This window comes from Megalopta genalis, chromosome 10 (assembly GCF_051020955.1).
Source record: "Megalopta genalis isolate 19385.01 chromosome 10, iyMegGena1_principal, whole genome shotgun sequence".
NCBI classification, from domain to species: domain Eukaryota; kingdom Metazoa; phylum Arthropoda; class Insecta; order Hymenoptera; family Halictidae; genus Megalopta; species Megalopta genalis.
In genome coordinates this window covers 3916037-3986988 of record NC_135022.1, presented here as the reverse complement: position 1 = coordinate 3986988, position 70952 = coordinate 3916037, and positions in this window count along the sequence as shown.

Below are 70952 nucleotides of genomic sequence, written 5' to 3'. Positions count from 1 at the left end.
GCCCGGCTGCCGAGGCGGTGACCAGACGGCTTGCCCGCGCCCGCACAAAGCGGACAATTGGGCGTGGCCGTACAGGCTGCCACCTTATGGTCCCGACTGCCGCATCTATAGCAGCAGTCGGACCTATCCTCGGCAGAAGTGCACCGCTGACTGGTGTGGCCAACACCAAGGCAACGGTAACACTGCAGAGGCCGGGCACTCAGGGCCTCCACGGCTGCCTGGGTCCAGCCGACGGTTATCCGGCCCGCGACAGCAACCTTGCGAGCGGCCGCGGCAGGACATCGGACCCAGAGGGTGCCCAATCCCGAGGGGGAAGACCGGATTTCGCCGGTATTGATGTCCCCCTCGCTGCACCCGCCCACGCGGGCAACAGCCGCAGCGACCTCCGCCGGCGTGGTCGAATCGACAAGGCCGCGCACCCTAAGGTCAGCTTTTTTGACCGGACGCGCGACCTTTACGCCGGTGCCTGCCAGCGCTTCCGCCACTTTTGTGGCGAGGACGGTTGCCTTGGCGGCCCCATCGGTGCCAGGGACCTCCAAAATTAACCCCCCAGTCACCGCCCTTCGCGGCCGCAGCGAGGCGATGCCAATTTCTGCCAGGTCTACCTTGGACCTGGCAGTGGCCATCGCCTGCGCGTAAGTAATGTCCACGCCAGACGGAACCGTTATGGTAACCGCTGCTGTGCGTGGCGGTCGAGGAGGCAGGGGTGTCTTCCTGGGGGCCGCCGGGACCACCCGTCCTTTTTTATTCGCGGCCGCAGTGGCCTTGGCAGCCGCCTTTTTGGCCTTCCGGCCAACCACCTGGGACCACGCCTCCTGGGGTGGCGGCGCGGCGGAGGGTGGGGTCAATTCTGCTCGCGGTCGAGCGGGCTCCGTCTGGGCCGCTTTAGCCGCCCCAGCTTTCCCACCTTTCTTCTTCTTCTTCGCCCTCCGCCCCACACTGTCCGAAGAATGTGAGGGGACGGACGGCCCAGGGGCCACCGATCGCAGGGCCGAGTCCGTTCGCGGCGCGAGCTCCTTCCTGAATGACGCCAATTTGGCGTCTATCAGGGCGCCTATTTGCGCCAGAAAATCTGCGGGCGCAGCCGCAGGCGGTGGCGAGGACTTTTCTTGCCAGGAGCGATGGCAATCCCGGGTGCCGACGATCGGCGGCGATACTGAGCCCTCTCCCGGGCGCGGCGGCGGAGGCATTGCGGCAGCAGCCGTTCTCGCCTCCACCACCTGCCGGAGCCGAGCCACCTCCGCCCGCAGCTCCGTCATTTGCCCCCTGAGGACGGCATTCTCTGCCTCCAGGGCACGCGTGGCGTCGGTAGCTGACCTAACCGCAAGCTCGGACACCCCCACCCTGCCGTTTAAGGCGGCCACCCTTAGGGCGCGGGCCAAATTGCCCTTCAGCCCCTTTGACACGCCGGAGATCCTGGCCACTTCATCCAGGCTCTCCAATATAGCGGCCGCGACATCCCGCGTTGGACGGTTGCGGAAATTTTCCGCTATATCCGTCTCGTCCGGGAGCGGGACGCTCGACCGCGATGGTCTCGGCACGGGGGCTCCCGGGTCGAATATCGCCGCCACCTCCCTTGCCTCGGCCTCCAGCTGCGAAGCCTCGGCCAGCCTAAGTTTGGCCTCTGCGAGGCCAACATATTCGCCGGTCGTCGGCGGCCGTCCTCTTTTCCTCGCTGACGACGAGCCCGGGACACTCTGCGATGAGTGGTGGGAGGAGACAGAGAAATCTGACTCCTCCCCCTCATCGCACTCACCAAGGCCCGCTGCGGTCCTCTTTTTGCCGCGTGTCGCCGAATGCCTCCGCGACACCGGCTCTGTGCATCTTTTGATAGGCCCGCGCACCTCCACCTCACGCTCGTTTCCCCCCTCCCCGGTTGTTTGTGAAAAAGTAGACTCCATACTTAATCCCACGAGTGTGGTCGGAAAGGAGGTCACCCCGGGTAGAGCCGCCATACCCGGGGAAGGCTAATACGCCCGGGGGGTCGCCAGGTACCCCGGGGTTGACCGCTAACGATTGGTGCACCCACCAACCATAGCTGGCGCTTACTCCAGCTACGCCCTCTTCACCGCGCAACACTGCTTGGGGCTAGGGATTTTTTAGAGAGGTTGTCATCCTCGCGGCCCGGCCGGTTAAGGCAAGACCCCCGTTCCTGTAAAACATGACCACAGGTTTACGGTATGTGTCCGACTTTAGTTGGCCCCTCACCTCAAGCCACTCCGGCATGGTAGAACCTGCCAGGGAATAAATTCCCCGCCGGCACAGCCTTGAGGATCATTAGGGCACGAAGCCCCCCCACCACGACAAGGTAGCGGACACGGGGGGGAGGTAGCGGACACGGGGGGGGCACGGGAGGGAACCTTTTTTTTTTTTTTTATTTTACGTGGAGGAAATCTGCTCGCCAGACACCCCCGCCCCGCCCGGGGGAGCGGGACGAGAGTAGTGTGGGGATCGACCCACTAAAACCTCCACGGCGACCTGAGGACGCAGGACCGATCGCTGGCGATTTAACGGGGGAGCCACGGGAACTCTTGAAGAACACTACCGCGGCTCCCCCTCGCCTGGCCGGCCATCAGGATGGTAACGATGGCGGGCAGCGTCCCGGGGGGAAATAAAATAAATCCTCCCCCCTAAAATCCATTTAAATTCGGCGGCGCGAGGGGTCGCACCCCGCACCGCCCCGACACGGCGACCGCGCGATAGGTGACCAGGGCCCCCGCCATGATCACAGCGGCCGCCGGGGGGACGACGAGTATATTGGAGGAGGATCACAGTTAACCCTCCCCTCCATCAGGCGACTCGTCATCCCCCACTCCCAACAGTGGAGGTCCTCCTCTGTTGGCGGGCGGCGGGCAATGAAACCAGCATGTTCTGGTACACCCGCCGCCCGCCTACTCTCAGCTGCCCGGGGTTTCTCGGCGTGGGCGCGCACGCCGTCCCCGGGCACGTCGGGCGGGATCTGTAAGCTCCCGATCCCGCTCGGCAGCCTCCTTCCGCGACATAACATCCTCGCAGAAAGAGATTGCTGCCGCCCACTTCCCCGGGCTCTCCAGCATGGCCCCAACTAGGCTGGAGAGTGCGAGGTCGTGACCGACTTCCCGTTTTAGGACTCGGCGCAGCGCTGAAAAGGCGGGACATTCCTCCAGCGTGTGCTGCGCCGAGTCTTCCTCCGCGCCACAATGGTGGCACACCGTCGTCGCTTCCCGCCCGATGCGACACAGGTAGACACCGAAGCAGCCATGCCCGGTGAACACCTGCGTCGCTCGGTAGGAGAGCCTGCCATGCCGTCTCTCCCGCCACGAGGTGAAGTGCGGCAGGAGAGCCCCGGGGACGCGCTCGCCGGCGTGGGAGCAAAGCTCGGCACGCCATCTGGCGAGCGCTAGTCTCCGGGCCTGGAGCTCGAAGCCCTCGACCGTCTCTCGCTCCGGCGGGGCCCCTCGAGCACGGCTGGCGATGCTTGTGCGCCCATAAACATAGGCGCGCACCGCCGCCTGAAGCTCGAAGGGAAGTTCTCCCGCCAGAGCAAGCGCCGCCACGGTAGACGTGGTGCGGTAACCTCTTATGAGGCGGATGGCCATCCGCCTCTGCAGCCGGCGCAACAATAGCGTGTTGCGCCGGCTGGTCATCACGTACGGCGCCCATATTGGGGCACCGTATAAGGCCATAGACCGCACCACGCCCAGGTATAGGCGGCGCACCAAATCTCCCGGTCCCCCGAGGTTGGGCAGCAGGCGGCCCAAAGAGGCCGCCGCCTTTTCGACTCGGGGGACGAGACGGTCGAGATGCGCATCGAAGCACCAGTGGCTGTCGAGGATCAGTCCGAGATATTTCAACTCGGACTTCACCTCGACGCAGGCTTCTCCAACCCGGATCCACGATCTGGCCGGTGGCCGAGACCGAGGCCGTCCGTGAAACCAGACAGCCTCGGCCTTCTCCGGGGCTATTTTCAGCCCCAGATCGCGGATCCTCGCGACGACGGCTGCCACCGCAACCTCTGCTCGACGGATGGTCCTCTCGAAGGTACTCCCGACGGCGACCACCAACGTGTCGTCCGCGTAGCAGACGAGGGTGGCACCGTCGGGCAGGGAGGCCTTTTCCAGGACCGCGTTGTAACCTAGGTCCCACAGGAGCGGTCCTAAAACGGACCCCTGCGGGACCCCGCGGTCCACTTCCCTCCGTATCATCCCGCACCGGCCCGGGTATTCAACCCACCTGTCCCGCAGGTAGGCCCCGATCACCCGCCTCAGATAGCGAGGCACCTGGTGATCGACGAGGGCCTCCCTAATGGCGGACCAGGGCAGGGTGTTGAACGCATTGACGATGTCAATGGACACCGCCAAGCACACCCCGCCCCTTGCCACGGCATTGTCCGAGAGGGACTTGAGACGGTCGATTGCGTCGACCGTCGATCGCCCCTCCCGGAAGCCAAACTGGCAGTCCGCCAGATCTGGGCCGTCGCGGGACAGGTGTCTGGAGAGGCGGGCAACAATGATCTTCTCGAAGATCTTGCCCGCCTCATCCAGGAGACAAATGGGCCGGTACGCGGAGGGAGAATCCCCCGGCCTCCCATCCTTCCTCAAGAGGACCATCCGACTTTCTCTCCATAGGTCGGGGAACGTCCCCGACCTCAGGAGCCCAGAGACGGGGGGGAACCTTTTTTTTTTTTTTTTTTTTATTTTACGTGGAGGAAATCTGCTCGCCAGACACCCCCGCCCCGCCCGGGGGAGCGGGACGAGGGTAGTGTGGGGTTTGACCCACTAAAACCTCCACGGCGACCTGAGGACGCAGGACCGATCGCTGGCGATTCAGCGGGGGAGCCACGGGAACTCTTGAAGAACACTACCGCGGCTCCCCCTCGCCTGGCCGGCCATCAAGATGGTAACGATGGCCGGTCGCGTCACGGGGGGAGATAAATCCTCCCCCCTAAAATCCATTTAAATTCGGCGGCGCGAGGGGTCGCACCCCGCACCGCCCCGACTCGGCGACCGCGCGACAGGTGACCAGGGCCCCCGCCCTGATCACAGCGGCCGCCGGGGGGACGACGAGTATATTGGAGGAGGATCACAGTTAACCCACGCCTCCTCAGGCGACTCGTCATCCCCCATTCCCAACAGTGGACGTCCTCCTCTGTTGGCGGGCGGCGGGCAATGAAACCAGCATATTCTGGTACACACGCTGCCCGCCTACTCTCAGCTGCCCGGGGTTTCTCGGCGTGGGCGCGCACGCCGTCCCCGGGCACGTCGGGCGGGATCTGTAAGCTCCCGATCCCGCTCGGCAGCCTCCTTCCGCGACATAACCTCCTCGCAGAAAGAGATTGCTGCCGCCCACTTCCCCGGGCTCTCCAGCATGGCCCCAACTAGGCTGGAGAGTGCGAGGTCGTGACCGACTTCCCGTTTTAGGACTCGGCGCAGCGCTGAAAAGGCGGGACATTCCTCCAGCGTGTGCTGCGCCGAGTCTTCCTCCGCGCCACAATGGTGGCACACCGTCGTCGCTTCCCGCCCGATGCGACACAGGTAGACACCGAAGCAGCCATGCCCGGTGAACACCTGCGTCGCTCGGTAGGAGAGCCTGCCATGCCGTCTCTCCCGCCACGAGGTGAAGTGCGGCAGGAGAGCCCCGGGGACGCGCTCGCCGGCGTGGGAGCAAAGCTCGGAACGCCATCTGGCGAGCGCTAGTCGCCGGGCCTGGAGCCCGAAGCCCTCGACCGTCTCTCGCTCCGGCGGGGCCCCTCGAGCACGGCTGGCGATGCTAGTGCGCCTATAAACATAGGCGCGCACCGCCGCCTGAAGCTCGAAGGGAAGTTCTCCCGCCAGAGCAAGCGCCGCCACGGTAGACGTGGTGCGGTAACCTCTTATGAGGCGGATAGCCATCCGCCTCTGCAGCCGGCGCAACAACAGCGTGTTGCGCCGGCTGGTCATCACGTACGGCGCCCATATTGGGGCACCGCATAAGGCCATAGACCGCACCACGCCCAGGTATAGGCGGCGCACCAAATCTCCCGGTCCCCCGAGGTTGGGCAGCAGGCGGCCCAAAGAGGCCGCCGCCTTTTCGACTCGGGGGACGAGACGGTCGAGATGCGCATCGAAGCACCAGTGGCTGTCGAGGATCAGTCCGAGATATTTCAACTCGGACTTCACCTCGACGCAGGCTTCTCCAACCCGGATCCACGATCTGGCCGGTGGCCGAGACCGAGGCCGTCCGTGAAACCAGACAGCCTCGGCCTTCTCCGGGGCTATTTTCAGCCCCAGATCGCGGATCCTCGCGACGACGGCTGCCACCGCAACCTCTGCTCGTCGGATGGTCCTCTCGAAGGTACTCCCGACGGCGACCACCAACGTGTCGTCCGCGTAGCAGACGAGGGTGGCACCGTCGGGCAGGGAGGCCTTCTCCAGGACCGCGTTGTAACCCAGGTCCCACAGGAGCGGTCCTAAAACGGACCCCTGCGGGACCCCGCGGTCCACTTCCCTCCGTATCATCCCGCACCGGCCCGGGTATTCAACCCACCTGTCCCGCAGGTAGGCCCCGATCACCCGCCTCAGATAGGGAGGCACCTGGTGATCGACGAGGGCCTCCCTAATGGCGGACCAGGGCAGGGTGTTGAACGCATTGACGATGTCAATGGACACCGCCAAGCACACCCCGCCCCTTGCCACGGCATTGTCCGAGAGGGACTTGAGGCGGTCGATTGCGTCGACCGTCGATCGCCCCTCCCGGAAGCCAAACTGGCAGTCCGCCAGATCTGGGCCGTCGCGGGACAGGTGTCTGGAGAGGCGGGCAACAATGATCTTCTCGAAGATCTTGCCCGCCTCATCCAGGAGACAAATGGGCCGGTACGCGGAGGGAGAATCCCCCGACCTCCCATCCTTCCTCAAGAGGACCATCCGACTTTCTCTCCATAGGTCGGGGAACGTCCCCGACCTTAGGAGCCCAGAGTAGAGGCTCCTCAGCCTCTCCCCCAGGACGCTCGCGGCGAGCAACCAGGCCCGGCCGGGGATACCGTCCGGCCCCGGGGCGGTATTCTTGCCCCGGAGCCATTTGACGACCGCGGCCATCTCCGCCGGCGCGACCTCAAGATCCGGGGACCACTCATGTTCCTCTGGCTCAGGGACGGGCCGGGACGCCTCCCCGCTAACGGGGAATAAAGCGCCCACGACCCGCCCGAGCAGCCCCGGATCCAGGCTCTCCGTCACGGGGGGCGCCCAGGGACGCAATCGTCCCAAAGCCATCTTGTATGGGCGCCCCCACGGATCTCGGTTCAGAGAGCCGAGGAGATCGCGCCAGGCCTGGTCCTTCGCTCGCCTGATGGCCAGCTGCAGGGCGACCACCTTCTCCCGATATCGCCCGTACAGCTGGGCAGCCATCACGTCGTCCGTACGTCGTCGTCGACGGGCGCGAGCGCACTGGCGTCGCGCGCGGACGCACGCGGTGCGTAATTCCGCTATTTCGCGCGACCACCAGTACACCGCCTTCCTCGGGAAGACCCTGGCCCGGGGCATGGCGACGTCGCAAACCGACGTCATTGCGCCCCGGAACCAACGGGCCTCCCCATTCCCGTCGACTTGCCCGGCCGGTGTTGCTGGCCAGGCCACGACGTGGGCTGCCGCCATCAGAGCGTCCTGGTCGAGGCGCTTCAGCGCCCACCGCGGCTGAGGCGAACCGTCATCGGCGGGGCGACGACGGGGTGTCGATGGTGGGGCGGAGGAGAGGTCGAGAACTATGTATCTATGGTCAGACAACGTCTCGACCCCTTCCGCCACCCTCCACCCCGTAATACGGCGCGCAGCCGGGGGTGTTGCCCACGAAAGGTCAACGATGGACCCCCCGTTATGCCGCACGCACGTATGGACCGAGCCCGTGTTCAGGAGACGGAGCTCCAGTCCCGCCGCCCAATCGAGCACCTCCCGGCCCCTCGAGTCAGTCCCGGGAGAACCCCAAGCCGCGGCCTTGGCATTGAAGTCCCCCAGGACCAGCACCGGACGGGGATGGCAGCGGGAGACGCATCTCCCTACCCCGTCCAGATACTGCTCAAACTCTTCGAGGGACCAACTTGGAGGTGCGTATATCGCCACAACCGCGGTGCCGCCCCAATCAACGGCCACGTATCCCAGGCCGCGCTCGATAAGCGAGCACGGCGGGGACCCCGACATCCCAGCCCAAATAATCGCGGCGGAGCCAATCGAGTCCCCCATCCAGTGTGGATGTTTGGGGACCCTGTGCGGCTCCGCCACGACTGCCAACCCGGCACCCCGCTCGGCCAGGCATTGAAACAGGAGATCCTGCGCTCTGGCCGAGCAGTTGAGGTTAACTTGTATTATCGGGCCCGGGGGCCCCATTACACAGCCGTGTCCATCGCCGTCACGGCCGCGGGTGCGGTGGCGTCTGAGACTTTAGTGGCCCCATCCGCCCCCGCGGGCGCGGCGGTAGCATCAGGCGGTGCCGCCTTTTCGTTGCTGGCCACGGTGGTCGCTGCCTTGGCCATTGTGGTTTCCTTCCTGTTTTTAAGAAATCTAGCAGATGGCCTTTGGCCGCCTCCCTTGCCTCGCCCCGAACTGGCAGGACATGCACGGCTGCAGAGGCGGTGACCAGACGGCTTGCCCGCGCCCTCACAAAGCGGACAATTGGGCGTGGCCGTACAGGCTGCCACCTTATGGTCCCTACTGCCGCATCTATAGCAGCAGTCGGACCTATCCTCGGCAGAAGTGCACCGCTGACTGGTGTGGCCAACACCAAGGCAACGGTAGCACTGCAGAGGCCGGGCACTCAGGGCCTCCACGGCTGCCTGGGTCCAGCCGACAGTTATCCGGCCCGCGACAGCAACCTTGCGAGCGGCCGCGGCAGGACATCGGAGCCAGAGGGTGCCCAATCCCGAGGGGGAAGACCGAATTTCGCCGGTATTGATGTCCCCCTCGCTGCAACCGCCCACGCGGGCAACAGCCGCAGCGACCTCCGCCGGCGTGGTCGAATCGACCAGGCCGCGCACCCTAAGGTCTGCTTTTTTGACCGGACGCGCGACCTTTACGCCGGTGCCTGCCAGCGCTTCCGCCACTTTTGTGGCGAGGACGGTGGCCTTGGCGGCCCCGTCGGTGCCAGGGACCTCCAAAATTAACCCCCCAGTCACCGCCCTTCGCGGCCTCAGCGAGGCGATGCCAATTTCTGCCAGGTCCACCTTGGACCTGGCAGTGGCCATCGCCTGCGCGTAAGTAATGTCCACGCCAGACGGAACCGTTATGGTAACCGCTGCTGTGCGTGGCGGTCGTGGAGGCAGGGGTGTCTTCCTGGGGGCCGCCGGGACCACCCGTCCTTTTCTATTCGCGGCCGCAGTGGCCTTGGCAGCCGCCTTTTTGGCCTTCCGTCCAACCACCTGGGACCACGCCTCCTGGGATGGAGGCGCGGCGGATGGTAGGGCCAATTCTGCTTGCGGTCGAGCGGGCTCCGTCTGGGCCGCTATAGCCGCCCCAGCTTTCCCAACTTTCTTCTTCTGCTTCGTCTTCCGCCGCACCCTGTCCGAAGACTGTGAGGGGACGGACGGCCCAGGGGCCACCGATCGCAGGGCCGAGTCCGTTCGCGGCGCGAGCTCCCTCCTGAATGACGCCAATTTGGCGTCTATCAGGGCGCTTATCTGCACCAGAAAATCTGCGGGCGGAGCCGCAGGTGGGGGCGAGGACTTTTCTTGCCCGGAGCGTTGGCAGTCCCGGGCGGCGACGATCGGCGGCGATACTGAGCCCTCTCCCGGGCGCGGCGGCGGAGGCATTGCGGCAGCAGCCGTACTCGCCTCCACCACCTGCCGGAGCCGAGTCACCTCCGCCCGCAGCTCCGTCATTTGCCCCCTGAGGACGGCATTCTCTGCCTCCAGGGCACGCGTGGCGTCGGTAGCTGACCTAACCGCAAGCTCGGACACCCCCACCCTGCCGTTTAAGGCGGCCACCCTTAGGGCGCGGGCCAAATTGCCCTTCAGCCCCTTTGACACGCCGGAGATCCTGGCCACTTCATCCAGGCTCTCCAATATAGCGGCCGCGACATCCCGCGTTGGACGGTTGCGGAAATTTTCCGCTATATCCGTCTCGTCCGGGAGCGGGACGCTCGACCGCGATGGTCTCGGCACGGGGGCTCCCGGGTCGAATATCGCCGCCACCTCCCTTGCCTCGGCCTCCAGCTGCGAAGCCTCGGCCAGCCTAAGTTTGGCCTCTGCGAGGCCAACATATTCGCCGGTCGTCGGCGGCCGTCCTCTTTTCCTCGCTGACGACGAGCCCGGGACACTCTGCGATGAGTGGTGGGAGGAGACAGAGAAGTCTGACTCCTCCCCCTCATCGCACTCACCAAGGCCCGCTGCGGTCCTCTTTTTGCCGCGTGTTGCAGAATGCCTCCGCGACACCGGCTCTGTACATCTTTTGAGGCGCACGATAGGACCGCGCACCTCCACCTCACGCTCGTTTCCCCCCTCCCTGGTTATTTGTTTAAAAGAATCCATAATTGGTCCCACGAGTGTGGTCGGAAAGGAGGTCACCCCGGGTAGAGCCGCCATACCCGGGGAAGGCTAATACGCCCGGGGGGTCGCCAGGTACCCCGGGGTTGTCCGCTAACGATTGGTGCACCCACCAACCATAGCTGGCGCTTACTCCAGCTACGCCCTCTTCACCGCGCAACACTGCTTGGGGCTAGGGATTTTTTAGAGAGGTTGTCATCCTCGCGGCCCGGCCGGTTAAGGCAAGACCCCCGTTCCTGTAAAACATGACCACAGGTTTACGGTATGTGTCCGACTTTAGTTGGCCCCTCACCTCAAGCCACTCCGGCATGGTAGAACCTGCCAGGGAATAAATTCCCCGCCGGCACAGCCTTGAGGATCATTAGGGCACGAAGCCCCCCCACCACGACAAGGTAGCGAACACGGGGGGGACCTTGACATAACCTTTTTTTTTTTTTTTTTTTATTTTTACGTGGAGGAAATCTGCTCGCCAGACACCCCCGCCCCGCCCGGGGTAGCGGGACGAGAGTAGTGTGGGGATCGACCCACTAAAACCTCCACGGCGACCTGAGGACGCAGGACCGATCGCTGGCGATTTAACGGGGGAGCCACGGGAACTCTTGAGGAACACTACCGCGGCTCCCCCTCGCCTGGCCGGCCATCAGGATGGTAACGATGGCGGGCCGCGTCCCGGGGGGAAATAAAATAAATCCTCCCCCCAAAAATCCATTTAAATTCGGCGGCGCGAGGGGTCGCACCCCGCACCGCCCCGACACGGCGACCGCGCGATAGGTGACCAGGGCCCCCGCCATGATCACAGCGGCCGCCGGGGGGACGACGAGTATATTGGAGGAGGATCACAGTTAACCCTCCCCTCCATCAGGCGACTCGTCATTCCCCACTCCCAACAGTGGAGGTCCTCTGTTGGCGGGCGGCGGGCAATGAAACCAGCATGTTCTGGTACACCCGCCGCCCGCCTACTCTCAGCTGCCCGGGGTTTCTCGGCGTGGGCGCGCACGCCGTCCCCGGGCACGTCGGGCGGGATCTGTAAGCTCCCGATCCCGCTCGGCAGCCTCCTTCCGCGACATAACCTCCTCGCAGAAAGAGATTGCTGCCGCCCACTTCCCCGGGCTCTCCAGCATGGCCCCAACTAGGCTGGAGAGTGCGAGGTCGTGACCAACTTCCCGTTTTAGGACTCGGCGCAGCGCTGAAAAGGCGGGACATTCCTCCAGCGTGTGCTGCGCCGAGTCTTCCTCCGCGCCACAATGGTGGCACACCGTCGTCGCTTCCCGCCCGATGCGACACAGGTAGACACCGAAGCAGCCATGCCCGGTGAACACCTGCGTCGCTCGGTAGGAGAGCCTGCCATGCCGTCTCTCCCGCCACGAGGTGAAGTGCGGCAGGAGAGCCCCGGGGACGCGCTCGCCGGCGTGGGAGCAAAGCTCGGCACGCCATCTGGCGAGCGCTAGTCTCCGGGCCTGGAGCTCGAAGCCCTCGACCGTCTCTCGCTCCGGCGGGGCCCCTCGAGCACGGCTGGCGATGCTTGTGCGCCCATAAACATAGGCGCGCACCGCCGCCTGAAGCTCGAAGGGAAGTTCTCCCGCCAGAGCAAGCGCCGCCACGGTAGACGTGGTGCGGTAACCTCTTATGAGGCGGATGGCCATCCGCCTCTGCAGCCGGCGCAACAATAGCGTGTTGCGCCGGCTGGTCATCACGTACGGCGCCCATATTGGGGCACCGTATAAGGCCATAGACCGCACCACGCCCAGGTATAGGCGGCGCACCAAATCTCCCGGTCCCCCGAGGTTGGGCAGCAGGCGGCCCAAAGAGGCCGCCGCCTTTTCGACTCGGGGGACGAGACGGTCGAGATGCGCATCGAAGCACCAGTGGCTGTCGAGGATCAGTCCGAGATATTTCAACTCGGACTTCACCTCGACGCAGGCTTCTCCAACCCGGATCCACGATCTGGCCGGTGGCCGAGACCGAGGCCGTCCGTGAAACCAGACAGCCTCGGCCTTCTCCGGGGCTATTTTCAGCCCCAGATCGCGGATCCTCGCGACGACGGCTGCCACCGCAACCTCTGCTCGTCGGACGGTCCTCTCGAAGGTACTTCCGACGGCGACCACCAACGTGTCGTCCGCGTAGCAGACGAGGGTGGCACCGTCGGGCAGGGAGGCCTTCTCCAGGACCGCGTTGTAACCAAGGTCCCACAGGAGCGGTCCTAAAACGGACCCCTGCGGGACCCCGCGGTCCACTTCCCTCCGTATCATCCCGCACCGGCCCGGGTATTCAACCCACCTGTCCCGCAGGTAGGCCCCGATCACCCGCCTCAGATAGGGAGGCACCTGGTGATCGACGAGGGCCTCCCTAATGGCGGACCAGGGCAGGGTGTTGAACGCATTGACGATGTCAATGGACACCGCCAAGCACACCCCGCCCCTTGCCACGGCATTGTCCGAGAGGGACTTGAGGCGGTCGATTGCGTCGACCGTCGATCGCCCCTCCCGGAAGCCAAACTGGCAGTCCGCCAGATCTGGGCCGTCGCGGGACAGGTGTCTGGAGAGGCGGGCAACAATGATCTTCTCGAAGATCTTGCCCGCCTCATCCAGGAGACAAATGGGCCGGTACGCGGAGGGAGAATCCCCCGGCCTCCCATACTTCCTCAAGAGGACCATCCGACTTTCCCTCCATAGGTCGGGGAACGTCCCCGAGACCTTGACATAACCTTTTTTTTTTTTTTTTTTTATTTTACGTGGAGGAAATCTGCTTGCCAGACACCCCCGCCCCGCCCGGGGGAGCGGGACGAGGGTAGTGTGGGGTTTGACCCACTAAAACCTCCACGGCGACCTGAGGACGCAGAACCGATCGCTGGCGATTCAACGGGGGAGCCACGGGAACTCTTGAAGAACACTACCGCGGCTCCCCCTCGCCTGGCCGGCCATCAGGATGGTAACGATGGCCGGCCGCGTCCCGGGGGGAAATAAAATAAATCCTCCCCCCTAAAATCCAATTAAATTCGGCGGCGCGAGGGGTCGCACCCCGAACCGCCCCGACACGGCGACCGCGCGATAGGTGACCAGGGCCCCCGCCCTGATCACAGCGGCCGCCGGGGGGACGACGAGTATATCGGAGGAGGATCACAGTTAACACTCGCCTCCCTCAGACGACTCGTCATCCCCCACTCCCAACAGTGGAGGTCCTCCTCTGTTGGCGGGCGGCCGGCAATGAAACCAGCATGTTCTGGTACACCCGCCGCCCGCCTACTCTCAGCTGCCCGGGGTTTCTCGGCGCGGGCGCGCACGCCGTCCCCGGGCACGTCGGGCGGGATCTGTAAGCTCCCGATCTCGCTCGGCAGCCTCCTTCCGCGACATAACCTCCTCGCAGAAAGAGATTGCTGCCGCCCACTTCCCCGGGCCCTCCAGCATGGCCCCAACTAGGCTGGAGAGTGCGAGGTCGTGGCCGACTTCCCGTTTTAGGACTCGGCGCAGCGCTGAAAAGGCGGGACATTCCTCCAGCGTGTGCTGCGCCGAGTCTTCCTCCGCGCCACAGTGGTGGCACACCGTCGTCGCTTCCCGCCCGATGCGACACAGGTAGACACCGAAGCAGCCATGCCCGGTGAACACCTGCGTCGCTCGGTAGGAGAGCCTGCCATGCCGTCTCTCCCGCCACGAGGTGAAGTGCGGCAGGAGAGCCCCGGGGACGCGCTCGCCGGCGTGGGAGCAAAGCTCGGCACGCCATCTGGCGAGCGCTAGTCGCCGGGCCTGGAGCTCGAAGCCCTCGACCGTCTCTCGCTCCGGCAGGGCCCCTCGAGCACGGCTGGCGATGCTTGTGCGCCCATAAACATAGGCGCGCACCGCCGCCTGAAGCTCGAAGGGAAGTTCTCCCGCCAGAGCAAGCGCCGCCACGGTAGACGTGGTGCGGTAACCTCTTATGAGGCGGATGGCCATCCGCCTCTGCAGCCGGCGCAACAACAGCGTGTTGCGCCGGCTGGTCATCACGTACGGCGCCCAGATTGGGGCACCGTATAAGGCCATAGACCGCACCACGCCCAGGTATAGGCGGCGCACCAAATCTCCCGGTCCCCCGAGGTTGGGCAGCAGGCGGCCCAAAGAGGCCGCCGCCTTTTCGACTCGGGGGACGAGACGGTCGAGATGCGCATCGAAGCTCCAGCGGCTGTCGAGGATCAGTCCGAGATATTTCAACTGGGACTTCACCTCGACGCAGGCTTCTCCAACCCGGATCCACGATCTGGCCGGTGGCCGAGACCGAGGCTGTCCGTGGAACCAGACAGCCTCGGCCTTCTCCGGGGCTATTTTCAGCCCCAGATCGCGGATCCTCGCGACGACGGCTGCCACCGCAACCTCTGCTCGTCGGATGGTCCTCTCGAAGGTACTTCCGACGGCGACCACCAACGTGTCGTCCGCGTAGCAGACGAGGGTGGCACCGTCGGGCAGGGAGGCCTTTTCCAGGACCGCGTTGTAACCCAGGTCCCACAGGAGCGGTCCTAAAACAGACCCCTGCGGGACCCCGCGGTCCACTTCCCTCCGTATCATCCCGTACCGGCCCGGGTATTCGACCCACCTGTCCCGCAGGTAGGCCCCGATCACCCGCCTCAGATAGGGAGGCACCTGGTGATCGACGAGGGCCCCCCTAATGGCGGACCAGGGCAGGGTGTTGAACGCATTGACGATGTCAATGGACACCGCCAAGCACACCCCGCCCCTTGCCACGGCATTGTCCGAGAGGGACTTGAGACGGACGATAGCGTCGACCGTCGATCACCCCTCCTGGAAGCCAAACTGGCAGTCCGCCAGATCTGGGCCGTCGCGGGACAGGTGCCTGGAGAGGCGGGCAACAATGATCTTCTCGAAGATCTTGCCCGCCTCATCCAGGAGACAAATGGGCCGGTACGCGGAGGGAGAATCCCCCGGCCTCCCTTCCTTCCTCAAGAGGACCATCCGACTTTCTCTCCATAGGTCGGGGAACGTCCCCGACCTCAGGAGCCCAGAGTAGAGGCTCCTCAGCCTCTCCCCCAGGACGCTCGTGGCGAGCAACCAGACCCGGCCGGGGATACCGTCCGGCCCCGGGGCGGTATTCTTGCCCCGGAGCCATTTGACGACCCCGGCCATCTCCTCCGGCGCGACCTCAAGATCCGGGGACCACTCATGTTCCTCTGGCTCAGGGACGGGCCGGGACGGCCCCTCGCTAACGGGGAATAAAGCGTCCACGACCCGCCCGAGCAGCCCCGGATCCAGGCTCTCCGTCACGGGGGGCGCCCAGGGACGCAATCGTCCCAATGCCATCTTGTATGGGCGCCCCCACGGATCTCGGTTTAGAGAGCCGAGGAGATCGCGCCAGGCCTGGTCCTTCGCTCGCCTGATGGCCAGCTGCAGGGCGACCACCTTCTCCCGATATCGCCCGTACAGCTGGGCAGCCAGCACGTCGTCCGTACGTCGTCGTCGACGGGCGCGAGCGTACTGGCGTCGCGCGCGGACGCACTCGGTGCGTAATTCAGCTATCGCACGCGACCACCAGTACACAGCCTTCCTCGGGAAGACCCTGGCCCGGGGCATGGCGACGTCGCAAACCGACGTCATTGCGCCCCGGAACCAACGGGCCTCCCCATTCCCGTCGACTGGCCCGGCCGGTGTTGCTGGCCAGGCCACGACGTGGGCTGCCGCCATCAGAGCGTCCTGGTCGAGGCGCTTCAGCGCCCACCGCGGTTGAGGCGATCCTTCATCAGCGGGGCGACGACGGGGTGTCGATGGTGGGGCGGCGGAGAGGTCGAGAATTATGTATCTGTGGTCAGACAACGTCTCGACCCCTTCCGCCACCCTCCACCCCGTAATACGGCGCGCGGCCGGGGGCGTTGCCCACGAAAGGTCAACGATGGACCCCCCGTTATGCCGCACGCACGTATGGACCGAGCCCGTGTTCAGGAGACGGAGCTCCAGTCCCGCCGCCCAATCCAGCACCTCCCGGCCCCTCGAGTCAGTCCCGGGGGAACCCCAAGCCGTGGCCTTGGCATTGAAGTCCCCCAGGACCAGCACCGGACGGGGATGGCAGCGGGAGACGCATCTCCCTACCCCGTCCAGATACTGCTCAAACTCTTCGAGGGACCACCTTGGAGGTGCGTATATCGCCACAACCGCGGTTCCGCCCCAATCAACGGCCACGTATCCCAGGCCGCGCTCGATAACCGAGCACGGCGGGGACCCCGGCCTCCCAGCCCAAATAATCGCGGCGGAGCCAATCGAGTCCCCCATCCAGTGTGGATGTTTGGGGACCCTGTGCGGCTCCGCCACGACTGCCAACCCGGCACCCCGCTCGGCCAGGCATTGAAACAGGAGATCCTGCGCTCTGGCCGAGCAGTTGAGGTTCACTTGTATTATCGGGCCCGGGGGCCCCATTACACAGCCGTGTCCATCGCCGTCACGGCCGCGGATGCGGTGGCGTCAGGGACTTTAGTGGCCCCATTCGCCCCCGCGGGTGCGGCGGTAGCATCAGGCGGTGCCGCCTTTTCGTTGCTGGCCACGGTGGTCGCTGCCTTGGCCATCGTGGTTTCCTTCCCTTTTTTATTGAATCTGGCAGACGACCTTTGGCCGCCTACCTTGCCTCGCCTCGCACTGACAGGACACGCCCGGCCGCCGAGGCGGTGACCAGAAGGCCTGCCCGCGCCCGCACAAAGCGGACAATTGGGCGTGGCCGTACAGGCTGCCACCTTATGGTCCCGACTGCCGCATCTATAGCAGCAGTCGGACCTATCCTCGGCAGAAGTGCACCGCTGACTGGTGTGGCCAACATCAAGGCAACGGTAACACTGCAGAGGCCGGGCACTCAGGGCCTCCACGACTGCATGGGTCCAGCCGACGGTTATCCGGCCCGCGACAGCAACCTTGCGAGCGGCCGCGGCAGGACATCGGACCCAGAGGGTGCCCAATCCCGAGGGGGAAGACCGGATTTCGCCGGTATTGATGTCCCCCTCGCTGCACCCGCCCACGCGGGCAACAGCCGCAGCGACCTCCGCCGGCGTGGTCGAATCGACCAGGCCGCGCACCCTAAGGTCAGCTTTTTTGACCGGACGCGCGACCTTTACGCCGGTGCCTGCCAGCGCTTCCGCCACTTTTGTGGCGAGGACGGTGGCCTTGGCGGCCCCATCGGTGCCAGGGACTTCCAAAATTAACCCCCCAGTCACCGCCCTTCGCGGCCTCAGCGAGGCGATGCCAATTTCTGCCAGGTCCACCTTGGACCTGGCAGTGGCCATCGCCTGCGCGTAAGTAATGTCCACGCCAGACGGAACCGTTATGGTAACCGCTGCTGTGCGTGGCGGTCGAGGAGGCAGGGGTGTCTTCCTGGGCGCCGCCGGGACCACCCGTCCTTTTTTATTCGCGGCCGCAGTGGCCTTGGCAGCCGCCTTTTTAGCCTTGCGGCCAACCACCTGGGACCACGCCTCCTGGGGCGGAGGCGCGGCAGATGGTAGCGCCGATTCTGCTCGCGGTCGAGCGGGCTCCGTCTGGGCCGCTATAGCCGCCCCAGCTTTCCCACCTTTCTTCTTCTTCTTCGACTTCCGCCCCACCCTGTCCGAAGACTGTGAGGGGACGGACGGCCCAGGTGCCACCGATCGCAGGGCCGAGTCCGTTCGCGGCGCGAGCTCCCTCCTGAATGACGCCAATTTGGCGTCTATCAGGGCGCTTATCTGCGCCAGAAAATCTGCGGGCGCAGTCGCATGTGGGGGCGAGGACTTTTCTTGCCCGGAGCGTTGGCAGTCCCGGGCGGCGACGATCGGCGGCGATACTGAGCCCCCTCCCGGGCGCGGCGGCGGAGGCATTGCGGCAGCAGCCGTACTCGCCTCCACCACCTGCCGGAGCCGAGCCACCTCCGCCCGCAGCTCCGTCATTTGCCCCCTGAGGACGGCATTCTCTGCCTCCAGGGCACGCGTGGCGTCGGTAGCCGACCTAACCGCAAGCTCGGACACCCCCACCCTGCCGTTTAAGGCGGCCACCCTTAGGGCGCGGGCCAAATTGCCCTTCAGCCCCTTTGACACGCCGGAGATCCTGGCCACTTCATCCAGGCTCTCCAATATAGCGGCCGCGACATCCCGCGTTGGACGGTTGCGGAAATTTTCCGCTATATCCGTCTCGTCCGGGAGCGGGACGCTCGACCGCGATGGTCTCGGCACGGGGGCTCCCGGGTCGAATATCGCCGCCACCTCCCTTGCCTCGGCCTCCAGCTGCGAAGCCTCGGCCAGCCTAAGTTTGGCCTCTGCGAGGCCAACATATTCGCCGGTCGTCGGCGGCCGTCCTCTTTTCCTCGCTGACGACGAGCCCGGGACACTCTGCGATGAGTGGTGGGAGGAGACAGAGAAATCTGACTCCTCCCCCTCATCGCACTCACCAAGGCCCGCTGCGGTCCTCTTTTTGCCGCGTGTCGCCGAATGCCTCCGCGACACCGGCTCTGTGCATCTTTTGAGGCGCACGATAGGCCCGCGCACCTCCACCTCACGCTCGTTTCCCCCCTCCCCGGTTGTTTGTGAAAAAGTAGACTCCATACTTAATCCCACGAGTGTGGTCGGAAAGGAGGTCACCCCGGGTAGAGCCGCCATACCCGGGGAAGGCTAATACGCCCGGGGGGTCGCCAGGTACCCCGGGGTTGTCCGCTAACGATTGGTGCACCCACCAACCATAGCTGGCGCTTACTCCAGCTACGCCCTCTTCACCGCGCAACACTGCTTGGGGCTAGGGATTTTTTAGAGAGGTTGTCATCCTCGCGGCCCGGCCGGTTAAGGCAAGACCCCCGTTCCTGTAAAACATGACCACAGGTTTACGGTATGTGTCCGACTTTAGTTGGCCCCTCACCTCAAGCCACTCCGGCATGGTAGAACCTGCCAGGGAATAAATTCCCCGCCGGCACAGCCTTGAGGATCATTAGGGCACGAAGCCCCCCCACCACGACAAGGTAGCGGACACGGGGGGGACCTTGACATAACCTTTTTTTTTTTTTTTTTTTTTATTTTACGTGGAGGAAATCTGCTCGCCAGACACCCCCGCCCCGCCCGGGGGAGCGGGACGAGGGTAGTGTGGGGATCGACCCACTAAAACCTCCACGGCGACCTGAGGACGCAGGACCGATCGCTGGCGATTCAACGGGGGAGCCACGGGAACTCTTGAAGAACACTACCGCGGCTCCCCCTCGCCTGGCCGGCCATCAAGATGGTAACGATGCCCGGCCGCGTCCCGGGGGGAAATAAAATAAATCCTCCCCCCTAAAATCCATTTAAATTCGGCGGCGCGAGGGGTCGCACCCCGCACCGCCACGACACGGTGACCGCGCGATAGGTGACCAGGGCCCCCGCCCTGATCACAGCGGCCGCCGGGGGGACGACGAGTATGCTGGAGGAGGATCACAATTAGCCCTCGCCTCCTTCAGGCGACTCGCCATCCCCCACTCACAACAGGGGAAGTCCTCCTCTGTTGGCGGGCGGCGGGCAATGAAACCAGCATGTACTGGTACACCCGCCGCCCGCCTACTCTCAGCTGCCCGGGGTTTCTCGGCGTGGGCGCGCACGCCGTCCCCGGGCACGTCGGGCGGGATCTGTAAGCTCCCGATCCCGCTCGGCAGCCTCCTTCCGCGACATAACCTCCTCGCAGAAAGAGATTGCTGCCGCCCACTTCCCCGGGCCCTCCAGCATGGCCCCAACTAGGCTGGAGAGTGCGAGGTCGTGGCCGACTTCTCGTTTTAGGACTCGGCGCAGCGCTGAAAAGGCGGGACATTCCTCCAGCGTGTGCTGCGCCGAGTCTTCCTCCGCGCCACAGTGGTGGCACACCGTCGTCGCTTCCCGCCCGATGCGACACAGGTAGACACCGAAGCAGCCATGCCCGGTGAACACCTGCGTCGCTCGGTAGGAGAGCCTGCCATGCCGTCTCTCCCGCCACGAGGTGAAGTGTGGCAGGAGAGCCCCGGGAACGCGCTCGCCGGCGTGGGAGCAAAGCTCGGCACGCCATCTGGCGAGCGCTAGTCTCCGGGCCTGGAGCTCGAAGCCCTCGACCGTCTCTCGCTCCGGCGGGGCCCCCCGAGCACGGCTGGCGATGCTCGTGCGCCCATAAACATAGGCGCGCACCGCCGCCTGAAGCTCGAAGGGAAGCTCTCCCGCCAGAGCAAGCGCCGCCACGGTAGACGTGGTGCGGTAACCTCTTATGAGGCGGATGGCCATCCGCCTCTGCAGCCGGCGCAACAACAGCGTGTTGCGCCGGCTGGTCATCACGTACGGCGCCCATATTGGGGCACCGTATAAGGCCATAGACCGCACCACGCCCAGGTATAGGCGGCGCACCAAATCTCCCGGTCCCCCGAGGTTGGGCAGCAGGCGGCCCAAAGAGGCCGCCGCCTTTTCGACTCGGGGGACGAGACGGTCGAGATGCGCATCGAAGCTCCAGCGGCTGTCGAGGATCAGTCCGAGATATTTCAACTCGGACTTCACCTCTACGCAGGCTTCTCCAACCCGGATCCACGATCTGGCCGGTGGCCGAGACCGAGGCCGTCCGTGGAACCAGACAGCCTCGGCCTTCTCCGGGGCTATTTTCAGCCCCAGATCGCGGATCCTCGCGACGACGGCTGCCACCGCAACCTCTGCTCGTCGGATGGTCCTCTCGAAGGTACTCCCGACGGCGACCACCAACGTGTCGTCCGCGTAGCAGACGAGGGTGGCACCGTCGGGCAGGGAGGCCTTCTCCAGGACCGCGTTGTAACCCAGGTCCCACAGGAGCGGTCCTAAAACGGACCCCTGCGGGACCCCGCGGTCCACTTCCCTCCGTATCATCCCGTACCGGCCCGGGTATTCGACCCACCTATCCCGCAGGTAGGCCCCGATCACCCGCCTCAGATAGGGAGGCACCTGGTGATCGACGAGTGCCTCCCTAATGGCGGACCAGGGCAGGGTGTTGAACGCATTGACGATGTCAATGGACACCGCCAAGCACACCCCGCCCCTTGCCACGGCATTGTCCGAGAGGGACTTGAGACGGTCGATAGCGTCGACCGTCGATCGCCCCTCCCGGAAGCCAAACTGGCAGTCCGCTAGATCGGGGCCGTCGCGGGACAGGTGTCTGGAGAGGCGGGCAACAATGATCTTCTCGAAGATCTTGCCCGCCTCATCCAGGAGACAAATGGGCCGGTACGCGGAGGGAGAATCCCCCGGCCTCCCATCCTTCCTCAAGAGGACCATCCGACTTTCTCTCCATAGGTCGGGGAACGTCCCCGACCTCAGGAGCCCAGAGTAGAGGCTCCTCAGCCTCTCCCCCAGGACGCTCGCGGCGAGCAACCACACCCGACCGGGGATACCGTCCGGCCCCGGGGCGGTATTCTTGCCCCGGAGCCATTTGACGACCCCGGCCATCTCCTCCGGCGCGACCTCAAGATCCGGGGACCACTCATGTTCCTCTGGCTCAGGGACGGGCCGGGACGCCTCCCCGCTAACGGGGAATAAAGCGTCCACGACCCGCCCGAGCAGCCCCGGATCCAGGCTCTCCGTCACGGGGGGCGCCCAGGGACGCAATCGTCCCAATGCCATCTTGTATGGGCGCCCCCACGGATCTCGGTTTAGAGAGCCGAGGAGATCGCGCCAGGCCTGGTCCTTCGCTCGCCTGATGGCCAGCTGCAGGGCGACCACCTTCTCCCGATATCGCCCGTACAGCTGAGCAGCCAGAACGTCGTCCGTACGTCGTCGTCGACGGGCGCGAGCGTACTGGCGTCGCGCGCGGACGCACTCGGTGCGTAACTCCGCTATCGCGCGCGACCACCAGTACACCGCCTTCCTCGGGAAGACCCTGGCCCGGGGCATGGCTACGTCGCAAATGGACGTCATTGCGCCACGGAACCAATGGGCCTCCCCATTCCCGTCGTCTGGCCCGGCCGGTGTTGCTGGCCAGGCCATGACGTGGGCCGCCGCCATCAGAGCGTCCTGGTCGAGGCGCTTCAGCGCCCACCGCGGTCGAGGCGAACCTTCATCGGCGGGGCGACGACGGAGTGTCGATGGTGGGGCGGCGGAGAGGTCGAGAACTATGTATCTGTGGTCAGACAACGTCTCGACCCCTTCCGCCACCCTCCACCCCGTAATACGACGCGCGGCCTGGGGCGTTGCCCACGAAAGGTCAACGATGGACCCCCCGTTATGCCGCACGCACGTATGGACCGAGCCCGTGTTCAGGAGACGGAGCTCCAGTCCCGCCGCCCAATCCAGCACCTCCCGGCCCCTCGAGTCAGTCCCGGGGGAACCCCAAGCCGTGACCTTGGCATTGAAGTCCCCCAGGACCAGCACAGGACGGGGATGGCAGCGGGAGACGCATCTCCCTACCCCGTCCAGATACTGCTCAAACTCTTCGAGGGACCACCTTGGAGGTGCGTATATCGCCACAACCGCGGTGCCGCCCCAATCAACGGCCACGTATCCCAGGCCGCGCTCGATAAGCGAGCACGGCGGGGACCCCGGCCTCCCAGCCCAAATAATCGCGGCGGAGCCAATCGAGTCCCCCATCCAGTGTGGATGTTTGGGGACCCTGTGCGGCTCCGCCACGACTGCCAACCCGGCACCCCGCTCGGCCATGCATTGAAACAGGAGATCCTGCGCTCTGGCCGAGCAGTTGAGGTTAACTTGTATTATCGGGCCCGGGGGCCCCATAACACAGCCGTGTCCATCGCCGTCACGGCCGCGGATGCGGTGGCGTCTGGGACTTTAATGGCCCCATCCGCCCCAGCGGGCGCGGCGGTAGCATCAGGCCATGCTGCCTTTCCGTTGCTGGCCACGGTGGTCGCTGCCTTGGCCATCGTGGTTTCCCTCCTTTTTTTATTCAATCTGGCAGACGGCCTTTGGCCGCCTCCCTTGCCTCGCCCCGCACTGGCAGGACATGCCCGGCTGCCGAGGCGTTGACCAGACGGCTTGCCCGCTCCCGCACAAAGCCGACAATTGGGCGTGCCCGTACAGGCTGCCACCTTATGGTCCCGACTGCCGCATCTATAGCAGCAGTCGGACCTATCCTCGGCAGAAGTGCACCGCTGACTGGTGTGGCCAACACCAAGGCAACGGTAACACTGCAGAGGCCGGGCACTCAGGGCCTCCACGGCTGCCTGGGTCCAGCCGACAGTTATCCGGCCCGCGACAGCAACCTTGCGGGCGGCCGCGGCAGGACATCGGACCCAGAGGGTGCCCAATCCCGAGGGGGAAGACCGGATTTCGCCGGTATTGATGTCCCCCTCGCTGCACCCTCCCACGCGGGCAACAGCCGCAGCGACCTCCGCCGGCGTAGTCGAATCGACCAGGCCGCGCACCCTAAGGTCAGCTTTTTTGACCGGACGCGCGACCTTTACGCCGGTGCCTGCCAGCGCTTCCGCCACTTTTGTGGCGAGGACGGTGGCCTTGGCGGCACCGTCGGTGCCAGGGACCTCCAAAATTAACCCCCCAGTCACCGCCCTTCGCGGCCTCAGCGAGGCGATGCCAATTTCTGCCAGGTCCACCTTGGACCTGGCAGTGGCCATCGCCTGCGCGTAAGTAATGTCCACGCCAGACGGAACCGTTATGGTAACCGCTGCTGTGCGTGGCGGTCGAGGAGGCAGGGGTGTCTTCCTGGGGGCCGCCGGGACCACCCGTCCTTTTTTATTATTCGACGCCGCAGTGGCCTTGGCAGCCGCCTTTTTAGCCTTCCGGCCAACCACCTGGGACCACGCCTCCTGGGGCGGAGGCGCGGCAGAGGGTAGCGCCGATTCTGCTCGCGGTCGAGCGGGCTCCGTCTGGGCCGCTATAGCCGCCCCAGCTTTCCCACCCTTCTTCTTCTTCTTCGTCTTCTGCCGCACCCTGTCCGAAGACTGTGAGGGGACGGACGGCCCAGGGGCCACCGATCGCAGGGCCGAGTCCGCTCGCGGCGCGAGCTCCCTCCTGAATGACGCCAATTTGGCGTCTATCAGGGCGCCTATTTGCGCCAGAAAATCTGCAGGCGCTGCCGCAGGTGGTGGCGAGGACTTTTCTTGCCCGGAGAGATGGCAATCCCGGGCGCCGACGATCGGCGGCGATACTGATCCCTCTCCCGGGCGCGGCGGCGGAGGCATTGCGGCAGCAGCCGTTCTCGCCTCCACCACCTGCCGGAGCCGGGCCACCTCCGCCTGCAGCTCCATCATTTGCCCCCTGAGGACGGCATTTTCGGCCTCCAGGACACGCGTGGCGTCGGTAGCTGACCTCACTGCCAGCTCGGACACCCCCACCCTGCCGTTTAAGGCGGCCACCCTCAGGGCGCGGGCCAAGTTGCCCTTCAGCCCCTTTGACACGCCGGAGATCCTGGCCACCTCATCCAGGCTCTCCACCTTGACATAACCTTTTTTTTTTTTTTTTTTTATTTTACGTGGAGGAAATCTGCTCGCCAGACACCCCCGCCCCGCCCGGGGGAGCGGGACGAGGATAGTGTGGGGTTTGACCCACTAAAACCTCCACGGCGACCTGAGGACGCAGGACCGATCGCTGGCGATTCAACGGGGGAGCCACGGGAACTCTTGAAGAACACTACCGCGGCTCCCCCTCGCCTGGCCGGCCATCAAGGTGGTAACGATGGCCGGCCGCGTCCCGGGGGGAGATAAATCCTCCCCCCTAAAATCCATTTAAATTCGGCGGCGCGAGGGGTCGCAACCCGCACCGCCCCGACACGGCGACCGCGCGATAGGTGACCAGGGCCCCCGCCCTGATCACAGCGGCCGCCGGGGGGACGACGAGTATATTGGAGGAGGATCACAGTTAACACTCGCCTCCCTCAGACGACTCGTCATCCCCCACTCCCAACAGTGGAGGTCCTCCTCTGTTGGCGGGCGGCGGGCAATGAAACCAGCGTATTCTGGTACACCCGCCGCCCGCCTACTCTCAGCTGCCCGGGGTTTCTCGGCGTGGGCGCGCACGCCGTCCCCGGGCACGTCGGGCGGGATCTGTAAGCTCCCGATCCCGCTCGGCAGCCTCCTTCCGCGACATAACCTCCTCGCAGAAAGAGATTGCTGCCGCCCACTTCCCCGGGCCCTCCAGCATGGCCCCAACTAGGCTGGAGAGTGCGAGGTCGTGGCCGACTTCTCGTTTTAGGACTCGGCGCAGCGCTGAAAAGGCGGGACATTCCTCCAGCGTGTGCTGCGCCGAGTCTTCCTCCGCGCCACAATGGTGGCACACCGTCGTCGCTTCCCGCCCGATGCGACACAGGTAGACACCGAAGCAGCCATGCCCGGTGAACACCTGCGTCGCTCGGTAGGAGAGCCTGCCATGCCGTCTCTCCCGCCACGAGGTGAAGTGCGGCAGGAGAGCCCCGGGGACACGCTCGCCGGCGTGGGAGCAAAGCTCGGCACGCCATCTGGCGAGCGCTAGTCGCCGGGCCTGGAGCTCGAAGCCCTCGACCGTCTCTCGCTCCGGCGGGGCCCCTCGAGCACGGCTGGCGATGCTTGTGCGCCCATAAACATAGGCGCGCACCGCTGCCTGAAGCTCGAAGGGAAGTTCTCCCGCCAGAGCAAGCGCCGCCACGGTAGACGTGGTGCGGTAACCTCTTATGAGGCGGATGGCCATCCGCCTCTGCAGCCGGCGCAACAACAGCGTGTTGCGCCGGCTGGTCATCACGTACGGCGCCCATATTGGGGCACCGTATAAGGCCATAGACCGCACCACGCCCAGGTATAGGCGGCGCACCAAATATCCCGGTCCCCCGAGGTTGGGCAGCAGGCGGCCCAAAGAGGCCGCCGCCTTTTCGACTCGGGGGACGAGACGGTCGAGATGCGCATCGAAGCTCCAGCGGCTGTCGAGGATCAGTCCGAGATATTTCAACTCGGACTTCACCTCTACGCAGGCTTCTCCAACCCGGATCCACGATCTGGCCGGTGGCCGAGACCGAGGCCGTCCGTGAAACCAGACAGCCTCGGCCTTCTCCGGGGCTATTTTCAGCCCCAGATCGCGGATCCTCGCGACGACGGCTGCCACCGCAACCTCTGCTCGTCGGATGGCCCTCTCGAAGGTACTCCCGACGGCGACCACCAACGTGTCGTCCGCGTAGCAGACGAGGGTGGCACCGTCGGGCAGGGAGGCCTTCTCCAGGACCGCGTTGTAACCCAGGTCCCACAGGAGCGGTCCTAAAACGGACCCCTGCGGGACCCCGCGGTCCACTTCCCTCCGTATCATCCCGCACCGGCCCGGGTATTCAACCCACCTGTCCCGCAGGTAGGCCCCGATCACCCGCCTCAGATAGGGAGGCACCTGGTGATCGACGAGGGCCTCCCTAATGGCGGACCAGGGCAGGGTGTTGAACGCATTGACGATGTCAATGGACACCGCCAAGCACACCCCGCCCCTTGCCACGGCATTGTCCGAGAGGGACTTGAGGCGGTCGATTGCGTCGACCGTCGAACCTTGACATAACCTTGACATAACCTTTTTTTTTTTTTTTATTTTACGTGGAGGAAATCTGCTTGCCAGACACCCCCGCCCCGCCCGGGGGAGCGGGACGAGGGTAGTGTGGGGTTTGACCCACTAAAACCTCCACGGCGACCTGAGGACGCAGAACCGATCGCTGGCGATTCAACGGGGGAGCCACGGGAACTCTTGAAGAACACTACCGCGGCTCCCCCTCGCCTGGCCGGCCATCAGGATGGTAACGATGGCCGGCCGCGTCCCGGGGGGAAATAAAATAAATCCTCCCCCCTAAAATCCAATTAAATTCGGCGGCGCGAGGGGTCGCACCCCGAACCGCCCCGACACGGCGACCGCGCGATAGGTGACCAGGGCCCCCGCCCTGATCACAGCGGCCGCCGGGGGGACGACGAGTATATCGGAGGAGGATCACAGTTAACACTCGCCTCCCTCAGACGACTCGTCATCCCCCACTCCCAACAGTGGAGGTCCTCCTCTGTTGGCGGGCGGCGGGCAATGAAACCAGCATGTACTGGTACACCCGCCGCCCGCCTACTGTCAGCTGCCCGGGGTTTCTCGGCGTGGGCGCGCACGCCGTCCCCGGGCACGTCGGGCGGGATCTGTAAGCTCCCGATCCCGCTCGGCAGCCTCCTTCCGCGACATAACCTCCTCGCAGAAAGAGATTGCTGCCGCCCACTTCCCCGGGCCCTCCAGCATGGCCCCAACTAGGCTGGAGAGTGCGAGGTCGTGGCCGACTTCTCGTTTTAGGACTCGGCGCAGCGCTGAAAAGGCGGGACATTCCTCCAGCGTGTGCTGCGCCGAGTCTTCCTCTGCGCCACAGTGGTGGCACACCGTCGTCGCTTCCCGCCCGATGCGACACAGGTAGACACCGAAGCAGCCATGCCCGGTGAACACCTGCGTCGCTCGGTAGGAGAGCCTGCCATGCCGTCTCTCCCGCCACGAGGTGAAGTGTGGCAGGAGAGCCCCGGGAACGCGCTCGCCGGCGTGGGAGCAAAGCTCGGCACGCCATCTGGCGAGCGCTAGTCTCCGGGCCTGGAGCTCGAAGCCCTCGACCGTCTCTCGCTCCGGCGGGGCCCCCCGAGCACGGCTGGCGATGCTCGTGCGCCCATAAACATAGGCGCGCACCGCCGCCTGAAGCTCGAAGGGAAGCTCTCCCGCCAGAGCAAGCGCCGCCACGGTAGACGTGGTGCGGTAACCTCTTATGAGGCGGATGGCCATCCGCCCCTGCAGCCGGCGCAACAACAGCGTGTTGCGCCGGCTGGTCATCACGTACGGCGCCCATATTGGGGCACCGTATAAGGCCATAGACCGCACCACGCCCAGGTATAGGCGGCGCACCAAATCTCCCGGTCCCCCGAGGTTGGGCAGCAGGCGGCCCAAAGAGGCAGCCGCCTTTTCGACTCGGGGGACGAGACGGTCGAGATGCGCATCGAAGCTCCAGCGGCTGTCGAGGATCAGTCCGAGATATTTCAACTCGGACTTCACCTCGACGCAGGCTTCTCCAACCCGGATCCACGATCTGGCCGGTGGCCGAGACCGAGGCCGTCCGTGAAACCAGACAGCCTCGGCCTTCTCCGGGGCTATTTTCAGCCCCAGATCGCGGATCCTCGCGACGACGGCTGCCACCGCAACCTCTGCTCGTCGGATGGTCCTCTCGAAGGTACTCCCGACGGCGACCACCAACGTGTCGTCCGCGTAGCAGACGAGGGTGGCACCGTCGGGCAGGGAGGCCTTTTCCAGGACCGCGCTGTAACCCAGGTCCCACAGGAGCGGTCCTAGCACGGACCCCTGCGGGACCCCGCAGTCCACCTCCCTCCGAATCATCCCGTACCGGCCGGGGTATTCTACCCACCTATCCCGCAGGTAGGCCCCGATCACCCGCCTCAGATAGGGAGGCACCTGGTGATCAACGAGGGCCCCCCTAATGGCGGACCAGGGCAGGGTGTTGAACGCATTGACGATGTCAATGGACACCGCCAAGCACACCCCGCCCCTTGCCACGGCATTGTCCGAGAGGGACTTGAGACGGTCAATAGCGTCTACCGTCGATCGCCCCTCCCGGAAGCCAAACTGGCAGTCCGCGAGATCGGGGCCGTCGCGGGACAGGTGTCTGGAGAGGCGGGCAACAATGATCTTCTCGAAGATCTTGCCCGCCTCATCCAGGAGACAAATGGGCCGGTACGCGGAGGGAGAATCCCCCGGCCTCCCATCCTTCCTCAAGAGGACCATCCGACTTTCTCTCCATAGGTCGGGGAACGTCCCCGACCTCAGGAGCCCAGAGTAGAGGCTCCTCAGCCTCTCCCCCAGGACGCTCGCGGCGAGCAACCAGACCCGGCCGGGGATACCGTCCGGCCCCGGGGCGGTATTCTTGCCCCGGAGCCATTTGACGACCCCGGCCATCTCCTCCGGCGCGACCTCAAGATCCGGGGACCACTCATGTTCCTCTGGCTCAGGGACAGGCCGGGACGCCTCCCCGCTAACGGGGAATAAAGCGTCCACGACCCGCCCGAGCAGCCCCGGATCCAGGCTCTCCGTCACGGGGGGCGCCCAGGGACGCAATCGTCCCAATGCCATATTGTATGGGCGCCCCCACGGATCTCGGTTCAGAGAGCCGAGGAGATCGCGCCAGGCCTGGTCCCTCGCTCGCCTGATGGCCAGCTGCAGGGCGACCACCTTCTCCCGATATAGCCCGTACAGCTGGGCAGCCAGCACGTCGTCCGTTCGTCGTCGTCGACGGGCGCGAGCGTACTGGCGTCGCGCGCGAACGCACTCGGTGCGTAATTCCGCTATCTCGCGCGACCACCAGTACACCGCCTTCCTCGGGAAGACCCTGGCCCGTGGCATGGCGACGTCGCAAACCGACGTCATTGCGCCCCGGAACCAATGGGCCTCCCCATTCCCGTCGACTGGCCCGGTCGGTGTTGCCGGCCAGGCCACGACGTGGGCCGCCGCCATCAGAGCGTCCTGGTCGAGGCGCTTCAGCGCCCACCGCGGTCGAGGCGATCCTTCATCGGCGGGGCGACGACGGAGTGTCGACGGTGGGGCGGCGGAGAGGTCGAGAACTATGTATCTGTGGTCAGACAACGTCTCGACCCCTTCCGCCACCCTCCACCCCGTAATACGGCGCGCGGCCGGGGTCGTTGCCCACGAAAGGTCAACGATGGACCCCCCGTTATGCCGCACGCACGTATGGACCGAGCCCGTGTTCAGGAGACGGAGCTCCAGTCCCGCCGCCCAATCAAGCACCTCCTGGCCCCTCGAGTCAGTCCCGGGGGAACCCCAAGCCGTGGCCTTGGCATTGAAGTCCCCCAGGACCAGCACCGGACGGGGATGGCAGCGGGAGACGCATCTCCCTACCCCGTCCAGATACTGCTCAAACTCTTCGAGGGACCACCTTGGAGGTGCGTATACCGCCACAACCGCGGTGCCGCCCCAATCAACGGCCACGTATCCCAGGCCGCGCTCGATAAGCGGGCACGGCGGGGACCCCGACCTCCCAGCCCAAATAATCGCGGCAGAGCCAATCGAGTCCCCCATCCAGTGTGGATGTTTGGGGACCCTGTGCGGCTCCGCCACGACTGCCAACCCGGCACCCCGCTCGGCCAGGCATTGAAACAGGAGATCCTGCGCTCTGGCCGAGCAGTTGAGGTTAACTTGTATTATCGGGCCCGGGGGCCCCATTACACAGCCGTGTCCATCGCCGTCACGGCCGCGGATGCGGTGGCGTCTGGGACTTTAGTGGCCCCATCCGCCCACGCGGGCGCGGCGGTAGCATCAGGCGGTGCCGCCTTTTCGTTGCTGGCCACGGTGGTCGCTGCCTTGGCCATCGTGGTTTCCTTCCCTTTTTTATTGAATCTGGCAGACGACCTTTGGCCGCCTACCTTGCCTCGCCTCGCACTGACAGGACACGCCCGGCCGCCGAGGCGGTGACCAGAAGGCCTGCCCGCGCCCGCACAAAGCGGACAATTGGGCGTGGCCGTACAGGCTGCCACCTTATGGTCCCGACTGCCGCATCTATAGCAGCAGTCGGACCTATCCTCGGCAGAAGTGCACCGCTGACTGGTGTGGCCAACATCAAGGCAACGGTAACACTGCAGAGGCCGGGCACTCAGGGCCTCCACGACTGCATGGGTCCAGCCGACGGTTATCCGGCCCGCGACAGCAACCTTGCGAGCGGCCGCGGCAGGACATCGGACCCAGAGGGTGCCCAATCCCGAGGGGGAAGACCGGATTTCGCCGGTATTGATGTCCCCCTCGCTGCACCCGCCCACGCGGGCAACAGCCGCAGCGACCTCCGCCGGCGTGGTCGAATCGACCAGGCCGCGCACCCTAAGGTCAGCTTTTTTGACCGGACGCGCGACCTTTACGCCGGTGCCTGCCAGCGCTTCCGCCACTTTTGTGGCGAGGACGGTGGCCTTGGCGGCCCCATCGGTGCCAGGGACTTCCAAAATTAACCCCCCAGTCACCGCCCTTCGCGGCCTCAGCGAGGCGATGCCAATTTCTGCCAGGTCCACCTTGGACCTGGCAGTGGCCATCGCCTGCGCGTAAGTAATGTCCACGCCAGACGGAACCGTTATGGTAACCGCTGCTGTGCGTGGCGGTCGCGGAGGCAGGGGTGTCTTCCTGGGGGCCGCCGGGACCACCCGTCCTTTTTTGTTATTCGCCGCCGCAGTGGCCTTGGCAGCCGCCTTTTTAGCCTTGCGGCCAACCACCTGGGACCACGCCTCCTGGGGCGGAGGCGCGGCAGAGGGTAGCGCCGATTCTGCTCGCGGTCGAGCGGGCTCCGTCTGGGCCGCTATAGCCGCCCCAGCTTTCCCACCTTTCTTCTTCTTCTTCGTCTTCCGCCCCACCCTGTCCGAAGACTGTGAGGGGACGGACGGCCCAGGTGCCACCGATCGCAGGGCCGAGTCCGTTCGCGGCGCGAGCTCCCTCCTGAATGACGCCAATCTGGCGTCTATCAGGGCGCTTATCTGCGCCAGAAAATCTGCGGGCGCAGTCGCATGTGGGGGCGAGGACTTTTCTTGCCCGGAGCGTTGGCAGTCCCGGGCGGCGACGATCGGCGGCGATACTGAGCCCCCTCCTGGGCGCGGCGGCGGAGGCATTGCGGCAGCAGCCGTACTCGCCTCCACCACCTGCCGGAGCCGAGCCACCTCCGCCCGCAGCTCCGTCATTTGCCCCCTGAGGACGGCATTCTCTGCCTCCAGGGCACGCGTGGCGTCGGTAGCTGACCTAACCGCAAGCTCGGACACCCCCACCCTGCCGTTTAAGGCGGCCACCCTTAGGGCGCGGGCCAAATTGCCCTTCAGCCCCTTTGACACGCCGGAGATCCTGGCCACTTCATCCAGGCTCTCCAATATAGCGGCCGCGACATCCCGCGTTGGACGGTTGCGGAAATTTTCCGCTATATCCGTCTCGTCCGGGAGCGGGACGCTCGACCGCGATGGTCTCGGCACGGGGGCTCCCGGGTCGAATATCGCCGCCACCTCCCTTGCCTCGGCCTCCAGCTGCGAAGCCTCGGCCAGCCTAAGTTTGGCCTCTGCGAGGCCAACATATTCGCCGGTCGTCGGCGGCCGTCCTCTTTTCCTCGCTGACGACGAGCCCGGGACACTCTGCGATGAGTGGTGGGAGGAGACAGAGAAATCTGACTCCTCCCCCTCATCGCACTCACCAAGGCCCGCTGCGGTCCTCTTTTTGCCGCGTGTCGCCGAATGCCTCCGCGACACCGGCTCTGTGCATCTTTTGAGGCGCACGATAGGCCCGCGCACCTCCACCTCACGCTCGTTTCCCCCCTCCCCGGTTGTTTGTGAAAAAGTAGACTCCATACTTAATCCCACGAGTGTGGTCGGAAAGGAGGTCACCCCGGGTAGAGCCGCCATACCCGGGGAAGGCTAATACGCCCGGGGGGTCGCCAGGTACCCCGGGGTTGTCCGCTAACGATTGGTGCACCCACCAACCATAGCTGGCGCTTACTCCAGCTACGCCCTCTTCACCGCGCAACACTGCTTGGGGCTAGGGATTTTTTAGAGAGGTTGTCATCCTCGCGGCCCGGCCGGTTAAGGCAAGACCCCCGTTCCTGTAAAACATGACCACAGGTTTACGGTATGTGTCCGACTTTAGTTGGCCCCTCACCTCAAGCCACTCCGGCATGGTAGAACCTGCCAGGGAATAAATTCCCCGCCGGCACAGCCTTGAGGATCATTAGGGCACGAAGCCCCCCCACCACGACAAGGTAGCGGACTCGGGGGGGAACCTTGACATAACCTTTTTTTTTTTTTTTTTTTTTATTTTACGTGGAGGAAATCTGCTCGCCAGACACCCCCGCCCCGCCCGGGGGAGCGAGACGAGGGTAGTGTGGGGTTTGACCCACTAAAACCTCCACGGCGACCTGAGGACGCAGGACCGATCGCTGGCGATTCAACGGGGGAGCCACGGGAACTCTTGAAGAACACTACCGCGGCTCCCCCTCGCCTGGCCGGCCATCAAGATGGTAACGATGGCCGGCCGCGTCCCGGGGGGGAAATAAATCCTCCCCCCTAAAATCCATTTAATTTCGGCGGCGCGAGGGGTCGCACCCCGCACCGCCCCGACACGGCGACCGCGCGATAGGTGACCAGGGCCCCCGCCCTGATCACAGCGGCCGCCGGGGGGACGACGAGTATATTGGAGGAGGATTACAGTTAAACCTCGCCTCCTTCAGGCGACTCGTCGTCCCCCACTCCCAACAGTGGACGTCCTCCTCTGTTGGCGGGCGCCGGGCAATGAAACCAGCATGTTCTGGTACACCCGCCGCCCGCCTACTCTCAGCTGCCCGGGGTTTCTCGGCGTGGGCGCGCACGCCGTCCCCGGGCACGTCGGGCGGGATCTGTAAGCTCCCGATCCCGCTCGGCAGCCTCCTTCCGCGACATAACCTCCTCGCAGAAAGAGATTGCTGCCGCCCACTTCCCCGGGCCCTCCAGCATCGCCCCAACTAGGCTGGAGAGTGCGAGGTCGTGGCCGACTTCTCGTTTTAGGACTCGGCGCAGCGCTGAAAAGGCGGGACATTCCTCCAGCGTGTGCTGCGCCGAGTCTTCCTCCGCGCCACAATGGTGGCACACCGTCGTCGCTTCCCGCCCGATGCGACACAGGTAGACACCAAAGCAGCCATGTCCGGTGAACACCTGCGTCGCTCGGTAGGAGAGCCTGCCATGCCGTCTCTCCCGCCACGAGGTGAAGTGCGGCAGGAGAGCCCCGGGGACGCGCTCGCCGGCGTGGGAGCAAAGCTCGGCACGCCATCTGGCGAGCGCTAGTCGCCGGGCCTGGAGCTCGAAGCCCTCGACCGTCTCTCGCTCCGGCGGGGCCCCTCGAGCACGGCTGGCGATGCAAGTGCGCCTATAAACATAGGCGCGCACCGCCGCTTGAAGCTCGAAGGGAAGTTCTCCCGCCAGAGCAAGCGCCGCCACGGTAGACGTGGTGCGGTAACCTCTTATGAGGCGGATGGACATCCGCCTCTGCAGCCGGCGCAACAACAGCGTGTTGCGCCGGCTGGTCATCACGTACGGCGCCCAGATTGGGGCACCGTATAAGGCCATAGACCGCACCACGCCCAGGTATAGGCGGCGCACCAAATCTCCCGGTCCCCCGAGGTTGGGCAGCAGGCGGCCCAAAGAGGCCGCCGCCTTTTCGACTCGGGGGACGAGACGGTCGAGATGCGCATCGAAGCTCCAGCGGCTGTCGAGTATCAGTCCGAGATATTTCAACTCGGACTTCACCTCGACGCAGGCTTCTCCAACCCGGATCCACGATCTGGCCGGTGGCCGAGACCGAGGCCGTCCGTGGAACCAGACAGCCTCGGCCTTCTCCGGGGCTATTTTCAGCCCCAGATCGCGGATCCTCGCGACGACGGCTGCCACCGCAACCTCTGCTCGTCGGATGGTCCTCTCGAAGGTACTCCCGACGGCGACCACCAACGTGTCGTCCGCGTAGCAGACGAGGGTGGCACCGTCGGGCAGGGTGGCCTTCTCCAGGACCGCGTTGTAACCCAGGTCCCACAGGAGCGGTCCTAAAACGGACCCCTGCGGGACCCCGCGGTCCACTTCCCTCCGTATCATCCCGTACCGGCCCGGGTATTCGACCCACCTATCCCGCAGGTAGGCCCCGATCACCCGCCTCAGATAGGGAGGCACCTGGTGATCGACGAGGGCCTCCCTAATGGCGGACCAGGGCAGGGTGTTGAACGCATTGACGATGTCAATGGACACCCCCAAGCACACCCCGCCCCTTGCCACGGCATTGTCCGAGAGGGACTTGAGACGGTCGATAGCGTCGACCGTCGATCGCCCCTCCCGGAAGCCAAACTGGCAGTCCGCTAGATCGGGGCCGTCGCGGGACAGGTGTCTGGAGAGGCGGGCAACAATGATCTTCTCGAAGATCTTGCCCGCCTCATCCAGGAGACAAATGGGCCGGTACGCGGAGGGAGAATCCCCCGGCCTCCCATCCTTCCTCAAGAGGACCATCCGACTTTCTCTCCATAGGTCGGGGAACGTCCCCGACCTCAGGAGCCCAGAGTAGAGGCTCCTCAGCCTCTCCCCCAGGACGCTCGCGGCGAGAAACCAGACCCGGCCGGGGATACCGTCCGGCCCCGGAGCGGTATTCTTGCCCCGGAGCCATTTGACGACCCCGGCCATCTCCTCCGGCGCGACCTCAAGATCCGGGGACCACTCATGTTCCTCTGGCTCAGGGACGGGCCGGAACGCCTCCCCGCTAACGGGGAATAAAGCGTCCACGACCCGCCCGAGCAGTCCCGGATCCAGGCTCTCCGTCACGGGGGGCGCCCAGGGACGTAATCGTCCCAATGCCATCTTGTATGGGCGCCCCCACGGATCTCGGTTCAGAGAGCCGAGGAGATCGCGCCAGGCCTGGTCCTTCGCTCGCCTGATGGCCAGCTGCAGGGCGACCACCTTCTCCCGATATCGCCCGTACAGCTGGGCAGCCAGCACGTCGTCCGTACGTCGTCGTCGACGGGCGCGAGCGTACTGGCGTCGCGCGCGGACGCACTCGGTGCGTAATTCCGCTATTTCGCGCGACCACCAGTACACCGCCTTCCTCCGGAAGACCCTGGCCCGTGGCATGGCGACGTCGCAAACCGACGTCATTGCGCCCCGGAACCAATGGGCCTCCCCATTCCCGTCGACTGGCCCGGTCGGTGTTGCTGGCCAGGCCACGACGTGGGCTGCCGCCATCAGAGCGTCCTGGTCGAGGCGCTTCAGCGCCCACCGCGGTTGAGGCGAACCTTCATCGGCGGGGCGACGACGGAGTGTCGACGGTGGGGCGGCGGAGAGGCCGAGAACTATGTATCTGTGGTCAGACAACGTCTCGACCCCTTCCGCCACCCTCCACCCCGTAATACGGCGCGCGGCCGGGGGCGTTGCCCACGAAAGGTCAACGATGGACCCCCCGTTATGCCGCACGCACGTATGGACCGAGCCCGTGTTCAGGAGACGGAGCTCCAGTCCCGCCGCCCAATCAAGCACCTCCTGGCCCCTCGAGTCAGTCCCGGGGGAACCCCAAGCCGTGGCCTTGGCATTGAAGTCCCCCAGGACCAGCACCGGACGGGGATGGCAGCGGGAGACGCATCTCCCTACCCCGCCCAGATACTGCTCAAACTCTTCGAGGGACCACCTTGGAGGTGCGTATATCGCCACAACCGCGGTGCCGCCCCAATCAACGGCCACGTATCCCAGGCCACGCTCGATAAGCGAGCACGGCGAGGACCCCGGCCTCCCAGCCCAAATAATCGCGGCGGAGCCAATCGAGTCCCCCATCCAGTGTGGATGTTTGGGGACCCTGTGCGGCTCCGCCACGACTGCCAACCCGGCACCCCGCTCGGCCAGGCATTGAAACAGGAGATCCTGCGCTCTGGCCGAGCAGTTGAGGTTAACTTGTATTATCGGGCCCGGGGGCCCCATTACATAGCCGTGTCCATCGCCGTCACGGCCGCGAATGCGGTGGCGTCTGGGACTTTAATGGCCCCATCCGCCCCCGCGGGCGCGGCGGTAGCATCAGGCGATGCTGCCTTTTCGTTGCTGGCCACGGTGGTCGCTGCCTTGGCCATCGTGGTTACCTTCCCTCTTTTATTAAGCCTGGCAGACGGCCTTTGGCCGCCTACCTTGCCTCGCCTCACACTGGCAGGACATGCCCGGCTGCCGAGGCGGTGACCAGACGGCTTGCCCGCGCCCGCACAAAGCGGACAATTGGGCGTGGCCGTACAGGCTGCCACCTTATGGTCCCGACTGCCGCATCTATAGCAGCAGTCGGACCTATCCTCGGCAGAAGTGCACCGCTGACTGGTGTGGCCAACACCAAGGCAACGGTAACACTGCAGAGGCCGGGCACTCAGGGCCTCCACGGCTGCCTGGGTCCAGCCGACAGTTATCCGGCCCGCGACAGCAACCTTGCGAGCGGCCGCGGCAGGACATCGGACCCAGAGGGTGCCCAATCCCGAGGGGGAAGCCCGGATTTCGCCGGTATTGATGTCCCCCTCGCTGCACCCGCCCACGCGGGCAACAGCCGCAGCGACCTCCGCCGGCGTGGTCGAATCGACCAGGCCGCGCACCCTGAGGTCAGCTTTTTTGACCGGACGCGCGACCTTTACGCCGGTGCCTGCCAGCGCTTCCGCCACTTTTGTGGCGAGGACGGTGGCCTTGGCGGCCCCATCGGTGCCAGGGACCTCCAATATTAAACCCCCAGTCACCGCCCTTCGCGGCCTCAGCGAGGCGATGCCAATTTCTGCCAGGTCCACCTTGGACCTGGCAGTGGCCATCGCCTGCGCGTAAGTAATGTCCACGCCAGACGGAACCGTTATGGTAACCGCTGCTGTGCGTGGCGGACGTGGAGGCAGGGGTGTCTTCCTGGGGGTCACCGGGACCACCCGTCCTCTTTTATTCGCGGCCGCAGTGGCCTTGGCAGCCGCCTTTTTGGCCTTCCGGCCAACCACCTGAGACCACGCCTCCTGGGGTGGAGGCGCGGCGGAGGGTGGGGCCAATTCTGCTCGAGGTCGAGCGGTCTCCGTCTGGACCGCTTTAGCCGCCCCAGATTTCCCACCTTTCTTTTTCTTCTTCGCCCTCCGCCCCACCCTGTCCGAAGACTGTGAGGGGACGGACGGCCCAGGGGCCACCGATCGTAGGGCCGAGTCCGTTCGCGGCGCGTTCTCCTTCCTGAATGACGCCAATTTGGCGTCTATCAGGGCGCCTATTTGCGCCAGAAAATCTGCGGGCGCAGCCACAGGTGGTGGCGAGGACTTTTCTTGCCCGGAGCGATGGCAATCCCGGGCGCCGACGATCGGCGGCGATACTGAGCCCTCTCCCGGGCGCCGTGGCGGAGGCATTGCGGCAGCAGCCGTTCTCGCCTCCACCACCTGCCGGAGCCGGGCCACCTCCGCCTGCAGCTCCGTCATTTGCCCCCTGAGGACGGCATTTTCGGCCTCCAGGACACGCGTGGCGTCGGTAGCTGACCTCACTGCCAGCTCCGACACCCCTACCCTGCCGTTTAAGGCAGCCACTCTCAGGGCGCGGGCCAGATTGCCCTTCAGCCCCTTTGACACGCCGGAGATCCTGGCCACCTCATCCAGGCTCTCCAATATAGCGGCCGCGACATCCCGCGTCGGACGGTTGCGGAAATTTTCCGCGATATCCGTCTCGTCCGGGAGCGGGACGCTCGACCGCGATGGTCTCGGCACGGGGGCACCCGGGTCGAATATCGCCGCCACCTCCCTTGCCTCGGCCTCCAGCTGCGAAGCCTCGGCCAGTCTAAGTTTGGCCTCTGCGAGGCCAACATATTCGCCGGTCGTCGGCGGCCGTCCTCTCTTCCTCGCTGACGACGAGCCCGGGACACTCTGCGATGAGTGGTTTGAGGAGACAGAGAAATCTGACTCCTCCCCCTCATCGCACTCACCAAGGCCCGCTGCGGTCCTCTTTCTGCCGCGTGTTGCCGAATGCCTCCGCGACACCGGCACAGTACATCTTTTGAGGCGCACGATAGGCCCGCGCACCTCCCCCTCACGCTCGTTTCCCCCCTCCCCGGTTGTTTGTGAAAAAGAATCCATAATTGGTCCCACGAGTGTGGTCGGAAAGAAGGTCACCCCGGGCAGAGCCGCCATACCCGGGGAAGGCTAATACACCCGGGGGTCGCCAGGTACCCCGGGGTTGTCCGCTAAAGATTGGTGCACCCACCAACCATAGCTGGCGCTTACTCCAGCTACACCCTCATCACCGCGCAACACTGCTTGGGGCTAGGGATTTTTTAGAGAGGTTGTCATCCTCGCGGCCCGGCCGGTTAAGGCAAGACCCCCGTTCCTGTAAAACATGACCACAGGTTTACGGTATGTGTCCGACTTTAGTTGGCCCCTCACCTCAAGCCACTCCGGCATGGTAGAACCTGCCAGGGAATAAATTCCCCGCCGGCACAGCCTTGAGGATCATTAGGGCACGAAGCCCCCCCACCACGACAAGGTAGCGGACACGGGGGGGAACCTTGACATAACCTTTTTTTTTTTTTTTTTTTATTTTACGTGGAGGAAATCTGCTCGCCAGACACCCCCGCCCCGCCCGGGGGAGCGGGACGAGGGTAGTGTGGGGTTTGACCCACTAAAACCTCCACGGCGACCTGAGGACGCAGGACCGATCGCTGGCGATTCAACGGGGGAGCCACGGGAACTCTTGAAGAACACTACCGCGGCTCCCCCTCGCCTGGCCGGCCATCAAGATGGTAACGATGGCCGGCCGCGTCCCGAGGGGAAATAAAATAAATCCTCCCCCCTAAAATCCATTTGAATTCGGCGGCGCGAGGGGTCGCACCCCGCACCGCCCCGACACGGCGACCGCACGATAGGTGACCAGGGCCCCCGCCCTGATCACAGCGGCCGCCGGGGGGACGACGAGTATGTTGGAGGAGGATCACAATTAGCCCTCGCCTCCTTCAGGCGACTCGCCATCCCCCACTCACAACAGGGGAGGTCCTCCTATGTTGGCGGGCGGCGGGCAATGAAACCAGCATGTACTGGTACACCCGCCGCCCGCCTACTCTCAGCTGCCCAGGGTTTCTCGGCGTGGGCGCGCACGCCGTCCCCGAGCACGTCGGGCGGGATCTGTTAGCTCCCGATCCCGCTCGGCAGCCTCCTTCCGCGACATAACTTCCTCGCAGAAAGAGATTGCTGCCGCCCACTTCCCCGGGCTCTCCAGCATGGCCCCAACTAGGCTGGAGAGTGCGAGGTCGTGACCGACTTCCCGTTTTAGGACTCGGCGCAGCGCTGAAAAGGCGGGACATTCCTCCAGCGTGTGCTGCGCCGAGTCTTCCTCCGCGCCACAATGGTGGCACACCGTCGTCGCTTCCCGCCCGATGCGACACAGGTAGACACCGAAGCAGCCATGCCCGGTGAACACCTGCGTCGCTCGGTAGGAGAGCCTGCCATGCCGTCTCTCCCGCCACGAGGTGAAGTGCGGCAGGAGAGCCCCGGGGACGCGCTCGCCGGCGTGGGAGCAAAGCTCGGAACGCCATCTGGCGAGCGCTAGTCGCCGGGCCTGGAGCCCGAAGCCCTCGACCGTCTCTCGCTCCGGCGGGGCCCCTCGAGCACGGCTGGCGATGCTAGTGCGCCTATAAACATAGGCGCGCACCGCCGCCTGAAGCTCGAAGGGAAGTTCTCCCGCCAGAGCAAGCGCCGCCACGGTAGACGTGGTGCGGTAACCTCTTATGAGGCGGATAGCCATCCGCCTCTGCAGCCGGCGCAACAACAGCGTGTTGCGCCGGCTGGTCATCACGTACGGCGCCCATATTGGGGCACCGTATAAGGCCATAGACCGCACCACGCCCAGGTATAGGCGGCGCACCAAATCTCCCGGTCCCCCGAGGTTGGGCAGCAGGCGGCCCAAAGAGGCCGCCGCCTTTTCGACTCGGGGGACGAGACGGTCGAGATGCGCATCGAAGCACCAGTGGCTGTCGAGGATCAGTCCGAGATATTTCAACTCGGACTTCACCTCGACGCAGGCTTCTCCAACCCGGATCCACGATCTGGCCGGTGGCCGAGACCGAGGCCGTCCGTGAAACCAGACAGCCTCGGCCTTCTCCGGGGCTATTTTCAGCCCCAGATCGCGGATCCTCGCGACGACGGCTGCCACCGCAACCTCTGCTCGTCGGATGGTCCTCTCGAAGGTACTCCCGACGGCGACCACCAACGTGTCGTCCGCGTAGCAGACGAGGGTGGCACCGTCGGGCAGGGAGGCCTTTTCCAGGACCGCGTTGTAACCTAGGTCCCACAGGAGCGGTCCTAAAACGGACCCCTGCGGGACCCCGCGGTCCACTTCCCTCCGTATCATCCCGCACCGGCCCGGGTATTCAACCCACCTGTCCCGCAGGTAGGCCCCGATCACCCGCCTCAGATAGGGAGGCACCTGGTGATCGACGAGGGCCTCCCTAATGGCGGACCAGGGCAGGGTGTTGAACGCATTGACGATGTCAATGGACACCGCCAAGCACACCCCGCCCCTTGCCACGGCATTGTCCGAGAGGGACTTGAGGCGGTCGATTGCGTCGACCGTCGATCGCCCCTCCCGGAAGCCAAACTGGCAGTCCGCCAGATCTGGGCCGTCGCGGGACAGGTGTCTGGAGAGGCGGGCAACAATGATCTTCTCGAAGATCTTGCCCGCCTCATCCAGGAGACAAATGGGCCGGTACGCGGAGGGAGAATCCCCCGGCCTCCCATCCTTCCTCAAGAGGACCATCCGACTTTCTCTCCATAGGTCAGGGAACGTCCCCGACCTCAGGAGCCCAGAGTAGAGGCTCCTCAGCCTCTCCCCCAGGACGCTCGCGGCGAGCAACCAGACCCGGCCGGGGATACCGTCCGGCCCCGGGGCGGTATTCTTGCCCCGGAGCCATTTGACGACCCCGGCCATCTCCTCCGGCGCGACCTCAAGATCCGGGGACCACTCGTGTTCCTCTGGCTCAGGGACGGGCCGGGACGCCTCCCCGCTAACGGGGAATAAAGCGTCCACAACCCGCCCGAGCAGCCCCGGATCCAGGCTCTCCGTCACGGGGGGCGCCCAGGGACGCAATCGTCCCAAAGCCATCTTGTATGGGCGCCCCCACGGATCTCGGTTCAGAGAGCCGAGGAGATCGCGCCAGGCCTGGTCCTTCGCTCGCCTGATGGCCAGCTGCAGGGCGACCACCTTCTCTCGATATCGCCCGTACAGCTGGGCAGCCAGCACGTCGTCCGTACGTCGTCGTCGACGGGCGCGAGCGTACTGGCGTCGCGCGCGGACGCACTCGGTGCGTAATTCCGCTATCGCGCGCGACCACCAGTACACCGCCTTCCTCGGGAAGACCCTGGCCCGGGGCATGGCGACGTCGCAAACCGACGTCATTGCGCCCCGGAACCAACGGGCCTCCCCATTCCCGTCGACTGGCCCGGCCGGTGTTGCTGGCCAGGCCACGACATGGGCTGCCGCCATCAGAGCGTCCTGGTCGAGGCGCTTCAGCGCCCACCGCGGTTGAGGCGAACCTTCATCAGCGGGGCGACGACGGGGTGTCGATGGTGGGGCGGCGGAGAGGTCGAGAATTATGTATCTGTGGTCAGACAACGTCTCGACCCCTTCCGCCACCCTCCACCCCGTAATACGGCGCGCGGCCGGGGGCGTTGCCCACGAAAGGTCAACGATGGACCCCCCGTTATGCCGCACGCACGTATGGACCGAGCCCGTATTCAGGAGACGGAGCTCCAGTCCCGCCGCCCAATCCAGCACCTCCCGGCCCCTCGAGTCAGTCCCGGGGGAACCCCAAGCCGTGGCCTTGGCATTGAAGTCCCCCAGGACCAGCACCGGACGGGGATGGCAGCGGGAGACGCATCTCCCTACCCCGTCCAGATACTGCTCAAACTCTTCGAGGGACCACCTTGGAGGTGCGTATATCGCCACAACCGCGGTTCCGCCCCAATCAACGGCCACGTATCCCAGGCCGCGCTCGATAACCGAGCACGGCGGGGACCCCGACCTCCCAGCCCAAATAATCGCGGCGGAGCCAATCGAGTCCCCCATCCAGTGTGGATGTTTGGGGACCCTGTGCGGCTCCGCCACGACTGCCAGCCCGGCACCCCGCTCGGCCAGGCATTGAAACAGGAGATCCTGCGCTCTGGCCGAGCAGTTGAGGTTCACTTGTATTATCGGGCCCGGGGGCCCCATTACACAGCCGTGTCCATCGCCGTCACGGCCGCGGATGCGGTGGCGTCAGGGACTTTAGTGGCCCCATCCGCCCCCGCGGGCGCGGCGGTAGCATCAGGCGATGCTACCTTTTCGTTGCTGGCCACAGTGGTTGCTGCCTTGGCCATCGTGGTTTTCTTCCCTTTTTTATTAAATCTGGCAGACGACCTTTGGCCGCCTACCTTGCCTCGCCTCGCACTGGCAGGACATGCCCGGCTGCCGAGGCGGTGACCAGACGGCTTGCCCGCGCCCGCACAAAGCGGACAATTGGGCGTGGCCGTACAGGCTGCCACCTTATGGTCCCGACTGCCGCATCTATAGCAGCAGTCGGACCTATCCTCGGCAGAGGTGCACCGCTGACTGGTGTGGCCAACACCAAGGCAACGGTAACACTGCAGAGGCCGGGTGCTCAGGGCCTCCACGGCTGCTTGGGTCCAACCGACAGTTATCCGGCCCGCGACAGCAACCTTGCGAGCGGCCGCGGCAGGACATCGGAGCCAGAGGGTGCCCAATCCCGAGGGGGAAGCCCGGATTTCGCCGGTATTGATGTCCCCCTCGCTGCACCCGCCCACGCGGGCAACAGCCGCAGCGACCTCCGCCGGCGTGGTCGAATCGACCAGGCCGCGCACCCTAAGGTCAGCTTTTTTGACCGGACGCGCGACCTTTACGCCGGTGCCTGCCAGCGCTTCCGCCACTTTTGTGGCGAGGACGTTGGCCTTGGCGGCCCCATCGGTGCCAGGGACCTCCAAAATTAACCCCCCAGTCACCGCCCTTCGCGGCCTCAGCGAGGCGATGCCAATTTCTGCCAGGTCCACCTTGGACCTGGCAGTGGCCATCGCCTGCGCGTAAGTAATGTCCACGCCAGACGGAACCGTTATGGTAACCGCTGCTGTGCGTGGCGGACGTGGAGGCAGGGGTGTCTTCCTGGGGGCCGCCGGGACCACCCGTCCTTTTCTATTCGCGGCCGCAATGGCCTTGGCAGCCGCCTTTTTGGCCTTCCGGCCAATCACCTGGGACCACGCCTCCTGGGGTGGAGGCGCGGCAGAGGGTAGCGCCGGTTCTGCTCGCGGTCGAGCGGGCTCCGTCTGGGCCGCTATATCCGCCCCAGGTTCCCCACCTTTCTTCTTCTTCTTCGTCTTCCGCCCCACCCTGTCCGAAGACTGTGAGGGGACGGACGGCCCAGGGGCCACCGATCGCAGGGCCGAGTCCGTTCGCGGCGCGAGCTCCCTCCTGAATGACGCCAATTTGGCGTCTATCAGGGCGCTTATCTGCACCAGAAAATCTGCGGGCGCAGCCGCAGCTGGGGGCGAGGACTTTTCTTGCCCGGAGCGTTGGCAGACCTGGGCGGCGACGATCGGCGGCGAACCTGAGCCCTCTCCCGGGCGCGGCGGCGGAGGCATTGCGGCAGCAGCCGTTCTCGCCTCCACCACCTGCCGAAGCCGGGCCACCTCCGCCTGCAGCTCCGTCATTTGTCCCCTGAGGACGGCATTCTCGGCCTCCAGGGCACGCGTGGCGTCGGTAGCTGACCTAACCGCAAGCTCGGACACCCCCACCCTGCCGTTTAAAGCGGCCACCCTCAGGGCGCGGGCCAAGTTGCCCTTCAGCCCCTTCGAAACGCCGGAGATCCTGGCCACTTCATCCAGGCTCTCCAATATAGCGGCCGCGACATCCCGCGTCGGACGGTTGCGGAAATTTTCCGCTATATCCGTCTCGTCCGGGAGCGGGACGCTCGACCGCGATGGTCTCGGCACGGGGGCACCCGGGTCGAATATCGCCGCCACCTCCCTTGCCTCGGCCTCCAACTGCGAGGCCTCGGCCAGCCTAAGTTTGGCCTCTGCGAGGCCAACATATTCGCCGGTCGTCGGCGGCCGTCCTCTTTTCCTCGCTGACGACGAGCCCGGGACACTCTGCGATGAGTGGTTTGAGGAGACAGAGAAATCTGACTCCTCCCCCTCATCGCACTCAGCAAGGCCCGCTGCGGTCCTCTTTTTGCCGCGTGTTGCAGAGTGCCTCCGCGACACCGGCTCTGTACATCTTTTGAGGCGCACGATAGGCCCGCGCACCTCCACCTCACGCTCGTTTCCCCCCTCCCCGGTTATTTGTGATAAAGAATCCATAATTGGTCCCACGAGTGTGGTCGGAAAGAAGGTCACCCCGGGCAGAGCCGCCATACCCGGGGAAGGCTAATACACCCGGGGGTCGCCAGGTACCCCGGGGTTGTCCGCTAAAGATTGGTGCACCCACCAACCATAGCTGGCGCTTACTCCAGCTACACCCTCATCACCGCGCAACACTGCTTGGGGCTAGGGATTTTTTAGAGAGGTTGTCATCCTCGCGGCCCGGCCGGTTAAGGCAAGACCCCCGTTCCTGTAAAACATGACCACAGGTTTACGGTATGTGTCCGACTTTAGTTGGCCCCTCACCTCAAGCCACTCCGGCATGGTAGAACCTGCCAGGGAATAAATTCCCCGCCAGCACAGCCTTGAGGATCATTAGGGCACGAAGCCCCCCCACCACGACAAGGTAGCGGACACGGGGGGGAACCTTGACATAACCTTTTTTTTTTTTTTTTTTTTATTTTACGTGGAGGAAATCTGCTCGCCAGACACCCCCGCCCCGCCCGGGGGAGCGGGACGAGGGTAGTGTGGGGTTTGACCCACTAAAACCTCCACGGCGACCTGAGGACGCAGGACCGATCGCTGGCGATTCAACGGGGGAGCCACGGGAACTCTTGAAGAACACTACCGCGGCTCCCCCTCGCCTGGCCGGCCATCAAGATGGTAACGATGGCCGGCCGCGTCCCGAGGGGAAATAAAATAAATCCTCCCCCCTAAAATCCATTTGAATTCGGCGGCGCGAGGGGTCGCACCCCGCACCGCCCCGACACGGCGACCGCACGATAGGTGACCAGGGCCCCCGCCCTGATCACAGCGGCCGCCGGGGGGACGACGAGTATGTTGGAGGAGGATCACAATTAGCCCTCGCCTCCTTCAGGCGACTCGCCATCCCCCACTCACAACAGGGGAGGTCCTCCTATGTTGGCGGGCGGCGGGCAATGAAACCAGCATGTACTGGTACACCCGCCGCCCGCCTACTCTCAGCTGCCCGGGGTTTCTCGGCGTGGGCGCGCACGCCGTCCCCGAGCACGTCGGGCGGGATCTGTTAGCTCCCGATCCCGCTCGGCAGCCTCCTTCCGCGACATAACCTCCTCGCAGAAAGAGATTGCTGCCGCCCACTTCCCCGGGCTCTCCAGCATGGCCCCAACTAGGCTGGAGAGTGCGAGGTCGTGACCGACTTCCCGTTTTAGGACTCGGCGCAGCGCTGAAAAGGCGGGACATTCCTCCAGCGTGTGCTGCGCCGAGTCTTCCTCCGCGCCACAATGGTGGCACACCGTCGTCGCTTCCCGCCCGATGCGACACAGGTAGACACCGAAGCAGCCATGCCCGGTGAACACCTGCGTCGCTCGGTAGGAGAGCCTGCCATGCCGTCTCTCCCGCCACGAGGTGAAGTGCGGCAGGAGAGCCCCGGGGACGCGCTCGCCGGCGTGGGAGCAAAGCTCGGAACGCCATCTGGCGAGCGCTAGTCGCCGGGCCTGGAGCCCGAAGCCCTCGACCGTCTCTCGCTCCGGCGGGGCCCCTCGAGCACGGCTGGCGATGCTAGTGCGCCTATAAACATAGGCGCGCACCGCCGCCTGAAGCTCGAAGGGAAGTTCTCCCGCCAGAGCAAGCGCCGCCACGGTAGACGTGGTGCGGTAACCTCTTATGAGGCGGATAGCCATCCGCCTCTGCAGCCGGCGCAACAACAGCGTGTTGCGCCGGCTGGTCATCACGTACGGCGCCCATATTGGGGCACCGTATAAGGCCATAGACCGCACCACGCCCAGGTATAGGCGGCGCACCAAATCTCCCGGTCCCCCGAGGTTGGGCAGCAGGCGGCCCAAAGAGGCCGCCGCCTTTTCGACTCGGGGGACGAGACGGTCGAGATGCGCATCGAAGCACCAGTGGCTGTCGAGGATCAGTCCGAGATATTTCAACTCGGACTTCACCTCGACGCAGGCTTCTCCAACCCGGATCCACGATCTGGCCGGTGGCCGAGACCGAGGCCGTCCGTGAAACCAGACAGCCTCGGCCTTCTCCGGGGCTATTTTCAGCCCCAGATCGCGGATCATCGCGACGACGGCTGCCACCGCAACCTCTGCTCGACGGATGGTCCTCTCGAAGGTACTCCCGACGGCGACCACCAACGTGTCGTCCGCGTAGCAGACGAGGGTGGCACCGTCGGGCAGGGAGGCCTTTTCCAGGACCGCGTTGTAACCTAGGTCCCACAGGAGCGGTCCTAAAACGGACCCCTGCGGGACCCCGCGGTCCACTTCCCTCCGTATCATCCCGCACCGGCCCGGGTATTCAACCCACCTGTCCCGCAGGTAGGCCCCGATCACCCGCCTCAGATAGGGAGGCACCTGGTGATCGACGAGGGCCTCCCTAATGGCGGACCAGGGCAGGGTGTTGAACGCATTGACGATGTCAATGGACACCGCCAAGCACACCCCGCCCCTTGCCACGGCATTGTCCGAGAGGGACTTGAGGCGGTCGATTGCGTCGACCGTCGATCGCCCCTCCCGGAAGCCAAACTGGCAGTCCGCCAGATCTGGGCCGTCGCGGGACAGGTGTCTGGAGAGGCGGGCAACAATGATCTTCTCGAAGATCTTGCCCGCCTCATCCAGGAGACAAATGGGCCGGTACGCGGAGGGAGAATCCCCCGACCTCCCATCCTTCCTCAAGAGGACCATCCGACTTTCTCTCCATAGGTCGGGGAACGTCCCCGACCTTAGGAGCCCAGAGTAGAGGCTCCTCAGCCTCTCCCCCAGGACGCTCGCGGCGAGCAACCAGGCCCGGCCGGGGATACCGTCCGGCCCCGGGGCGGTATTCTTGCCCCGGAGCCATTTGACGACCGCGGCCATCTCCGCCGGCGCGACCTCAAGATCCGGGGACCACTCATGTTCCTCTGGCTCAGGGACGGGCCGGGACGCCTCCTCGCTAACGGGGAATAAAGCGCCCACGACCCGCCCGAGCAGCCCCGGATCCAGGATCTCCGTCACGGGGGGCGCCCAGGGACGTAATCGTCCCAATGCCATCTTGTATGGGCGCCCCCACGGATCTCGGTTCAGAGAGCCGAGGAGATCGCGCCAGGCCTGGTCCTTCGCTCGCCTGATGGCCAGCTGCAGGGCGACCACCTTCTCCCGATATCTCCCATACAGCTGGGCAGCCAGCACGTCGTCCGTACGTCGTCGTCGACGGGCGCGAGCGTACTGGCGTCGCGCGCGGACGCACTCGGTGCGTAATTCCGCTATTTCGCGCGACCACCAGTACACCGCCTTCCTCGGGAAGACCTTGGCCCGGGGCATGGCGACGTCGCAAACCGACGTCATTGCGCCCCGGAACCAACGGGCCTCCCCATTCCCGTCGACTGGCCCGGCCGGTGTTGCTGGCCAGGCCACGACGTGTGCTGCCGCCATCAGAGCGTCCTGGTCGAGGCGCTTCAGCGCCCACCGCGGCTGAGGCGAACCTTCATCGGCGGGGCGACGACGGGGTGTCGATGGGGGGGCGGCGGAGAGATCGAGAACTATGTATCTGTGGTCAGACAACGTCTCGACCCCTTCCGCCACCCTCCACCCCGTAATACGGCGCGCGGCCGGGGGCGTTGCCCACGAAAGGTCAACGATGGACCCCCCGTTATGCCGCACGCACGTATGGACCGAGCCCGTGTTCAGGAGACGGAGCTCCAGTCCCGCCGCCCAATCCAGCACCTCCCGGCCCCTCGAATCAGTCCCGGGGGAACCCCAAGCCGTGGCCTTGGCATTGAAGTCCCCCAGGACCAGCACCGGACGGGGATGGCAGCGAGAGACGCATCTCCCTACCCCGTCCAGATACTACCTCAAACTCTTCGAGGGACCACCTTGGAGGTGCGTATATCGCCACAACCGCGGTGCCGCCCCAATCGACGGCCACGTATCCCAGGCCGCGCTCGATAAGCGAGCACGGCGGGGACCCCGGCCTCCCAGCCCAAATAATCGCGGCGGAGCCAATCGAGTCCCCCATCCAGTGTGGATGTTTGGGGACCCTGTGCGGCTCCGCCACGACTGCCAACCCGGCACCCCGCTCGGCCAGGCATTGAAACAGGAGATCCTGCGCTCTGGCCGAGCAGTTGAGGTTAACTTGTATTATCGGGCCCGGGGGCCCCATTACACAGCCGTGTCCATCGCCGTCACGGCCGCGGATGCGGTGGCGTCTGGGAATTTAGTGTCTCCATCCGCCCCCGCGGGCGCGGCGATAGCATCAGGCGGATCCGCCTTTTCGTTGCTGGCCATGGTGGTCGCTGCCTTGGCCATCGTGGTTTCCTTCCTTTTTTTAAGAAATCTGGCAGACGGCCATTGGCCGCCTCCCTTGCCTCGCCCCGCACTGGCAGGACATGCCCGGCTGCCGAGGCGGTGACCAGACGGCTTGCCCGCACCCGCACAAAGCGGACAATTGGGCGTGGCCGTACAGGCTGCCACCTTATGGTCCCGACTGCCGCATCTATAGCAGCAGTCGGACCTATCCTCGGCAGCAGTGCACCGCTGACTGGTGTGGCCAACACCAAGGCAACGGTAACACTGCAGAGGCCGGGCACTCAGGGCCTCCACGGCTGCCTGGGTCCAGCCGACGGTTATCCGGCCCGCGACAGCAACCTTGCGAGCGGCCACGGCAGGACATCGGACCCAGAGGGTGCCCAATCCCGAGGGGGAAGACCGGATTTCGCCGGTATTGATGTCCCCCTCGCTGCACCCGCCCTCGCGGGCAACAGCCGCAGCGACCTCCGCCGGCGTGGTCGAATCGACCAGGCCGCGCACCCTAAGGTCAGCTTTTTTGACCGGACGCGCGACCTTTACGCCGGTGCCTGCCAGCGCTTCCGCCACTTTTGTGGCGAGGACGGTGGCCTTGGCGGCCCCATCGGTGCCAGGGACCTCCAAAATTAACCCCCCAGTCACCGCCCTTCGCGGCCTCAGCGAGGCGATGCCAATTTCTGCAAGGTCCACCTTGGACCTGGCAGTGGCCATCGCCTGCGCGTAAGTAATGTCCACGCCAGACGGAACCGTTATGGTAACCGCTGCTGTGCGTGGCGGTCGAGGAGGCAGGGGTGTCTTCCTGGGGGCCGCCGGGACCACCCGTCTTTTTTTATTATTCGCCGCCGCAGTGGCCTTGGCAGCCGCCTTTTTGGCCTTCCGGCCAACCACCTGGGACCACGCCTCCTGGGGTGGAGGCGCGGCGGAGGGTGGGGCCAATTCTGCTCGCGGTCGAGCGGGCTTCGTCTGGGCCGCTATAGCCGCCCCAGCTTTCCCACCTTTCTTCTTCTTCTTCGTCTTCCGCCGCACCCTGTCCGAAGACTGTGAGGGGACGGACGGCCCAGGGGTCACCGATCGTAGGGCCGAGTCCGTTCGCGGCGCGAGCTCCTTCCTGAATGACGCCAATTTGGTGTCTATTAGGGCGCCTATTTGCGCCAGAAAATCTGCGGGCGCAGCCGCAGGTGATGGCGAGGACTTTTCTTGCCCGGAGCGTTGGCAGTCCCGGGCGCCGACGATCGGCGGCGTTACTGAGCCCTCTCCCGGGCGCCGTGGCGGAGGCATTGCGGCAGCAGCCGTTCTCGCCTCCACCACCTGCCGGAGCCGGGCCACCTCCGCCTGCAGCTCCGTCATTTGCCCCCTGAGGACGGCATTCTCGGCCTCCAGGGCACGCGTGGCGTCGGTAGCCGACCTAACCGAACCTTGACATAACCTTTTTTTTTTTTTTTTTTTTTTTTTTATTTTACGTGGAGGAAATCTGCTCGCCAGACACCCCCGCCCCGCCCGGGGGAGCAGGACGAGGGTAGTGTGGGGATTGACCCACTAAAACCTCCACGGCGACCTGAGGACGCAGTACCGATCGCTGGCGATTCAACGGGGGAGCCACGGGAACTCTTGAAGAACACTACCGCGGCTCCCCCTCGCATGGCCGGCCATCAGGATGGTAAGGATGGCCGGCCGCGTCCCGGGGGAGATATGATCCTCCCCCCTAAATCCATTTAAATTCGGCGGCGCGAGGGGTCGCACCCCGCACCGCCCCGACACGGCGACCGCGCGATAGGTGACCAGGGCCCCCGCCATGATCACAGCGGCCGCCGGGGGGACGACGAGTATATTGGAGGAGGATCACAGTTAACCCTCCCCTCCATCAGGCGACTCGTCATCCCCCACTCCCAACAGTGGAGGTCCTCCTCTGTTGGCGGGCGGCGGGCAATGAAACCAGCATGTTCTGGTACACCCGCCGCCCGCCTACTCTCAGCTGCCCGGGGTTTCTCGGCGTGGGCGCGCACGCCGTCCCCGGGCACGTCGGGCGGGATCTGTAAGCTCCCGATCCCACTCGGCAGCCTCCTTCCGCGACATAACATCCTCGCAGAAAGAGATTGCTGCCGCCCACTTCCCCGGGCTCTCCAGCATGGCCCCAACTAGGCTGGAGAGTGCGAGGTCGTGACCGACTTCCCGTTTTAGGACTCGGCGCAGCGCTGAAAAGGCGGGACATTCCTCCAGCGTGTGCTGCGCCGAGTCTTCCTCCGCGCCACAATGGTGGCACACCGTCGTCGCTTCCCGCCCGATGCGACACAGGTAGACACCGAAGCAGCCATGCCCGGTGAACACCTGCGTCGCTCGGTAGGAGAGCCTGCCATGCCGTCTCTCCCGCCACGAGGTGAAGTGCGGCAGGAGAGCCCCGGGGACGCGCTCGCCGGCGTGGGAGCAAAGCTCGGCACGCCATCTGGCGAGCGCTAGTCTCCGGGCCTGGAGCTCGAAGCCCTGGACCGTCTCTAGCTCCGGCGGGGCCCCTCGAGCACGGCTGGCGATGCTTGTGCGCCCATAAACATAGGCGCGCGCCGCCGCCTGAAGCTCGAAGGGAAGTTCTCCCGCCAGAGCAAGCGCCGCCACGGTAGACGTGGTGCGGTAACCTCTTATGAGGCGGATGGCCATCCGCCTCTGCAGCCGGCGCAACAATAGCGTGTTGCGCCGGCTGGTCATCACGTACGGCGCCCATATTGGGGCACCGTATAAGGCCATAGACCGCACCACGCCCAGGTATAGGCGGCGCACCAAATCTCCCGGTCCCCCGAGGTTGGGCAGCAGGCGGCCCAAAGAGGCCGACGCCTTTTCGACTCGGGGGACGAGACGGTCGAGATGCGCATCGAAGCACCAGTGGCTGTCGAGGATCAGTCCGAGATATTTCAACTCGGACTTCACCTCGACGCAGGCTTCTCCAACCCGGATCCACGATCTGGCCGGTGGCCGAGACCGAGGCCGTCCGTGAAACCAGACAGCCTCGGCCTTCTCCGGGGCTATTTTCAGCCCCAGATCGTGGATCCTCGCGACGACGGCTGCCACCGCAACCTCTGCTCGACGGATGGTCCTCTCGAAGGTACTCCCGACGGCGACCACCAACGTGTCGTCCGCGTAGCAGACGAGGGTGGCACCGTCGGGCAGGGAGGCCTTTTCCAGGACCGCGTTGTAACCTAGGTCCCACAGGAGCGGTCCTAAAACGGACCCCTGCGGGACCCCGCGGTCCACTTCCCTCCGTATCATCCCGCACCGGCCCGGGTATTCAACCCACCTGTCCCGCAGGTAGGCCCCGATCACCCGCCTCAGATAGGGAGGCACCTGGTGATCGACGAGGGCCTCCCTAATGGCGGACCAGGGCAGGGTGTTGAACGCATTGACGATGTCAATGGACACCGCCAAGCACACCCCGCCCCTTGCCACGGCATTGTCCGAGAGGGACTTGAGACGGTCGATTGCGTCGACCGTCGATCGCCCCTCCCGGAAGTCAAAATGGCAGTCCGCCAGATCTGGGCCGTCGCGGGACAGGTGTCTGGAGAGGCGGGCAACAATGATCTTCTCGAAGATCTTGCCCGCCTCATCCAGGAGACAAATGGGCCGGTACGCGGAGGGAGAATCCCCCGGCCTCCCATCCTTCCTCAAGAGGACCATCCGACTTTCTCTCCATAGGTCGGGGAACGTCCCCGACCTCAGGAGCCCAGAGTAGAGGCTCCTCAGCCTCTCGCCCAGGACGCTCGCGGCGAGCAGCCAGACCCGGCCGGGGATACCGTCCGGCCCCGGGGCGGTATTCTTGCCCCGGAGCCATTTGACGACCCCGGCCATCTCCTCCGGCGCGACCTCAAGATCCGGGGACCACTCATGTTCCTCTGGCTCAGGGACAGGCCGGGACGCCTCCCCGCTAACGGGGAATAAAGCGTCCACGACCCGCCCGAGCAGCCCCGGATCCAGGCTCTCCGTCACGGGGGGCGCCCAGGGACGCAATCGTCCCAATGCCATCTTGTATGGGCGCCCCCACGGATCTCGGTTCAGAGAGCCGAGGAGATCGCGCCAGGCCTGGTCCTTCGCTCGCCTGATGGCCAGCTGCAGGGCGACCACCTTCTCCCGATATCGCCCGTACAGCTGGGCAGCCAGCACGTCGTCCGTACGTCGTCGTCGACGGGCGCGAGCGTACTGGCGTCGCGCGCGGACGCACTCGGTGCGTAATTCCGCTATCGCGCGCGACCACCAGTACACCGCCTTCCTCGGGAAGACCCTGGCCCGTGGCATGGCGACGTCGCAAACCGACGTCATTGCGCCCCGGAACCAATGGGCCTCCTCATTCCCGTCGACTGGCCCGGTCGGTGTTGCTGGCCAGGCCACGACGTGGGCTGCCGCCATCAGAGCGTCCTGGTCGAGGCGCTTCAGCGCCCACCGCGGTCGAGGCGAACCTTCATCGGCGGGGCGACGACGGAGTGTCGACGGTGGGGCGGCGGAGAGGTCGAGAACTATGTATCTGTGGTCAGACAACGTCTCGACCCCTTCCGCCACCCTCCACCCCGTTATACGGCGCGCGGCCGGGGGCGTTGCCCACGAAAGGTCAACGATGGACCCCCCGTTATGCCGCACGCACGTATGGACCGAGCCCGTGTTCAGGAGACGGAGCTCCAGTCCCGCCGCCCAATCAAGCACCTCCTGGCCCCTCGAGTCAGTCCCGGGGGAACCCCAAGCCGTGGCCTTGGCATTGAAGTCCCCAAGGACCAGCACCGGACGGGGATGGCAGCGGGAGACGCATCTCCCTACCCCGTCCAGATACTGCTCAAACTCTTCGAGGGACCACCTTGGAGGTGCGTATATCGCCACAACCGCGGTGCCGCCCCAATCAACGGCCACGTATCCCAGGCCGTGCTCGATAAGCGAGCACGGCGGGGACCCCGGCCTCCCAGCCCAAATAATCGCGGCGGAGCCAATCGAGTCCCCCATCCAGTGTGGATGTTTGGGCACCCTGTGCGGCTCCGCCACGACTGCCAACCCGGCACCCTGCTCGGCCAGGCATTGAAACAGGAGATCCTGCGCTCTGGCCGAGCAGTTGAGATTAACTTGTATTATCGGGCCCGGGGGCCCCATTACACAGCCGTGTCCATCGCCGTCACGGCAGCGGATGCGGTGGCGTCTGGGATTTTAGTGGCCCCATCCGCCCACGCGGGCGCGGCGGTAGCATCAGGCGATGCTACCTTTTCGTTGCTGGCCACGGTGGTCGCTGCCTTGGCCATCGTGGTTTCCCTCCCCTTTTTATTATACCTGGCAGACGGCCTTTGGCCGCCTCCCCTGCCCCGCCCCGCACTGGCAGGGCAAGCCCGGCTGCCGAGGCGGTGACCAGACGGCCTGCCCGCGCCCGCACAAAGCGGACAATTGGGCGTGGCCGTACAGGCTGCCGCCTTATGGTCCCGACTGCCGCATCTGTAGCAGCAGTCGGACCTATCCTCGGCAGAAGTGCACCGCTGACTGGTGTGGCCAACACCAAGGCAACGGTAACACTGCAGAGGCCGGGCACTCAGGGCCTCCACGGCTGCCTGGGTCCAGCCGACGGTTATCCGGCCCGCGACAGCAACCTTGCGAGCGGCCGCGGCAGGACATCGGACCCAGAGGGTGCCCAATCCCGAGGGGGAAGACCGGATTTCGCCGGTATTGATGTCCCCCTCGCTGCACCCGCCCACGCGGGCAACAGCCGCAGCGACCTCCGCCGGCGTGGACGAATCGACCAGGCCGCGCACCCTAAGGACAGCTTTTTTGACCGGACGCGCGACCTTTACGCCGGTGCCAGCCAGCGCTTCCGCCACTTTTGTGGCGAGGACGGTGGCCTTGGCGGCCCCATCGGTACCAGGGACCTCCAAAATTAACCCCCCAGTCACCGCCCTTCGCGGCCTCAGCGAGGCGATGCCAATTTCTGCCAGATCCACCTTGGACCTGGCAGTGGCCATCGCCTGCGCGTAAGTAATGTCCACGCCAGACGGAACCGTTATGGTAACCGCTGCTGTGCGTGGCGGTCGAGGAGGCAGGGGTGTCTTCCTGGGCGCCGCCGGGACCACCCGTCCTTTTTTATTCGCGGCCGCAGTGGCCTTGGAAGCCGCCTTTTTGGCCTTCCGGCCAACCACCTGGGACCACGCCTCCTGGGGCGGAGGCGCGGCAGAGGGTAGCGCCGATTCTGCTCGCGGTCGAGCGGGCTCCGTCTGGGCCGCTATAGCCGCCCCAGCTTTCCCACCTTTCTTCTTCTTCTTCGTCTTCCGCCCCACCCTGTCCGAAGACTGTGAGGGGACGGACGGCCCAGGTGCCACCGATCGCAGGGCCGAGTCCGTTCGCGGCGCGAGCTCCCTCCTGAATGACGCCAATTTGGCGTCTATCAGGGCGCTTATCTGCGCCAGAAAATCTGCGGGCGCAGTCGCATGTGGGGGCGAGGACTTTTCTTGCCCGGAGCGTTGGCAGTCCCGGGCGGCGACGATCGGCGGCGATACTGAGCCCTCTCCCGGGCGCGGCGGCGGAGGCATTGCGGCAGCAGCCGTACTCGCCTCCACCACCTGCCGGAGCCGAGCCACCTCCGCCCGCAGCTCCGTCATTTGCCCCCTGAGGACGGCATTCTCTGCCTCCAGGGCACGCGTGGCGTCGGTAGCTGACCTAACCGCAAGCTCGGACACCCCCACCCTGCCGTTTAAGGCGGCCACCCTTAGGGCGCGGGCCAAATTGCCCTTCAGCCCCTTTGACACGCCGGAGATCCTGGCCACTTCATCCAGGCTCTCCAATATAGCGGCCGCGACATCCCGCGTTGGACGGTTGCGGAAATTTTCCGCGATATCCGTCTCGTCCGGGAGCGGGACGCTCGACCGCGATGGTCTCGGCACGGGGGCTCCCGGGTCGAATATCGCCGCCACCTCCCTTGCCTCGGCCTCCAGCTGCGAAGCCTCGGCCAGCCTAAGTTTGGCCTCTGCGAGGCCAACATATTCGCCGGTCGTCGGCGGCCGTCCTCTTTTCCTCGCTGACGACGAGCCCGGGACACTCTGCGATGAGTGGTGGGAGGAGACAGAGAAATCTGACTCCTCCCCCTCATCGCACTCACCAAGGCCCGCTGCGGTCCTCTTTTTGCCGCGTGTCGCCGAATGCCTCCGCGACACCGGCTCTGTGCATCTTTTGAGGCGCACGATAGGCCCGCGCACCTCCACCTCACGCTCGTTTCCCCCCTCCCCGGTTGTTTGTGAAAAAGTAGACTCCATACTTAATCCCACGAGTGTGGTCGGAAAGGAGGTCACCCCGGGTAGAGCCGCCATACCCGGGGAAGGCTAATACGCCCGGGGGGTCGCCAGGTACCCCGGGGTTGTCCGCTAACGATTGGTGCACCCACCAACCATAGCTGGCGCTTACTCCAGCTACGCCCTCTTCACCGCGCAACACTGCTTGGGGCTAGGGATTTTTTAGAGAGGTTGTCATCCTCGCGGCCCGGCCGGTTAAGGCAAGACCCCCGTTCCTGTAAAACATGACCACAGGTTTACGGTATGTGTCCGACTTTAGTTGGCCCCTCACCTCAAGCCACTCCGGCATGGTAGAACCTGCCAGGGAATAAATTCCCCGCCGGCACAGCCTTGAGGATCATTAGGGCACGAAGCCCCCCCACCACGACAAGGTAGCGGACACGGGGGGGAACCTTGACATAACCTTGACATAACCTTGACATAACCTTGACATAACCTTGACATAACCTTGACATAACCTTTTTTTTTTTTTTTTTTATTTTACGTGGAGGAAATCTGCTCGCCAGACACCCCCGCCCCGCCCGGGGGAGCGGGACGAGGGTAGTGTGGGGTTTGACCCACTAAAACCTCCACGGCGACCTGAGGACGCAGGACCGATCGCTGGCGATTCAACGGGGGAGCCACGGGAACTCTTGAAGAACACTACCGCGGCTCCCCCCCGCCTGGCCGGCCATCAAGATGGTAACGATGGCCGGCCGCGTCCCGGGGGGGAAATAAATCCACCCCCCTAAATCCATTTAAATTCGGCGGCGCGAGGGGTCGCACCCCGCACCGCCCCGACACGGCGACCGCGCGATAGGTGACCAGGGCCCCCGCCCTGATCACAGCGGCCGCCGGGGGGACGACGAGTATACTGGAGGAGGATCACAGTTAACCCTCCCCTCCTTCAGGCGACTCGTCATCCCCCACTCCCAACAGTGGACGTCCTCCTCTGTTGGCGGGCGGCGGGCAATGAAACCAGCATATTCTGGTACACCCGCCGCCCGCCTACTCTCAGCTGCCCGGAGTTTCCCGGCGCGGGCGCGCACGCCGTCCCCGGGCACGTCGGGCGGGATCTGTAAGCTCCCGATCCCGCTCGGCAGCCTCCTTCCGCGACATAACCTCCTCGCAGAAAGAGATTGCTGCCGCCCACTTCCCCGGGCCCTCCAGCATGGCCCCAACTAGGCTGGAGAGTGCGAGGTCGTGGCCGACTTCTCGTCTTAGGACTCGGCGCAGCGCTGAAAAGGCGGGACATTCCTCCAGCGTGTGCTGCGCCGAGTCTTCCTCCGCGCCACAATGGTGGCACACCGTCGTCGCTTCCCGCCCGATGCGACACAGGTAGACACCGAAGCAGCCATGCCCGGTGAACACCTGCGTCGCTCGGTAGGAGAGCCTGCCATGCCGTCTCTCCCGCCACGAGGTGAAGTGCGGCAGGAGAGCCCCGGGGACGCGCTCGCCGGCGTGGGAGCAAAGCTCGGCACGCCATCTGGCGAGCGCTAGTCGCCGGGCCTGGAGCTCGAAGCCCCCGACCGTCTCTCGCTCCGGCGGGGACCCCCGAGCACGGCTGGCGATGCTAGTGCGCCTGTAAACATAGGCGCGCACCGCCGCCTGAAGCTCGAAGGGAAGTTCACCCGCCAGAGCAAGCGCCGCCACGGTAGACGCGGTGCGGTAACCTCTTATGAGGCGGATGGCCATCCGCCTCTGCAGCCGGCGCAACAACAGCGTGTTGCGCCGGCTGGTCATCACGTACGGCGCCCATATTGGGGCACCGTATAAGGCCATAGACCGCACCACGCCCAGGTATAGGCGGCGCACCAAATCTCCCGGTCCCCCGAGGTTGGGCAGCAGGCGGCCCAAAGAGGCCGCCGCCTTTTCGACTCGGGGGACGAGACGGTCGAGATGCGCATCGAAGCTCCAGCGGCTGTCGAGGATCAGTCCGAGATATTTCAACTCGGACTTCACCTCGACGCAGGCTTCTCCAACCCGGATCCACGATCTGGCCGGTGGCCGAGACCGAGGCCGTCCGTGAAACCAGACAGCCTCGGCCTTCTCCGGGGCTATTTTCAGCCCCAGATCGCGGATCCTCGCGACGACGGCTGCCACCGCAACCTCTGCTCGTCGGATGGTCCTCTCGAAGGTACTCCCGACGGCGACCACCAACGTGTCGTCCGCGTAGCAGACGAGGGTGGCACCGTCGGGCAGGGAGGCCTTTTCCAGGACCGCGTTGTAACCCAGGTCCCACAGGAGCGGTCCTAAAACGGACCCCTGCGGGACCCCGCGGTCCACTTCCCTCCGTATCATCCCGTACCGGCCCGGGTATTCGACCCACCTGTCCCGCAGGTAGGCCCCGATCACCCGCCTCAGATAGGGAGGCACCTGGTGATCGACGAGGGCCTCCCTGATGGCGGTCCAGGGCAGGGTGTTGAACGCATTGACGATGTCAATGGACACCGCCAAGCACACCCCGCCCCTTGCCACGGCATTGTCCGAGAGGGACTTGAGACGGTCGATTGCGTCGACCGTCGATCGCCCCTCCCGGAAGCCAAACTGGCAGTCCGCCAGATCGGGGCCGTCGCGGGACAGGTGTCTGGAGAGGCGGGCAACAATGATCTTCTCGAAGATCTTGCCCGCCTCATCCAGGAGACAAATGGGCCGGTACGCGGAGGGAGAATCCCCCGGCCTCCCATCCTTCCTCAAGAGGACCATCCGACTTTCTCTCCATAGGTCGGGGAACGTCCCCGACCTCAGGAGCCCAGAGTAGAGGCTCCTCAGCCTCTCCCCCAGGACGCTCGCGGCGAGTAACCAGACCCGGCCGGGGATACCGTCCGGCCCCGGGGCGGTATTCTTGCCCCGGAGCCATTTGACGACCGCGGCCATCTCCTCCGGCGCGACCTCAAGATCCGGGGACCACTCATGTTCCTCTGGCTCAGGGACGGGCCGGGACGCCTCCCCGCTAACGGGGAATAAAGCGTCAACGACCCGCCCGAGCAGCCCCGGATCCAGGCTCTCCGTCACGGGGGGCGCCCAGGGACGCAATCGTCCCAAAGCCATCTTGTATGGGCGCCCCCACGGATCTCGGTTCAGAGAGCCGAGGAGATCGCGCCAGGCCTGGTCCCTCGCTCGCCTGATGGCCAGCTGCAGGGCGACCACCTTCTCCCGATATCGCCCGTACAGCTGGGCAGCCAGCACGTCGTCCGTACGTCGTCGTCGACGGGCGCGAGCGTACTGGCGTCGCGCGCGGACGCACTCGGTGCGTAATTCCGCTATCGCGCGCGACCACCAGTACACCGCCTTCCTCGGGAAGACCCTGGCCCGGGGCATGGCTACGTCGCAAATGGACGTCATTGCGCCACGGAACCAATGGGCCTCCCCATTCCCGGCGACTGGCCCGGCCGGTGTTGCTGGCCAGGCCATGACGTGGGCCGCCGCCATCAGAGCGTCCTGGTCGAGGCGCTTCAGCGCCCACCGCGGTCGAGGCGAAACTTCATCGGCGGGGCGACGACGGAGTGTCGATGGTGGGGCGGCGGAGAGGTCGAGAACTATGTATCTGTGGTCAGACAACGTCTCGACCCCTTCCGCCACCCTCCACCCCGTAATACGACGCGCGGCCTGGGGCGTTGCCCACGAAAGGTCAACGATGGACCCCCCGTTATGCCGCACGCACGTATGGACCGAGCCCGTGTTCAGGAGACGGAGCTCCAGTCCCGCCGCCCAATCCAGCACCTCCCGGCCCCTCGAGTCAGTCCCGGGGGAACCCCAAGCCGTGGCCTTGGCATTGAAGTCCCCCAGGACCAGCACAGGACGGGGATGGCAGCGGGAGACGCATCTCCCTACCCCGTCCAGATACTGCTCAAACTCTTCGAGGGACCACCTTGGAGGTGCGTATATCGCCACAACCGCGGTGCCGCCCCAATCAACGGCCACGTATCCCAGGCCGCGCTCGATAAGCGAGCACGACGGGGACCCCGGCCTCCCAGCCCAAATAATCGCGGCGGAGCCAATCGAGTCCCCCATCCAGTGTGGATGTTTGGGGACCCTGTGCGGCTCCGCCACGACTGCCAACCCGGCACCCCGCTCGGCCATGCATTGAAACAGGAGATCCTGCGCTCTGGCCGAGCAGTTGAGGTTAACTTGTATTATCGGGCCCGGGGGCCCCATTACACAGCCGTGTCCATCGCCGTCACGGCCGCGGATGCGGTGGCGTCTGGGACTTTAATGGCCCCATCCGCCCCAGCGGGCGCGGCGGTAGCATCAGGCGATGCTGCCTTTCCGTTGCTGGCCACGGTGGTCGCTGCCTTGGCCATCGTGGTTTCCCTCCTTTTTTTATTCAATCTGGCAGACGGCCTTTGGCCGCCTCCCTTGCCTCGCCCCGCACTGGCAGGACATGCCCGGCTGCCGAGGCGGTGACCAGACGGCTTGCCCGCTCCCGCACAAAGCGGACAATTGGGCGTGCCCGTACAGGCTGCCACCTTATGGTCCCGACTGCCGCATCTATAGCAGCAGTCGGACCTATCCTCGGCAGAAGTGCACCGCTGACTGGTGTGGCCAACACCAAGGCAACGGTAACACTGCAGAGGCCGGGCACTCAGGGCCTCCACGGCTGCCTGGGTCCAGCCGACAGTTATCCGGCCCGCGACAGCAACCTTGCGGGCGGCCGCGGCAGGACATCGGACCCAGAGGGTGCCCAATCCCGAGGGGGAAGACCGGATTTCGCCGGTATTGATGTCCCCCTCGCTGCACCCTCCCACGCGGGCAACAGCCGCAGCGACCTCCGCCGGCGTAGTCGAATCGACCAGGCCGCGCACCCTAAGGTCAGCTTTTTTGACCGGACGCGCGACCTTTACGCCGGTGCCTGCCAGCGCTTCCGCCACTTTTGTGGCGAGGACGGTGGCCTTGGCGGCACCGTCGGTGCCAGGGACCTCCAAAATTAACCCCCCAGTCACCGCCCTTCGCGGCCTCAGCGAGGCGATGCCAATTTCTGCCAGGTCCACCTTGGACCTGGCAGTGGCCATCGCCTGCGCGTAAGTAATGTCCACGCCAGACGGAACCGTTATGGTAACCGCTGCTGTGCGTGGCGGTCGAGGAGGCAGGGGTGTCTTCCTGGGGGCCGCCGGGACCACCCGTCCTTTTTTATTATTCGACGCCGCAGTGGCCTTGGCAGCCGCCTTTTTAGCCTTCCGGCCAACCACCTGGGACCACGCCTCCTGGGGCGGAGGCGCGGCAGAGGGTAGCGCCGATTCTGCTCGCGGTCGAGCGGGCTCCGTCTGGGCCGCTATAGCCGCCCCAGCTTTCCCACCCTTCTTCTTCTTCTTCGTCTTCCGCCGCACCCTGTCCGAAGACTGTGAGGGGACGGACGGCCCAGGGGCCACCGATCGCAGGGCCGAGTCCGTTCGCGGCGCGAGCTCCCTCCTGAATGACGCCAATTTGGCGTCTATCAGGGCGCCTATTTGCGCCAGAAAATCTGCAGGCGCTGCCGCAGGTGGTGGCGAGGACTTTTCTTGCCCGGAGCGATGGCAATCCCGGGCGCCGACGATCGGCGGCGATACTGATCCCTCTCCCGGGCGCGGCGGCGGTGGCATTGCGGCAGCAGCCGTCCTCGCCTCCACCACCTGCCGGAGCCGGGCCACCTCCGCCCGCAGCTCCGTCATTTGCCCCCTGAGGACGGCATTCTCGGCCTCCAGGGCACGCGTGGCGTCGGTAGCTGACCTAACCGCAAGCTCGGACACCCCTACCCTGCCGTTTAAAGCGGCCACCCTCAGGGCGCGGGCCAAGTTGCCCTTCAGCCCCTTCGAAACGCCGGAGATCCTGGCCACCTCATCCAGGCTCTCCAATATAGCGGCCGCGACATCCCGCGTCGGACGGTTGCGGAAATTTTCCGCGATATCCGTCTCGTCCGGGAGCGGGACGCTCGACCGCGATGGTCTCGGCACGGGGGCACCCGGGTCGAATATCGCCGCCACCTCCCTTGCCTCGGCCTCCAGCTGCGAAGCCTCGGCCAGCCTAAGTTTGGCCTCTGCGAGGCCAACATATTCGCCGGTCGTCGGCGGCCGTCCTCTTTTCCTCGCTGACGACGAGCCCGGGACACTCTGCGATGAGTGGTTTGAGGAGACAGAGAAATCTGACTCCTCCCCCTCATCGCACTCACCAAGGCCCGCTGCGGTTCTCTTTTTGCCGCGTGTCGCCGAATGCCTCCGCGACACCGGCTCTGTGCATCTTTTGAGGCGCACGATAGGCCCGCGCACCTCACCCTCACGCTCGTTTCCCCCCACCCCGGTTATTTGTATAGAAGAATCCATAATTGGTCCCACGAGTGTGGTCGGAAAGAAGGTCACCCCGGGCAGAGCCGCCATACCCGGGGAAGGCTAATACACCCGGGGGTCGCCAGGTACCCCGGGGTTGTCCGCTAAAGATTGGTGCACCCACCAACCATAGCTGGCGCTTACTCCAGCTACACCCTCATCACCGCGCAACACTGCTTGGGGCTAGGGATTTTTTAGAGAGGTTGTCATCCTCGCGGCCCGGCCGGTTAAGGCAAGACCCCCGTTCCTGTAAAACATGACCACAGGTTTACGGTATGTGTCCGACTTTAGTTGGCCCCTCAGCTCAAGCCACTCCGGCATGGTAGAACCTGCCAGGGAATAAATTCCCCGCCGGCACAGCCTTGAGGATCATTAGGGCACGAAGCCCCCCCACCACGACAAGGTAGCGGACATGGGGGGGACCTTGACATAACCTTTTTTTTTTTTTTTTTATTTTACGTGGAGGAAATCTGCTCTCCAGACACCCCCGCCCCGCCCGGGGGAGCGGGACGAGGGTAGTGTGGGGTTTGACCCACTAAAACCTCCACGGCGACCTGAGGACGCAGGACCGATCGCTGGCGATTCAGCGGGGGAGCCACGGGAACTCTTGAAGAACACTACCGCGGCTCCCCCTCGCCTGGCCGGCCATCAAGATGGTAACGATGGCCGGCCGCGTCCCGGGGGGAGATAAATCCTCCCCCCTAAAATCCATTTAAATTCGGCGGCGCGAGGGGTCGCACCCCGCACCGCCCCGACTCGGCGACCGCGCGACAGGTGACCAGGGCCCCCGCCCTGATCACAGCGGCCGCCGGGGGGACGACGAGTATATTGGAGGAGGATCACAGTTAACCCACGCCTCCTCAGGCGACTCGTCATCCCCCATTCCCAACAGTGGACGTCCTCCTCTGTTGGCGGGCGGCGGGCAATGAAACCAGCATATTCTGGTACACCCGCCGCCCGCCTACTCTCAGCTGCCCGGGGTTTCTCGGCGTGGGCGCGCACGCCGTCCCCGGGCACGTCGGGCGGGATCTGTAAGCTCCCGATCCCGCTCGGCAGCCTCCTTCCGCGACATAACCTCCTCGCAGAAAGAGATTGCTGCCGCCCACTTCCCCGGGCTCTCCAGCATGGCCCCAACTAGGCTGGAGAGTGCGAGGTCGTGACCGACTTCCCGTTTTAGGACTCGGCGCAGCGCTGAAAAGGCGGGACATTCCTCCAGCGTGTGCTGCGCCGAGTCTTCCTCCGCGCCACAATGGTGGCACACCGTCGTCGCTTCCCGCCCGATGCGACACAGGTAGACACCGAAGCAGCCATGCCCGGTGAACACCTGCGTCGCTCGGTAGGAGAGCCTGCCATGCCGTCTCTCCCGCCACGAGGTGAAGTGCGGCAGGAGAGCCCCGGGGACGCGCTCGCCGGCGTGGGAGCAAAGCTCGGCACGCCATCTGGCGAGCGCTAGTCGCCGGGCCTGGAGCTCGAAGCCCTCGACCGTCTCACGCTCCGGCGGGGCCCCTCGAGCACGGCTGGCGATGCTAGTGCGCCTATAAACATAGGCGCGCACCGCCGCCTGAAGCTCGAAGGGAAGTTCTCCCGCCAGAGCAAGCGCCGCCACGGTAGACGTGGTGCGGTAACCTCTTATGAGGCGGATGGCCATCCGCCTCTGCAGCCGGCGCAACAACAGCGTGTTGCGCCGGCTGGTCATCACGTACGGCGCCCATATTGGGGCACCGTATAAGGCCATAGACCGCACCACGCCCAGGTATAGGCGGCGCACCAAATCTCCCGGTCCCCCGAGGTTGGGCAGCAAGCGGCCCAAAGAGGCCGCCGCCTTTTCGACTCGGGGGACGAGACGGTCGAGATGCGCATCGAAGCTCCAGCGGCTGTCGAGTATCAGTCCGAGATATTTCAACTCGGACTTCACCTCGACGCAGGCTTCTCCAACCCGGACCCACGATCTGGCCGGTGGCCGAGACCGAGGCCGTCCGTGGAACCAGACAGCCTCGGCCTTCTCCGGGGCTATTTTCAGCCCCAGATCGCGGATCCTCGCGACGACGGCTGCCACCGCAACCTCTGCTCGTCGGATGGTCCTCTCGAAGGTACTCCCGACGGCGACCACCAACGTGTCGTCCGCGTAGCAGACGAGTGTGGCACCGTCGGGCAGGGAGGCCTTCTCCAGGACCGCGTTGTAACCCAGGTCCCACAGGAGCGGTCCTAAAACGGACCCCTGCGGGACCCCGCGGTCCACTTCCCTCCGTATCATCCCGTACCGGCCCGGGTATTCGACCCACCTATCCCGCAGGTAGGCCCCGATCACCCGCCTCAGATAGGGAGGCACCTGGTGATCAACGAGGGCCCCCCTAATGGCGGACCAGGGCAGGGTGTTGAACGCATTGACGATGTCAATGGACACCGCCAAGCACACCCCGCCCCTTGCCACGGCATTGTCCGAGAGGGACTTGACACGGTCGATAGCATCGACCGTCGATCGCCCCTCCCGGAAGCCAAACTGGCAGTCCGCCAGATCTGGGCCGTCGCGGGACAGGTGTCTGGAGAGGCGGGCAACAATGATCTTCTCGAAGATCTTGCCCGCCTCGTCCAGGAGACAAATGGGCCGGTACGCGGAGGGAGAATCCCCCGGCCTCCCATCCTTCCTCAAGAGGACCATCCGACTTTCTCTCCATAGGTCGGGGAACGTCCCCGACCTCAGGAGCCCAGAGTAGAGGCTCCTCAGCCTCTCCCCCAGGACGCTCGCGGCGAGCAACCAGACCCGGCCGGGGATACCGTCCGGCCCCGGGGCGGTATTCTTGCCCCGGAGCCATTTGACGACCCCGGCCATCTCCTCCGGCGCGACCTCAAGATCCGGGGACCACTCATGTTCCTCTGGCTCAGGGACAGGCCGGGACGCCTCCCCGCTAACGGGGAATAAAGCGTCCACGACCCGCCCGAGCAGCCCCGGATCCAGGCTCTCCGTCACGGGGGGCGCCCAGGGACGCAATCGTCCCAATGCCATCTTGTATGGGCGCCCCCACGGATCTCGGTTTAGAGAGCCGAGGAGATCGCGCCAGGCCTGGTCCTTCGCTCGCCTGATGGCCAGCTGCAGGGCGACCACCTTCTCCCGATATCGCCCGTACAGCTGGGCAGCCAGAACGTCGTCCGTACGTCGTCGTCGACGGGTGCGAGCGTACTGGCGTCGCGCGCGGACGCACTCGGTGCGTAACTCCGCTATCGCGCGCGACCACCAGTACACCGCCTTCCTCGGGAAGACCCTGGCCCGGGGCATGGCTACGTCGCAAATGGACGTCATTGCGCCACGGAACCAATGGGCCTCCCCATTCCCGTCGACTGGCCCGGCCGGTGTTGCTGGCCAGGCCACGACGTGGGCTGCCGCCATCAGAGCGTCCTGGTCGAGGCGCTTCAGCGCCCACCGCGGTTGAGGCGAACCCTCATCGGCGGTGCGACGACGGGGTGTCGATAGTGGGGCGGAGGAGAGGTCGAGAACTATGTATCTGTGGTCAGACAACGTCTCGACCCCCTCCGCCACCCTCCACCCCGTAATACGGCGCGCGGCCGGGGGCGTTGCCCACGAAAGGTCAACGATGGACCCCCCGTTATGCCGCACGCACGTATGGACCGAGCCCATATTCAGGAGACGGAGCTCCAGTCCCGCCGCCCAATCCAGCACCTCCCGGCCCCTCGAGTCAGTCCCGGGGGAACCCCAAGCCGTGGCCTTGGCATTGAAGTCCCCCAGGACCAGCACCGGACGGGGATGGCAGCGGGAGACGCATCTCCCTACCCCGTCCAGATACTGCTCAAACTCTTCGAGGGACCACCTCGGAGGTGCGTATATCGCCACAACCGCGGTGCCGCCCCAATCGACGGCCACGTATCCCAGGCCGCGCTCGATAACCGAGCACGGCGGGGACCCCGGCCTCCCAGCCCAAATAATCGCGGCGGAGCCAATCGAGTCCCCCATCCAGTGTGGATGTTTGGGGACCTTGTGCGGCTCCGCCACGACTGCCAACCCGGCACCCCGCTCGGCCAGGCCTTGAAACAGGAGATCCTGCGCTCTGGCCGAGCAGTTGAGGTTAACTTGTATTATCGGGCCCGGGGGCCCCATTACACAGCCGTGTCCATCGCCGTCACGGCCGCGGGTGCGGTGGCGTCTGGGACTTTAGTGGCCCCATCCGCCCACGCGGGCGCGGCGGTTGCATCAGGCGATGCTACCTTTTCGTTGCTGGCCACGGTGGTCGCTGCCTTGGCCATCGTGGTTTCCCTCCCTTTTTTAAGAAATCTGGCAGACGACCTTTGGCCGCCTACCTTGCCTCGCCCCGCACTGGCAGGACATGCCCGGCTGCCGAGGCGGTGACCAGACGGCCTGCCCGCGCCCGCACAAAGCGGACAATTGGGCGAGGCCGTACAGACTGCCACCTTGTGGTCACGACTGCCGCATCTATAACAGCAGTCGGACCTATCCTCGGCAGCAGTGCACCGCTGACTGGTGTGGCCAACACCAAGGCAACGGTAACACTGCAGAGGCCGGGCACTCAGGGCCTCCACGGCTGCCTGGGTCCAGCCGACGGCTATCCGGCCCGCGACAGCAACCTTGCGAGCGGCCGCGGCAGGACATCGGACCCAGAGGGTGCCCAATCCCGAGGGGGAAGACCGGATTTCGCCGGTATTGATGTCCCCCTCGCTGCACCCGCCCACGCGGGCAACAGCCGCAGCGACCTCCGCCGGCGTGGTCGAATCGACCAGGCCGCGCACCCTAAGGTCAGCTTTTTTGACCGGACGCGCGACCTTTACGCCGGTGCCTGCCAGTGCTTCCGCCACTTTTGTGGCGAGGACGGTGGCCTTGGCGGCCCCATCGGTACCAGGGACCTCCAAAATTAACCCCCCAGTCACCGCCCTTCGCGGCCGCAGCGAGGCGATGCCAATTTCTGCCAGGTCCACCTTGGACCTGGCAGTGGCCATCGCCTGCGCGTAAGTAATGTCCACGCCAGACGGAACCGTTATGGTAACCGCTGCTGTGCGTGGCGGTCGAGGAGGCAGGGGTGTCTTCCTGGGGGCCGCCGGGACCACCCGTCCTTTTTTATTCGCGGCCGCAGTGGCCTTGGCAGCCGCCTTTTTGGCCTTCCGGCCAACCACCTGGGACCACGCCTCCTGGGGTGGAGGCGCGGCGGAGTGTGGGGCCAATTCTGCTCGAGGTCGAGCGGGCTCCGTCTGGGCCGCTATAGCCGCCCCAGCTTTCCCACCTTTCTTCTTCTTCTTCGTCTTCCGCCCCACCCTGTCCGAAGACTGTGAGGGGACGGACGGCCCAGGTGCCACCGATCGCAGGGCCGAGTCCGTTTGCGGCGCGAGCTCCCTCCTGAATGACGCCAATTTGGCGTCTATCAGGGCGCTTATCTGCACCAGAAAATCTGCGGGCGCAGCCGCAGGTGGGGGCGAGGACTTTTCTTGCCCGGAGCGATGGCAATCCCGGGCGCCGACGATCGGCGGCGATACTGAGCCCTCTCCCGGGCGCGGCGGCGGAGGCATTGCGGCAGCAGCCGTTCTCGCCTCCACCACCTGCCGGAGCCGGGCCACCTCCGCCTGCAGCTCCGTCATTTGCCCCCTCAGGACGGCATTCTCGGCCTCCAGGGCACGCGTGGCGTCGGTAGCGGACCTAACCGCAAGCTCGGACACCCCCACCCTGCCGTTTAAGGCGGCCACCCTCAGGGCGCGGGCCAAGTTGCCCTTCAGCCCCTTCGAAACGCCGGAGATCCTGGCCACCTCATCCAGGCTCTCCAATATAGCGGCCGCGACATCCCGCGTCGGACGGTTGCGGAAATTTTCCGCGATATCCGTCTCGTCCGGGAGCGGGACGCTCGACCGCGATGGTCTCGGCACGGGGGCACCCGGGTCGAATATTGCCGCCACCTCCCTTGCCTCGGCCTCCAACTGCGAGGCCTCGGCCAGCCTGAGCTTGGCCTCTGCGAGGCCAACATATTCGCCGGTCGTCGGCGGCCGTCCTCTCTTCCTCGCTGCCGACGAGCCCGGGACACTCTGCGATGAGTGGTGGGAGGAGACAGAGAAATCTGACTCCTCCCCCTCATCGCACTCACCAAGGCCCGCTGCGGTCCTCTTTCTGCCGCGTGTTGCCGAATGCCTCCGCGACACCGGCACAGTACATCTTTTGAGGCGCACGATAGGCCCGCGCACCTCCCCCTCACGCTCGTTTCCCCCCTCCCCGGTTGTTTGTGAAAAAGAATCCATAATTGGTCCCACGAGTGTGGTCGGAAAGAAGGTCACCCCGGGCAGAGCCGCCATACCCGGGGAAGGCTAATACACCCGGGGGTCGCCAGGTACCCCGGGGTTGTCCGCTAAAGATTGGTGCACCCACCAACCATAGCTGGCGCTTACTCCAGCTACACCCTCATCACCGCGCAACACTGCTTGGGGCTAGGGATTTTTTAGAGAGGTTGTCATCCTCGCGGCCCGGCCGGTTAAGGCAAGACCCCCGTTCCTGTAAAACATGACCACAGGTTTACGGTATGTGTCCGACTTTAGTTGGCCCCTCAGCTCAAGCCACTCCGGCATGGTAGAACCTGCCAGGGAATAAATTCCCCGCCGGCACAGCCTTGAGGATCATTAGGGCACGAAGCCCCCCCACCACGACAAGGTAGCGGACTCGGGGGGGACCTTGACATAACCTTTTTTTTTTTTTTTTTTATTTTACGTGGAGGAAATCTGCTCGCCAGACACCCCCGCCCCGCCCGGGGGAGCGGGACGAGGGTAGTGTGGGGATTGACCCACTAAAACCTCCACGGCGACCTGAGGACGCAGGACCGATCGCTGGCGATTCTACGGGGGAGCCACGGGAACTCTTGAAGAACACTACCGCGGCTCCCCCTCGCCTGGCCGGCCATCAAGATGGTAACGATGGCCGGCCGCGTCCCAGGGGGAGATAAATCCTCCACCCTAAAATCCATTTACATTCGGCAGCGCGAGGGGTCGCACCCCGAACCGCCCCGACACGGCGACCGCGCGATAGGTGACCAGGGCCCCCGCCCTGATCACAGCGGCCGCCGGGGGGACGACGAGTATATTGGAGGAGGATCACAGTCAACCCTCGCCTCCTTCAGGCGACTCGTCATCCCCCACTCCCAACAGTGGAGGTCCTCCTCTGTTGGCGGGCGGCGGGCAATGAAACCAGCATGTTCTGGTACACCCGCCGCCCGCCTACTCTCAGCTGCCCGGAGTTTCTCGGCGTGGGCGCGCACGCCGTCCCCGGGCACGTCGGGCGGGATCTGTAAGCTCCCGATCCCGCTCGGCAGCCTCCTTCCGCGACATAACATCCTCGCAGAAAGAGATTGCTGCCGCCCACTTCCCCGGGCTCTCCAGCATGGCCCCAACTAGGCTGGAGAGTGCGAGGTCGTGACCGACTTCCCGTTTTAGGACTCGGCGCAGCGCTGAAAAGGCGGGACATTCCTCCAGCGTGTGCTGCGCCGAGTCTTCCTCCGCGCCACAGTGGTGGCACACCGTCGTCGCTTCCCGCCCGATGCGACACAGGTAGACACCGAAGCAGCCATGCCCGGTGAACACCTGCGTCGCTCGGTAGGAGAGCCTGCCATGCCGTCTCTCCCGCCACGAGGTGAAGTGCGGCAGGAGAGCCCCGGGGACGCGCTCGCCGGCGTGGGAGCAAAGCTCGGCACGCCATCTGGCGAGCGCTAGTCTCCGGGCCTGGAGCTCGAAGCCCTCGACCGTCTCTCGCTCCGGCGGGGCCCCTCGAGCACGGCTGGCGATGCTTGTGCGCCTATAAACATAGGCGCGCACCGCCGCCTGAAGCTCGAAGGGAAGTTCTCCCGCCAGAGCAAGCGCCGCCACGGTAGACGCGGTGCGGTAACCTCTTATGAGGCGGA